Source organism: Argopecten irradians, chromosome 11 (genome assembly GCF_041381155.1).
Source record: "Argopecten irradians isolate NY chromosome 11, Ai_NY, whole genome shotgun sequence".
NCBI lineage: Eukaryota > Metazoa > Mollusca > Bivalvia > Pectinida > Pectinidae > Argopecten > Argopecten irradians.
Genome location: NC_091144.1, coordinates 17607949 through 17680037, shown reverse-complemented (window position 1 = coordinate 17680037; position 72089 = coordinate 17607949). Strand labels below are relative to the sequence as shown.

General features: G+C 40.6%; 2 protein-coding genes across 6 annotated transcripts; one reads left to right on the top strand and one right to left on the bottom strand.

Moving 5' to 3' along the window:
* Window positions 1-7811: 7811 nt before the first annotated feature.
* On the bottom strand, window positions 7812-11972 carry LOC138334878 (uncharacterized). Its single transcript, XM_069283702.1, has 2 exons — window positions 11758-11972; window positions 7812-11214 (listed from the first exon to the last, which is right to left on the bottom strand). Exon 2 carries the CDS (start codon window positions 10461-10463, stop codon window positions 7812-7814), a length of 2652 nt encoding a protein of 883 aa, XP_069139803.1. The 5' UTR covers window positions 10464-11214; window positions 11758-11972.
* Window positions 11973-28424: 16452 nt separating this feature from the next.
* LOC138334877 (E3 ubiquitin-protein ligase RNF38-like) lies at window positions 28425-71831 on the top strand. 5 transcript variants are annotated; one of them, XM_069283698.1, is made up of 10 exons: window positions 28425-28584; window positions 34646-35037; window positions 49706-49833; window positions 57817-58010; window positions 63771-63942; window positions 64333-64647; window positions 64935-65093; window positions 65322-65431; window positions 65639-65945; window positions 66153-71831. In XM_069283698.1, the coding sequence occupies exons 2-10, from the start codon at window positions 34695-34697 to the stop codon at window positions 66213-66215; spliced, it is 1791 nt and encodes a 596-aa protein (XP_069139799.1). In that variant the 5' UTR covers window positions 28425-28584; window positions 34646-34694; the 3' UTR covers window positions 66216-71831. The 5 variants fall into 5 exon arrangements, with proteins under 5 accessions (XP_069139799.1, XP_069139798.1, XP_069139801.1 ...); XM_069283697.1 differs by having other exon boundaries at window positions 49703-49833; XM_069283700.1 differs by lacking the exons at window positions 28425-28584; window positions 34646-35037 and adding an exon at window positions 44401-44749 and having other exon boundaries at window positions 49703-49833.
* Window positions 71832-72089: the final 258 nt, after the last annotated feature.

Here is a 72089-nt window from a genome sequence, read left to right as displayed (position 1 = left end):
GGTGCTTCTAGGGTCCCCTAATGTTAGGGGGTCTATCCACCCCTAGGGTGTCACCCTCCCCCCCCCTAATGGGATCGAAACCAGGGTGGTCTATCCTCCCCTAATGTGTCCCACACATGGGGAGGATATCAGGGTCCCATAATGTCACCATGACTACCTCCCCTAATGTGTCAAGCAGGTGGTTCACCTCCCCTATGTGGGAGGACCTGAATCTATCCTCCCTAATGTGTCACACCTTTAGGGAGGTGATAGAATGTGTGACACATTAGGGGAGGATAGAAGGGTAATGACATAATGTGAACACATTAGGGGAGGATAGAGGGGTAGAAGCAGGTGACCTCATAGGGGAGGATAGAAGCTATGGTCCCCTAATGTGTCACCACATTAAATGGGGAGGATCCCCTAAGGGTGGTGTCACATTAGGGGAGGATCTCCCCTATGTGACACCACCTTGGTTGGTGACACATTCCCCTAATGTGTCACCACCCTCCATTAGGGGAGGATGTGTGGTGACTTCTATCCTCCCCTAATGTGTCACCACCCACCTGCTTCTATCCTGACCCCTAATGTGTCACCACCTGCTTCCCCTAATGTTTGAACCTCACCACCCCTAAGGGGAGGATAAGGGCAGGTGGTGACACACCTAGGGGAGGGTAGATTGGTGACACATTAATGGGAGGATAGACCTGCTTCTATATCCTTAGGGAGGAATGTGTCACCACCCTGCTTCTATCCTGACCCCTAGGGAAGGTGTCTACCAGGTGGTGACACATTAGGGGAGGATAGAGGATGTGTGGTGACACATTAGGGGAGGATAGCTTCTAGAGGTGTGGTGACACATTAGGGGAGGATATAAGAATGGATCCTTATCCTCCCCTAATGTGTCACCACCTAGGGGAGGTCCTCCCTAGGGGATGTGTCCCACCACCTGGTGGTTCTATCACTCCCCTAATGTGTCAAGATGGCACCCTTAGGTTTATCCTCCTAATGTGTCACCACCTAGGGGTCCCTGCTGTCTATCCCCATAGGGGAGGTAGATAATGTGTGACACATTAGGGGGAGGATAGAAGCCTCCCCCTAATGTGTCACCACCTGCTTCTAATCCTCCCCTAATGTGTCACCACCTGCTGGTGACCTCCCCTAATGTGTCACCACCTGCTTTCTATCCTCCATCTAATGTGTCACCACCCCTGCTTCTATCCTCCCCTAATGTTTCACCAGCTCCTTCTACTCCTGACCTAATGATGTCACCACTCCTCCCCTATGTGTGCCCACCATCCTCCTAGTGTACACCCCCTGCTTCAATCCACCCCGAAATGTTTCACCACCTAATGTGTCACACCTCTCTAATGTGTCACCACCTCTTCTATCCTCCCCTAATGTGTCACCACCTGTGCTTCTATCCTTCCCTAATGTGTCACCTGCTTCTATCCTCCCGAATGTCTCCCCACCCTACAAGCTATCCGCCCCCTAATGTGTCACAACCTCTCCTCCCCACTAATGTGTCACCACCCTCCTCTATCCAGCCCCTAATGTGTCACCACCTCCTTCTATCCTCCCATAATGTGTCACCACCTGCTTGACTATCCTCCCCTATATGTGTCACCACCTGCTTCTATCCTCCCCTAATGTGTCACCACCCTGCTTCTATCCTCCCCTATTGTGTCACCACCCTCTCCTTATGTGTCACCACCCTCCCCTAATGTGTCACCACCTGCTTCTATCCTCCCCATATGTGTCACCACCTGCTTCTATCCTCCTCTAATGTGTCACACCCTGCTTCTATCCTCCCCTAATGTGTCACCACCCTACCATCTATCCTCCCCTAATGTGTCACCACCTGCTTCTATCCTCCCCTAATGTGTCACCACCCTGCTTCTAGCTTCTTTTCACATCCCCTAATGTGTCCCCACCTGCTTCTATCCTCCCCTAATGTGTCACCACCCTGCTTCTATCCTCCGAAATGTTTCACCATCCTCCCCTAATGTGTCACCACCTCCTTCTATCCTCCCCTTATGTGTCTACACCTGCTTCTATCCTCCCCTAATGTGTCACCACCCTCACCTAATGTGTCACCACCCTCCCTAATGTGTCACCACCTGCTTCTATCCTCCCCCTTATGTGTCACCACCTGCTTCTATCCTCCCCACTTAATATGTCTACACCTGTTCTATCCTCCCCTAATGTGTCACCACCCTGCTTCTATTCTCCCCTAATGTGTCACAGAACCTTCGCTTCTATCCTACCTCCCCCAATATGTCACCCACCTGATTCTAGTCCTTCCTGATGTGTCACCACCCCCTCCCTCTCCACCCCCCTAATGTGGGGGACCCACCCCGCCCTTATATCCTCCCTTATGTGTCACCACCTGCTTCTATCCATCCCTGAGGTGTGTCACCCACTCGCCCACTATCTTCTTATCCCTATTTCCCTCAATTGATCATCACCCATCTTAATGTGCATCACCACCCGTCCCTTTACCCTCCCTATGTGTGTGGTCCACCCCCCACCCTATGTCCTCCCCTAATGTGTGTCACCACCTGACCTCTATCCTCCCTAATTGTGTCACCACCTACCCTCTATCCTCCCCTAATGTTTCACCACCCTGCTTCTATCCTCCTCCCCTAATGTCTCCCCACCTACCCTCTATCCTCCCCTAATGTGTCACCACCTGCTTCTATCCTCCCCTAATGTGTCACCACCTGCTTCTATCCTCCCCTAATGTGTCACCACCTGCTTCTATCCTCCCCTAATGTGTCACCACCTGATTCTATCCTCCCCTAATGTGTCACCACCTGCTTCTATCCTCCTCCTAATGTGTCACCACCTGCTTCTATCCCCCCCTAATGTTTCACAACCTACCCATCTACCTCTACCCTCCCCTAATGTGTCACCACCTGCTTCTATCCTCCCCTAATGTTTCACAACATACCCTCTATCCTCCTAATGTGTCACCACCTGCTTCTATCCTCCCCTAATGTTTCACAACCTACCCTCTATCCTCCCCTAATGTGTCACCACCTGCCTCTATCCTCCCCAATGTGTCACCACCCTGCTTCTATCCTCCCGAAATGTTTCACCATCCTCCCCTAATGTGTCACCACCCTCTCCTAATGTGTCACCACCCCTCCCCTAATGTGTCACCACCTGCTTCTATCCTCCCCTTATGTGTCACCACCTGCTTCCTATCCTTCCCTAATGTGTCACCACCTGCTTCTATCCTCCCAAATGTCTCCCCACCTACCATCTATCCCCCCCCCCTAATGTGTCACCACCTGCTTCTATCCTCCCCTAATGTGTCACCACCCTCCCTCTATCCTCCCCTAATGTGTCACCACCTCCTTCTATCCTCCCCTAATGTGTCACCACCTGCTTCTATTCTCCCCTTATGTGTCCCCACCTGCTTCTATCCTCCCCTAATGTGTCACCACCCTGCTTCTTTCCTCCCGAAATGTTTCACCATCCTCCCCTAATGTGTCACCACCCTCTCCTTATGTGTCACCACCCTCCCCTAATGTGTCACCACCTGCTTCTATCCTCCCCTTATGTGTCACCACCTGCTTCTATCCTCCCCTAATATGTCTACACCTGCTTCTATCCTCCCCTAATGTGTCACCACCTGCTTTATTCTCCCCTAATGTGTCACAACCTTCTTCTATCCTCCCCCAATATGTCACCACCTGATTCTATCCTTCCTGATGTGTCACCACCCTCCCTCTCCACCCCCCTAATGTGACACCACCCGCCCCTCTATCCTCCCCTTATGTGTCACCACCTGCTTCTATCCATCCCTGAGGTGTGTGTCACCACTCGCCCACTATCTTGTTCTTATTTCCCTCAATTGATATCACCATCTTAATGTGCATCACCACCCGTCCTTTACCCTCCCCTAGTGTGTGTCACCCCCACCCTATGTCCTCCCCTAATTTGTGTCACCACCTGACCTCTATCCTCCCCTAATGTGTCACCACCTACCCTCTATCCTCCCCTAATGTGTCACCACCTGCTTCTCTCCTCCCCAATGTCTCCCCCACCTACCCTCTATCCCCCCTAATGTGTCACCACCTGCTTCTATCCTCCCCTAATGTGTCACAACCCTCCCTCTATCCTCCCCTAATGTGTCACCACCTGCTTCTATCCTCCCCTAATGTGTCACCACCTGATTCTATCCTCCCCTAATGTGTCACCACCTGCTTCTATCCTCTCCTAATGTGTCACCACCTGCTTCTATCCCCCCTAATGTTTTACAACCTACCCATCTACCTCTACCCTCCTAATGTGTCACCACCTGCTTCTATCCTCCCCTAATGTTTCACAACCTACCCTCTATCCTCCTAATGTGTCACCACCTGCTTCTATCCTCCCCTAATGTTTCACAACCTACCCTCTTTCCTCCCCTAATGTGTCACCACCTGCTTCTATCCTCCCCAATGTGTCACCACCCTGCTTCTATCCTCCCGAAATGTTTCACCATCCTCCCCTAATGTGTCACCACCCTCTCCTAATGTGTCACCACTGTAACATGGAACGAGCGAAGATAATCTTTGATTAGGGAAAAGAAAACCCAATAGCGTGTAATGGAACAAAATAGAGATTTTATATACACCAAATAAACAGAACAAAACTATTTACAGATATTACGCAAATTATATGATAACAACAACCTACTCACACCACATTCACACTATTTTCACACGATAAACAATGTCTCTGCACACGTCCTTCCGATTGCTCCCACGAACCAATGGTAGTGTCAGACGCTGCACATCGACGCAGACCCTGTAGTGGTGGTCTGTCTGTCTGGATCAAACAGTGACACACGCGGTGTCCACAATAAACACAGGCCCTAAATACGCTATAGCCTGCCTGCACAGCCGTGTGGTGGCTGACGGTTGATGATCTAGCGGCCCTCAATATGACGTGGCCTCTCATTGGCTTCACTGCCGTATAACTGGTGCCCAGTTACTCTAACCAACTGGCGCAGTATGTCGCACAGGAATGAGCGTCTGGTCCACCATATTGTATCTCTTGTCCAGCATCAGTTTGCTGCGAAAACATAAACACAACGTCGACACACTCATTTACTCATTCACACATTGTTATTATATTCAAAGTTAATACATACAGTATTTTTCCTAAAATAAACTTTTACTTCTACAAATATAGCTGGATCAATAATAATCCAATGATTATACACTTAAAACATAATAATTATGATACAAGTTTGCTTATTAAAGTGCTGTCCACGAGTTAACTATATCATATAAGCTTCAACGTAGGCTACCAATGGGCTTCCATACAATAAATTCTGATTAGCGTTCAAGTTATATAAAGTTAAACAGACGTACATAAAACCTAAATACCTTCCAAATACCTAATATACATGTTTGTATATGGAAGTACGATAGCTATTACATACATAAATTGGTATAAACGTTTACAAAACAGTCAAAGTAATGCATGTTTGGACCGCACAAAAGAATAATGCATGAACAACATTCCAAGGTTAATAACATACATTTAACCCCAAAATACCCCCAATATTAACAATACAAATACTATCATATAAAGATTAAACGTAATACTTACCATAGACTGTATGATTCTATGCCCGTATAAGTATGAACACTAAAAGGTGTTTCTCTGTCGATTCACGTCGACATGGCGTCCAGCCCGTGCGCGCTCGCTTACCTGTGTCATCATACGGAGGCTCTGTCGCGCCGTACAAGGTAACAGACACGGTAACAACGACACGACAATAAACACATACATAACAACAAATACGACAGGAATATATACGCGATTTGACATATCCCCCCGCCTAAGAAAATGGTACATTTTACAAAAATCACATCGCGTAGATATCAAAATGTCCAAATCCATCGGTTTCCAATCGCCTATGTGCGACTCAAATAGTCCGCTCCAACATTGTCGCTTCCTTTGATAGCACTTATCCTGAACCTGTATTGCTGGAGGACTAGAGCCCAGCGCATGAGCCTTCCATTCGCAGTCTTTGATCTCTGCAAGTACACTAGGGGCTGGTGATCCGTCTCTAGTACGAACTCCCTTCCGTAGATATATTGTTCAAATTTCTGAATCCCCCAGACAATCGCCAGGCATTCTTTTTCCACTACCGCGTAGTTTTGTTCTCTCTGTTGCAACTTTCTACTGGCATATGCTACTGGAAGTTTTTCTCCATGTTCCTCCTGGAGTAGAACAGCCCCAATTCCGCGGTCAGATGCATCTGTTCTGAGGATAAAGTCTTCATTCACGTTTGGAAGCTTCAATATCGGCTGAGATGTTAATAGTTTCTTCAGTACACTGAACGCTTTCTCCTGGCTGTCTCCCCACACGACTTTGTGATTGGCTCCTTTCTTGGTAAGCTCTATCAGTGGTACCGCAACCGCAGAAAAGTTCGGGATAAATCTTCGATAAAATCCCGCTAATCCTAGAAACGACCTCACCTGTTTCTTGGTTTCAGGACGGGGAGCATCCAGAATAGCTTTTATCTTCTCAGGTTCTGGTAAAAGTCCTTGCTCTCCGACTATGTGTCCTAGACAAGGTAGGCTCCTGTGTGCAAGGAAACACTTCGTTGGGCGTGCTGTAAGCCCTGCTTTTCTAAGTCGTAGGAACAGCTCCCTTAGAGTCTCCAGATGCTCTGTCCATGTCTTGGTGTACATCAGGATGTCGTCAATGAAGTTTTCAACGTTCGCCATGCCCATCAACAATTTCCGCATTAATCTGCTAAATGTTGCCGGTGCGTTGACCAAACCAAAGGGCATGACCTTGAACTGGAAAAGGCCATAAGGGGTAGAAAAAGCGGTCATTCCCTTTGCACGTTCAGACATAGGTACCTGCCAGTATCCCTTGGTAAGGTCCAGCTTTGAAAAATAGAAACATCCAGCAAGTCTAGCGAAGATATCCTCGGTGTTGGGCATAGGTTCCGCGTCGAACACTGTTACTTTATTCAAGCTCCTAAAATCTATGCAAAACCTGTTGCTGCCATCCTTCTTTTTAACCATTACGACTGGCGCAGAATACGGCGATATCGATGGTTCAATAACATCCATTTCCAGCATGCTATCTACCTCTTCCTTGATGACACTCTTCGTATGGAATGGGAGTGGATAGGGCCTAACCCTCACGGGATCCTCCGTCGTGGTGAATATATCATGGCTAGCTAAGTTGGTTCTGCCTGGTTTATCCGTCAAAACATCGTTGAACTCTAATAGGAGCTCATCTACTTCTCTTCTTTGTTCAGTGCCAATGTGTTCAGACACATGAACATCTCCAATTCCCTCTTTCCCAGTCCTCATTGGAAATGCTTCCAATTCACGATGACATTCCTGCTCCAACTCATCCTCGTGAACCACAGCCGCAGTTACACCACATAACACTCCCACTCCTCCAAGGTTTCCTATCTTCCCTGGATCCTTCTCAAAATATTTCTTCAACATATTTATGTGGAACGTCTTCTTCTTTCCTGCCATGTCCACCTCATAGTCCATCGGTCCCAACTTTGCCGTCACATTGTATGGGCCCCTCCACTGCGTCAGCAACTTATTGGTTTTGGTGGGAAGTAGCACAAGTACTTTGTCATTTACTACCAGCTGACGGTCCTTTGCCTTCCGGTTGTAGTACTTCCTTTGGCTCACCTTTGCCATCTTCAGTTGCTCTTTCGCCATCTTGCAAGTCTCGTCTAACCTCTCTCTCAGATCCATCACGTACTGATAGGTAGTCTTAACCTCATCATCTGGTACTTCCTTCGTCAATAGTTCTTTAAGGATCATCATAGGGCCTCTGATCGTTCTTCAGTACAGAAGCTCAAACGGCGAGAAACCTAAACTCTCTTGGGGCACTTCTCTATAGGCGAAAAGCAAGGCATTGAGGTACTTGTCCCAATCTCTTGGCCTCTCAGAACACATACGGCGTAACATTTGTTTAAGCGTTCCGTTGAACCTCTCTACTAGACCATTGCACATGGGGTGATATGGGGTCGTAGTGAGACGGCGAATGGACAGAAGACGACTGACCTCTCTCATCATCTCCGAAGTGAATTGCGCCCCTTGATCGGTTAGCATCTCTGATGGCACCCCAACTCTACTAAAGATGTCAACCAAGGCCTCTGCGACTCTCTCCGTTTCAATTCCTTTAAGAGCTACTGCTTCTGGGTATCGTGTGGCGTAGTCCACAACGGTAAGGATGTAACGATTCCCTCTATCTGTCGCTGGTTGCAGAGGTCCCACCAGATCCACAGCTATCCGCTTGAATGGTGTATCAATCAAGGGCATTGATCCTAGTGGTGCTTTCGTGACCCTTCCTTTTGGTACCGTCCTTTGACACACGTCGCATGACCTGCAGTAGCGCACTACATCAGATTGTAACCCCGGCCAGAAGAATTCTGTCATGACACGGCTAGCTGTCCTCTTCGCCCCTTGGTGTCCCGCCATGATTGAGTCATGTGCTAGCTTTAGTATAGTTTGACGAAACTTCCGAGGTACTATCAGCTGTCGGAATGTCTTACCATTGGAAATCCTAGGGCTGTGAAACTTCCTATAAAGTAGACCCTTATGATAATATACAATTGACTTACCGCCGTCGTCTCTTTCCACAACATTTTCTTCCTCAGCAAGTTTCCTCATCTTACTTAACGACTCGTCTCCCTTTTGCTCCTTCTTCAAATTCTCCACGTCCCCAAGATCTTCTAACATCTGTGGAACCTTGAGTGGCCTATATCCTTGTTCTCTTCGCAGACATTGTGCTCTCGTCTCAACAGCCTGCAACGACTCTTCTTTGCGTTCCCAGTTTCCATCTGGCTGATCAGGCGGCTTCGCTCCCTCGACATTGCCAATGATTAAATCATAGAGTGGAGTGTCGAGTACCCACGCTTTAACTGAACCTGTCAGGTATGGCGTATCAATCTCCACCTCAGCAATCGGCACCTCTATACGAGACCCATCTGCTAGGGAACATGTCTGATTCCTTTCCGTCATCTGTGAAGGCTTCACCAAACTCTTCCTCACCACCACTCCACTACAGCCACTATCCCTTAACACAGTCACGAAGTGGTCTCCAATACATCCTCTTACCACCGGCATGTTTGTTACTGCTGATAAATCGGCGTTACACGACTCACTCAGTTCCGGAGTATCTGTATCCACAGCACAGGATGAACCACCATCAAATTTCCTCCTCGGACCCTTGCGCTTTCCTTTCCCCGTCGCCGAAGTCCGGTCTTTACTGGAATCTGTAGTATCATAAGTTGTGCCCGTCATTCCAGCAACTCGATGTCCCGTCTTCTTGTTAGGGCATTCAAAGGATTTGTGTCCTGGCTGGAGGCACTTGAAACAAACAGGCTTCTTTGTTGTGTTGTTCTCCTTCTTGTCTGTCGTCTTGGGGTCAGAGGTACTACTGTGTTGTTTGTCAACATATTTCACCGATCGTGCCATCATCACATTGGTCTTGGTTCCTCTTGCCTCTGCAAATTGATCCGCAAATCTTGCCATTTCTTCCATAGTTTTCGGAACACGCTCCTTAAGAAACAACGCCAGCTCTTTCCCGCAGCAATGTAGGAACTGGTCCCTAACCATCAAATCTTTCAATCCGTCATAGGTCTTCTGCGTGTTTGTCATCTCAACCCACTTTTTCAAATAACCATCTAGCCTCGTCCCAAACTGACCAAACGTCTCACCAGGATCTGGTCTTCCAGGATCTGGTCTTTCTGATCTAAAACTTTTCCGAAACCCCTCTTCCGTCTTCTCGAACCTCCTTAAAAGTGCTTTCTTGAGGGTGTCAAAGTTCAACGAATCCTCTACTGACAAGCGAGTGAACACATCTAAAGCTCGTCCCTTAAGTAAAGCTCCGAGGTTGGCTCCCCACTGCTCCTGAGGCCAACGCTGTGCTGACGCATATCTGACAAACCTCTCTATATAGGCATCTATGTTGTCCTTTCCCTCTTCGAAGGATGGAAGCTTAGGTCCTCTGGCACCTCTAAAATCTTGTTGTTGTCCTTGACCTGTGGATGAGCTATTAGGAGTTGCCTGTAGAAGCTCCATCTTCCTTTGGTGTTCTCTTTCCGCTGATTCTTCTTCCCACTTTGCCCGTTCCTCTGCTAGCTTATCCAACTCTGCTGCAGTGTCAAGTCTAAGCTTCTCTAGTCGCATCGCCTCTTCGGTCTCAGCTTTCTTCCGTTGTCTCTCTTCTTCTCTCTCAGCTCTCTCCCGATCTTGTTCCGATTTAATAAAGCTCTGCAATTCGGCATCCTTATATCCTAGATCCTTTCCAATCTGCATCAAGTCCTTTATCGAAGTCATGGCAGTAGATACACAGGGGACAATAATAAAAAGAAACAAGGAAACACAAAATGCGACAGTACACATAAACAACACAGGGTTATACTCACCAAATAGGCTCCGCTGGTTCCAAGAATCCGTAGCTCTCCTACGTGTACTTACCTTTTGCATGAAGCGATCTTCGTGTACGTAACAACCACGACCAACACACCCAAACCAAGAGGAATACAATACCTAGTACCAACTACTACAAAATACCAGGAATGTTATTCTCGCATCAAAAATCAACGTTATTGGTAATCACATCCCTACAAAGACAACCGTGGCTCATCCTACCGCTGCCACCAATTTTGTAACATGGAACGAGCGAAGATAATCTTTGATTAGGGAAAAGAAAACCCAATAGCGTGTAATGGAACAAAATAGAGATTTTATATACACCAAATAAACAGAACAAAACTATTTACAGATATTACGCAAATTATATGATAACAACAACCTACTCACACCACATTCACACTATTTTCACACGATAAACAATGTCTCTGCACACGTCCTTCCGATTGCTCCCACGAACCAATGGTAGTGTCAGACGCTGCACATCGACGCAGACCCTGTAGTGGTGGTCTGTCTGTCTGGATCAAACAGTGACACACGCGGTGTCCACAATAAACACAGGCCCTAAATACGCTATAGCCTGCCTGCACAGCCGTGTGGTGGCTGACGGTTGATGACGTCACGAGTTGAGTTGTTGGGAAACTCCCTCACAAAATGATCTAGCGGCCCTCAATATGACGTGGCCTCTCATTGGCTTCACTGCCGTATAACTGGTGCCCAGTTACTCTAACCAACTGGCGCAGTATGTCGCACAGGAATGAGCGTCTGGTCCACCATACTGTATCTCTTGTCCAGCATCAGTTTGCTGCGAAAACATAAACACAACGTCGACACACTCATTTACTCATTCACACATTGTTATTATATTCAAAGTTAATACATACAGTATTTTTCCTAAAATAAACTTTTACTTCTACAAATATAGCTGGATCAATAATAATCCAATGATTATACACTTAAAACATAATAATTATGATACAAGTTTGCTTATTAAAGTGCTGTCCACGAGTTAACTATATCATATAAGCTTCAACGTAGGCTACCAATGGGCTTCCATACAATAAATTCTGATTAGCGTTCAAGTTATATAAAGTTAAACAGACGTACATAAAACCTAAATACCTTCCAAATACCTAATATACATGTTTGTATATGGAAGTACGATAGCTATTACATACATAAATTGGTATAAACGTTTACAAAACAGTCAAAGTAATGCATGTTTGGACCGCACAAAAGAATAATGCATGAACAACATTCCAAGGTTAATAACATACATTTAACCCCAAAATACCCCCAATATTAACAATACAAATACTATCGTATAAAGATTAAACGTAATACTTACCATAGACTGTATGATTCTATGCCCGTATAAGTATAAACACTAAAAGGTGTTTCTCTGTCGATTCACGTCGACATGGCGTCCAGCCCGTGCGCGCTCGCTTACCTGTGTCATCATACGGAGGCTCTGTCGCGCCGTACAAGGTAACAGACACGGTAACAACGACACGACAATAAACACATACATAACAACAAATACGACAGGAATATATACGCGATTTGACAACCACCCTCCCCTAATGTGTCACCACCTGCTTCTATCCTCCCCTTATGTGTCACCACCTGCTTCTATCCTCCCCTTATATGTCTACACCTGCTTCTATCCTCCCCTAATGTGTCACGACATGCTTCTATCCTTCCCTAATGTGTCACCACCTGCTTCTATCCTCCCAAATGTCTCCCCACCTACCATCTATCCCCCCCTAATGTGTCACCACCTGCTTCTATCCTCCCCTAATTTGTCACCACCCTCCCTCTATCCTCCCCTAATGTGTCACCACCTCCTTCTATCCTCCCCTAATGTGTCACCACCTGCTTCTATTCTCCCCTTATGTGTCCCCACCTGCTTCTATCCTCCCCTTATGTGTCACCACCCTGCTTCTATCCTCCCGGAATGTTTCACCATCCTCCCCTAATGTGTCACCACCCTCCCCTAATGTGTCACCACCTGCTTCTATCCTCCCCTTATGTGTCACCACCTGCTTCTATCCTCCCCTAATATGTCTACACCTGCTTCTATCCTCCCCTAATGTGTCACCACCTGCTTTATTCTCCCCTAATGTGTCACAACCTTCTTCTATCCTCCCCCAATATGTCACCACCTGATTCTATCCTTCCTGATGTGTCACCACCCTCCCTCTCCACCCCCCCTAATGTGACACCACCTCCCTCTATCCTCCCCTTATGTGTCACCACCTGCTTCTATCCATCCCTGAGGTGTGTCACCACTCGCCCACTATCTTCTTCTTATTTCCCACAATTGATATCACCATCTTAATGTGCATCACAACCCGTCCTTTACCATCCCCTAGTGTGTGTCACCCCCACCCTATGTCCTCCCCTAATGTGTGTCACCACCTGACCTCTCCCCTTCCCTAATGTATATCACCACCTGACCTATATCCTCCCCTAATGTATGTCACCTTCTGCCCTCTATCCTCCCCTAATGTATGTCACCAACCGCATCCTACCCTCCCCTAATGTATGTCACCAACCGCATCCTACCCTTCCCTAATGTATGTCATCACCCGACCTATGTCCTCCCCTAATGTATGTCACCACCCGACCTCTACCCTTTCCCAATGTGTGTCAACATCCACCCTCTATCCTCCCCTAATGTGTCACGACATGCTTCTATCCTTCCCTAATGTGTCACCACCTGCTTCTATCCTCCCAAATGTCTCCCCACCTACCATCTATCCCCCCCTAATGTGTCACCACCTGCTTCTATCCTCCCCTAATTTGTCACCACCCTCCCTCTATCCTCCCCTAATGTGTCACCACCTCCTTCTATCCTCCCCTAATGTGTCACCACCTGCTTCTATTCTCCCCTTATGTGTCCCCACCTGCTTCTATCCTCCCCTAATGTGTCACCACCCTGCTTCTATCCTCCCGAAATGTTTCACCATCCTCCCCTAATGTGTCACCACCCTCTCCTAATGTGTCACCACCCTCCCCTAATGTGTCACCACCTGCTTCTATCCTCCCCTTATGTGTCACCACCTGCTTCTATCCTCCCCTAATATGTCTACACCTGCTTCTATCCTCCCCTAATGTGTCACCACCTGCTTCTATTCTCCCCTAATGTGTCACAACCTTCTTCTATCCTCCCCCAATATGTCACCACCTGATTCTATCCTTCCTGATGTGTCACCACCCTCCCTCTCCACCCCCCTAATGTGACACCACCCGCCCTCTATCCTCCCCTTATGTGTCACCACCTGCTTCTATCCATCCCTGAGGTGTGTCACCACTCGCCCACTATCTTCTTCTTATTTCCCACAATTGATATCACCATCTTAATGTGCATCACAACCCGTCCTTTACCCTCCCCTAGTGTGTGTCACCCCCACCCTATGTCCTCCCCTAATGTGTGTCACCACCTGACCTCTCCCCTTCCCTAATGTATATCACCACCTGACCTATATCCTCCCCTAATGTATGTCACCTTCTGCCCTCTATCCTCCCCTAATGTATGTCACCAACCGCATCCTACCCTCCCCTAATGTATGTCACCAACCGCATCCTACCCTTCCCTAATGTATGTCATCACCCGACCTATGTCCTCCCCTAATGTATGTCACCACCCGACCTCTACCCTTTCCCAATGTGTGTCAACATCCACCCTCTATCCTCCCCTAATGTGTGTACCCATTCGCCCTCTATCCTCACCTAATTTGTGTCACCACCTGACATCTAATTTTCCCTAATGTATGTCACCATCCACCCTCTTTCCTCCCCTAATGTATGTTGCCACTCACCCCTACCCTCCCCTAATGTGCGTTATCCCTTGCCCTCTTTCCACCCCTTACGTATGTCACCGCCTGCCCTCTATCCTCCCCTAATATATGTCAACATCAAACCTCTATTTTCCCCTAATGTGTGTCACCACCTGCCCGCAATCCTCCCCAAATATGTGTCACCACTCGTCCTTTATCCACCCCAAATGTATGTTACCACCCACCCGCTAGCCTCCCGAAATGTATGCTAACACTCACCCTCTATTATCCCATATTGAATGTCAATACCAAACCTTTATTATCCCCTAACTTATGTCACCGCTGGCCCTCTATTCTTCCCTAATGTGTGTCACTACCTGCCTGCTATCCTCCCCTAATGTACGTTACATGTAACACTCGCCCTCTATCCTCCCCTAACGTATGTTACCACTCGCCCTCTATCCTCCCCTATGTGTATCACCGCCGTCCTTTACCATCCTTTACGGTGTGTCATCATCCCTTCTTTACCCTCCCTTAATGTGTCACCATCCGTCCTTTACCCTCTCTTAATGTTTGTCACCACCCGTCCTTTACCCTCCCCTAGCGTGAATCAACACTCCTTTTTTACCCTCCTCCAATGTGTCACCACCCGACCTCTGTCCTCCCTAATGTGTGTCACCACCTGTCCTTTACCCTCCCCTAGAGTATGTCACCCCCACCCTCTATTCTCCCCTAGCGTATGTCACCCCCATCCTCTCCTAATGTGCATCACCACCCAACCTCTAATTTCCATGTATGTCAACACCCTCCTTCTATCCTCCCCTAATGTGGTTCACCTTCTGCCCTCTGCTCTCTCCTTATGTATGTCATCCCCGTCCTCTATCCCTCTAATGTGTCACCACCCGCCCTCCATCCTCCCCTAATGTATGTCACCCCCTGACCTCTATTTTCCCTTTATGTATGGAGTCATCTGACCTCTTTTCTCCCCTAATGTATGTCCAAACCTCTCTTCTCCCTGATGTATGTCGCCACCTGACCATTACCTGTATATTCCCTTAATTAATGTACATAATCACATGACCTTTATATTTCACCATTCTACCTCTATTTTCCCCTTATGTACGACATACAAATTAAATGTATGTCACCATCTGCTTTTATCCTCCCCTAATGTGTCACCTTCTGCTTCTATCCTCCCCCAATGTGTCACCACCCTCCCCTATATGTCACCACCCTGCTTCTATCCTCCCCTAATGTGTCACCACCCTCCCCTAATATGTCACCACCCTGCTTCTATCCTCCCCTAATGTGTCACCACCCTCCCCTAATATGTCACCACCCTGCTTCTATCCTCCCCTAATGTGTCACCTTCTGCTTCTATCCTCCCCCAATGTGTCACCACCCTCCCCTAATGTGTCACCACCCTGCTTCTATCCTTCCCCAATGTGTCACCACCCTCCGCTAATGTGTCCCCACCCTGCTTCTATCCTCCCCCAATGTGTCACCACCCTCCCCTAATATGTCACCACCCTGCGTTTTCCTCCCCTAATGTGTCACCACCCTGCTTCTATCCTCCCCTAATGTGTCACCACCCTCCCTCTATCCTCCCCTAATGTGTCACCACCTTCCCTCTATCCACCCCTAATGTGTCACCACCTGCTTCTATCCTCCCCTAATGTGTCACCACCCTCCTTCTATCCTCCCCTTATATGTCACCACCCTGCTTCTATCCTCCCCTAATGTGTCACCATCCTGCTTCTATCCTCCCCCAATGTGTCACCACCCTCCCCTAATGTCACCAACCTGCTTCTATCCTCCCCCAATGTGTCACCATCCTTCCTTCATCCTCCCGTGTCACCACCTGCTTTTATCCTCCCTAATGTGTGTCACCCCCACCCTCTGTCCTCCCCTAATGTGTCACTTCATGCTTCTATCCTTCCCTAATGGGTCACAACCTACACTCTATCCTCCCCTAATGCATCACCACCCTCCCTCTATCCTCTCCTGTGTCACCACCTCCTTCTATCCTCCCCTAATGTGTCACCACCCTCCCCTAATATGTCACCACCCTGCTTTTATCCTCCCCTAATGTGTCACCTTCAGCTTCTATCCTCCCACAATGTGTCACCACCCTCCCCTAATGTGTCACCACCCTGCTTCTATCCTTCCCTAATGTGTCACCACCCTGCTTCTATCCTCCCCTAATGTGTCACCACCTTCTCCTAATGTGTCACCACCCTCCCCTAATGTGTCACCACCTGCTTCTATCCTCCCCTTATGTGTCACCACCTGCTTCTATCCTCCCCTAATATGTCTACACCTGCTTCTATCCTCCCCTAATGTGTCACCACCTCCTTCTATCCTCCCCTAATGTGTCACCACCTGCTTCTATTCTCCCCTTATGTGTCCCCACCTGCTTCTATCCTCCCCTAATGTGTCACCACCCTGCTTCTATCCTCCCCTAATGTGTCACCATCCTCCCCTAATGTGTCACCACCCTCCCCTAATGTGTCACCACCTGCTTCTATCCTCCCCTTATGTGTCACCACCTGCTTCTATCCTCCCCTAATATGTCTACACCTGCTTCTATCCTCCCCTAATGTGTCACCACCCTCCCTCTATCCTCCCCTAATGTGTTACCACCTGCTTCTATCCTCCCCTAATGTGTCACCACCTGCTTCTATTCTCCCCTTATGTGTCCCCACCTGCTTCTATCCTCCCCTAATGTGTCACCACCCTGCTTCTATCCTCCCGAAATGTTTCACCATCCTCCCCTAATGTGTCACCACCTCCTTCTATCCTCCCCTTATGTGTCTACACCTGCTTCTATCCTCCCCTAATGTGTCACCACCCTCTCCTAATGTGTCACCACCCTCCCCTAATGTGTCACCACCTGCTTCTATCCTCCCCTTATGTGTCACCACCTGCTTCTATCCTCCCCTAATATGTCTACACCTGCTTCTATCCTCCCCTAATGTGTCACCACCTGCTTTATTCTCCCCTAATGTGTCACAACCTTCTTCTATCCTCCCCCAATATGTCACCACCTGATTCTATCCTTCCTGATGTGTCACCACCCTCCCTCTCCACCCCCCTAATGTGACACCACCCGCCCTCTATCCTCCCCTTATGTGTCACCACCTGCTTCTATCCATCCCTGAGGTGTGTCACCACTCGCCCACTATCTTCTTCTTATTTCCCTCAATTGATATCACCATCTTAATGTGCATCACCACCCGTCCTTTACCCTCCCCTAGTGTGTGTCACCCCCACCCTATGTCCTCCCCTAATGTGTGTCACCACCTGACCTCTATCCTCCCCTAATGTGTGTCACCACCTGACCTCTATCCTCCCCTAATGTGTCACCACCTACCCTCTATCCTCCCCTAATGTGTCACCACCTGCTTCTCTCCTCCCCAATGTCTCCCCCACCTACCCTCTATCCTCCCCTAATGTGTCACCACCTGCTTCTATCCTCCCCTAATGTGTCACAACCCTCCCTCTATCCTCCCCTAATGTGTCACCACCTGCTTCTATCCTCCCCTAATGTGTCACCACCTGATTCTATCCTCCCCTAATGTGTCACCACCTGCTTCTATCCTCTCCTAATGTGTCACCACCTGCTTCTATCCCCCCCTAATGTTTTACAACCTACCCATCTACCTCTACCCTCCTAATGTGTCACCACCTGCTTCTATCCTCCCCTAATGTTTCACAACCTACCCTCTATCCTCCTAATGTGTCACCACCTGCTTCTATCCTCCCCTAATGTTTCACAACCTACCCTCTATCCTCCCCTAATGTGTCACCACCTGCTTCTATCCTCCCCAATGTGTCACCACCCTGCTTCTATCCTCCCGAAATGTTTCACCATCCTCCCCTAATGTGTCACCACCCTCTCCTAATGTGTCACCACCCTCCCCTAATGTGTCACCACCTGCTTCTATCCTCCCCTTATGTGTCACCACCTGCTTCTATCCTCCCCTTATATGTCTACACCTGCTTCTATCCTCCCCTAATGTGTCACCACCTGCTTCTATCCTTCCCTAATGTGTCACCACCTGCTTCTATCCTCCCAAATGTCTCCCCACCTACCATCTATCCCCCCCTAATGTGTCACCACCTGCTTCTATCCTCCCCTAATGTGTCACCACCCTCCCTCTATCCTCCCCTAATGTGTCACCACCTCCTTCTATCCTCCCCTAATGTGTCACCACCTGCTTCTATTCTCCCCTTATGTGTCCCCACCTGCTTCTATCCTCCCCTAATGTGTCACCACCCTGCTTCTTTCCTCCCGAAATGTTTCACCATCCTCCCCTAATGTGTCACCACCCTCTCCTAATGTGTCACCACCCTCCCCTAATGTGTCACCACCTGCTTCTATCCTCCCCTTATGTGTCACCACCTGCTTCTATCCTCCCCTAATATGTCTACACCTGCTTCTATCCTCCCCTAATGTGTCACCACCTGCTTTATTCTCCCCTAATGTGTCACAACCTTCTTCTATCCTCCCCCAATATGTCACCACCTGATTCTATCCTTCCTGATGTGTCACCACCCTCCCTCTCCACCCCCCTAATGTGACACCACCCGCCCTCTATCCTCCCCTTATGTGTCACCACCTGCTTCTATCCATCCCTGAGGTGTGTCACCACTCGCCCACTATCTTCTTCTTATTTCCCTCAATTGATATCACCATCTTAATGTGCATCACCACCCGTCCTTTACCCTCCCCTAGTGTGTGTCACCCCCACCCTATGTCCTCCCCTAATGTGTGTCACCACCTGACCTCTATCCTCCCCTAATGTGTCACCACCTACCCTCTATCCTCCCCTAATGTGTCACCACCTGCTTCTCTCCTCCCCAATGTCTCCCCCACCTACCCTCTATCCCCCCTAATGTGTCACCACCTGCTTCTATCCTCCCCTAATGTGTCACACACCCTCCCTCTATCCTCCCCTAATGTGTCACCACCTGCTTCTATCCTCCCCTAATGTGTCACCACCTGATTCTATCCTCCCCTAATGTGTCACCACCACCTGCTTCTATCCTATCTCCTAATGTGTCACCACCTGCTTCTATCCCCCCCCTAATGTTTTACAACCTACCCATCTACCTCTACCCTCCTAATGTGTCACCACCTGCTTCTATCCTCCCATAATGTTTCACAACCTACCCTCTATCCTCCCCTTATGTGTCACCACCTGCTTCTATCCTCCCCTAATGTTTCACAACCCTCCCTCTATCCTCCCCTTATGTGTCACCACCTGCTTCTATCCTCCCCAATGTGTCACCACCCTGCTTCTATCCTCCCGAAATGTTTCACCATCCTCCCCTAATGTGTCACCACCCTCTCTCCTAATGTGTCACCACCCTCCCCTAATGTGTCACCACCTGCTTCTATCCTCCCCTTATATGTCTACACCTGCTTCTATCCTCCCCTAATGTGTCACCACCTGCTTCTATCCTTCCCTTAATGTGTCACCACCTGCTTCTATCCTCCCCTAATGTGTCACCACCTGCTTCTATCCTCCCCTAATGTGTCACCACCTGCTTCTATCCTCCCCTAATGTGTCACCACCTGCTCCTCTATCCTCCCCTAATGTGTCACCACCTCCTTCTATCCTCCCCTAATGTGTCACCACCTCTTCTATTCCTCCCCTAATGTGTCACCACCTGCTTCTATCCTCCCCTATGTGTCACCACCTGCTTCTATCCTCCCCTAATGTGTCACCACCCTCTTCTATCCTCCCGAAATGTGTTCACCACCCTCCCTCCCCCTAATGTGTCACCACCCTCCCCTAATGTGTCACCACCTGCTTCTATCCTCCCCTATGTGTCACCACCTGCTTCTATCCCCCTAATGTGTCACCACCTGCTTCTATCCTCCCCCTAATGTGTCACCACCTGCTTCTATCCTCCCCTAATGTGTCACACCCTTCTTCTATCCTCCCCCAATATGTCACCACCTGCTTCTATCCTCCCCTGATGTGTCACCACCCTGCACTCTTCTATCCTCCCCCCTAATGATGTGTCACCACCTGACTTCTATCCTCTCCTGATGTGTCACCACCCTCCCTCCCTCCCCCCTAATGTGCACACCACCCGCCCTCTATCCTCCCCTTATGTGTCACCACCTGCTTCTATCCATCCCTGAGGTGTGTCACCACTCGCCCACTATCTTCTTCTTATTTCCCTCAATTGATATCACCATCTTAATGTGCATCACAACCCGTCCTTTACCCTCCCCTAGTGTGTGTCATCCCCACCCTATGTCCTCCCCTAATGTGTGTCACCACCTGACCTCTATCCTTTCCCAATGTGTGTCATCACCTGCCTTATATCCTCCCCTAATGTGGATCACCACCCATCCTTTACCCTCCCCTAATGTGTGTCACCTCCACCCTATGTCCTCCCCTAATGTGTGTCACCACCTGACCTCTCCCCTTCCCTAATGTATATCACCACCTGACCTATATCCTCCCCTAATGTATGTCACCTTCTCTGCCCTCTATCCTCCCCTAATGTATGTCACCAACCGCATCCTACCCTCCCCTAATGTATGTCACCAACCGCATCCTACCCTTCCCTAATGTATATCACCACCTGACCTATATCCTCCCCTAATGTATGTCACCTTCTGCCCTCTATCCTCCCCTAATGTATGTCACCAACCGCATCCTACCCTCCCCTAATGTATGTCACCAACCGCATCCTACCCTTCCCTAATGTATGTCATCACCCGACCTATGTCCTCCCCTAATGTATGTCACCACCCGACCTCTACCCTTTCCGAATGTGTGTCAACATCCACCCTCTATCCTCCCCTAATGTGTGTACCCATTCGCCCTCTATCCTCACCTAATTTGTGTCACCACCTGACATCTAATTTTCCCTAATGTATGTCACCATCCACCCTCTTTCCTCCCCTAATGTATGTTGCCACACACACCCTACCCTCCCCTAATGTGCGTCATCCCTTGCCCTCTTTCCACCCCTTACGTATGTCACCGCCTGACCCTCTATCCTCCCCTAATATATGTCAACATCAAACCTCTATTTTCCCCTAATGTGTGTCACCACCTGCCCGCATAATCCTCCCCATATATGTGTCACTCTCGTCCTTTATCCACCCCATAATGTATGTTACCACCCACCCGCTAGCCTCCCGAAATGTATGCACTACACTCACCCTCTATCCCATATTGAATGTCCCGAATACCAAACCTTTATTATCCCCTAACTTATGTCACAACCGCTGGCCCTCTATATACTATATTTGTGTACTCCTGGTCACCCTCTCCCTAATGTGTGTACTACCTGCTCTGCTATCCTCCCCTAATGTAACGTGTACATGTAACACTCGCCCCTCTATCCTCCCCTAACGAATGTTACCACTCGCCCTCTATCCTCCCCTATGTGTATCACCGCCGTCCTTTACCATCCTTTACGGTGTGTCATCCATCCCTTCTTTACCCTCCCTTATGTGTCACCATCCGTCCTTTACCCTCTCTAATGTTTGTCACCACCCGTCCTTTAACCTCCCCCTAACGTGAATCAAACACTCCTTTTTTTACCCTCCTCCAATGTGTCACCACCCGACCTCTGTCCTCCCTAATGTGTGTCACCACCTGTCCTTTACCCTCCCCTAGAGTATGTCACCCCCTCCACCTCTATTCTCCCCCTAGCGTATTGTCACCCCCCATCCTCTTCCTAATGTGCATCACCACCCAACCTCTAATTTCCATGTATGTCAACACCCTCCTTCTATCCTCCCCTAATGTGGTTCACCTTCTGCCCTCTGCTCTCTCCTTATGTATGTCATCCCCGTCCTCTATCCCCTCTAATGTGTCACCACCCGCCCTCCATCCTCCCCTAATGTATGTCAACCCCCTGACCTCTATTTTCCCTTTATGTATGGAGTCATCTGACCTCTTTTCTCCCCTAATGTATGTCCCAAACCTCTCTTCTCCCCTGATGTATGTCGCCACTTGACCATTACCTGTATATTCCCTTAATTAATGTACATAATCACATGACCTTTATATTTCACCATTCTACCTCTATTTTCCCCTTATGTACGACATACAAATTAAATGTATGTCACCATCTGCTTTTAAATCCTCCCCTAATGTGTCACCTTCTGCTTCTATCCTCCCCCAATGTGTCACCACCCTCCCCTATATGTCACCACCCTGCTTCTATCCTCCCCTAATGTGTCACCACCCTCCCCTAATATGTCACCACCCTGCTTCTATCCTCCCCTAATGTGTCACCTTCTGCTTCTATCCTCCCCCAATGTGTCACCCCCCCTCCCCTAATGTGTCACCACCCTGCTTCTATCCTTCCCCAATGTGTCACCACCCTCCGCTAATGTGTCCCCACCCTGCTTCTATCCTCCCCCAATGTGTCACCACCCTCCCCTATTATGTCACACCACCTGCGTTTTCCTCCCCTAATGTGTCACCACCCTGCTTCTATCCTCCCCTAATGTGTCACCACCCTCCCTCTATCCTCCCCTAATGTGTCACCACCTTCCCTCTAATTCACCACCCTAACCCCTAATGTGTCACCACCTGCTTCTATCCTCCCCTAATGTGTCACCACCCTGCTTCTATCCTCCCCTAATGTGTCACCATCCTGCTTCTATCCTCCCCCAATGTGTCACCACCCTCCCCTAATGTCACCAACCTGCTTCTATCCTCCCCCAATGTGTCACCATCCTTCCTTCATCCTCCCGTGTCACCACCTGCTTTTATCCTCCCTAATGTGTGTCACCCCCACCCTCTGTCCTCCCCTAATGTGTCACTTCATGCTTCTATCCTTCCCTAATGGGTCACAACCTACACTCTATCCTCCCCTAATGCATCACCACCCTCCCTCTATCCTCTCCTGTGTCACCACCTCCTTCTATCCTCCCCTAATGTGTCACCACCCTCCCCTAATATGTCACCACCCTGCTTTTATCCTCCCCTAATGTGTCACCTTCAGCTTCTATCCTCCCACAATGTGTCACCACCCTCCCCTAATGTGTCACCACCCTGCTTCTATCCTTCCCTAATGTGTCACCACCCTGCTTCTATCCTCCCCTAATGTGTCACCACCCTCCCTAATGTGTCACCACCCCTGCTTCTATCCTCCCCTAATGTGTCACCACCCTCCCCTAATATGTCACCACCCTGCTTTTATCCTCCCCCTAATGTGTCACCTTCTGCTTCTATCCTCCCACAATGTGTAACCACCCTGCTTCTATCCTCCCCTAATGTGTCACCATCCTGCTTCTATCCTTCCCTGTGTCACAACCTACACTCTATCCTCCCCTAATGCATCACCACCCTCCCTCTATCCTCTCCTGTGTCACCACCCTCCCTCTATCCTCCCCTAATGTGTCCCCACCTGCTTCTATCCTCCTCTAATGTGTCCCCACCTGCTTCTATCCTCCCCTTATATGTCTACACCTGCTTCTATCCTCCCCTAATGTGTCACGACATGCTTCTATCCTTCCCTAATGTGTCACCACCTGCTTCTATCCTCCCCTAATGTGTCACAATCTACACTCTATCCTCCCCTAATGCATCACCACCCTCCCTCTATCCTCTCCTGTGTCACCACCTCCTTCTGTCCTCGCCTAATACGTCACCACCCTGCTTCTATCCTTCCCTAATGTGTCACAACCTACACTCTATCCTCCCCTAATGCATCACCACCCTCCCTCTATCCTCTCCTGTGTCACCACCTCCTTCTGTCCTCGCCTAATATGTCACCACCCTGCTTCTATCCTTCCCTAATGTGTCACAACCTACACTCTATCCTCCCCTAATGCATCACCACCCTCCCTCTATCCTCTCCTGTGTCACCACCTGCTTCTATCCTCCCCTTATGTGTCTACACCTGCTTCTATCCTCCCCCAATGTGTCACCACCCTGCTTCTATCCTCCCCTTATGTGTCACCACCTCCTTCTATCCTCCCCTAATGTGTCACCACCCTGCTTCTATCCTCCCCTAATGTGTCACCACCTTCTTCTATCCTCCCTAATATGTCACCACCCTGCTTCTATCCTCCCCAATGTGTCACCACCTGCGTTTATCCTCCCCTAATGTGTCACCACCCTGCTTCTATCCTTCCCTAATGTGTCACCACCCTGCGTCTATCCTAACCTAATGTGTCACCACTTGGTTTTTATCATCCCTAATATGTCACCACCCTGCTTCTATCCTCCCCCTAATGTGTCCGCACCTGCTTCTTTCCTCCCCTAATGTGTCCACCACCTGCTTCTATCCTCACCAACCGCATCCTACCCTCCTCTAATGTATGTCACCACCTGACCTATGTCCTCCCCTAATGTATGTCACCACCCGACCTCTACCCTTTCCCAATGCGTGTCAACATCCACCCTCTATCCTCCCCTGATGTGTCCCCACCTGCTTCTATCCTCCCCTAATGTGTCCCCACCTGCTTCTTTCCTCCCCTGTGTCACCACCTGCTTCTGTCCATCTCTGAGGTGCGTCACCACTCGCCCACTATCTTCTTCTAATTTCCCCTTATTTATGTCACAATCTGCCCTCTATCCTCCCCTAATGTGCATCACCACCCGTCCTTTACTCTCCCTTAATGTGCGTCGCCCCCACCCTATATCCTCCCTTAATGTGCGTCACTCCCATCCTAGGTCCTCGCCTAATTTGTGTCACCACCTCTTCTATATCCTCCCCTAATGTGTATCACCTGCTTCTATCCATCTCTGAGGTGCGTCACCACTCGCCCAATATCTTCTTCTAATTTCCCCTTATTTATGTCACAATCTGCCCTCTATCCTCCCCTAATGTGCATCACCACCCGTCCTTTACTCTCCCTTAATGTGCGTCGCCCCCACCCTATATCCTCCCTTAATGTGCGTCACTCCCATCCTAGGTCCTCGCCTAATTTGTGTCACCACCTGTTCTATATCCTCCCCTAATGTGTATCACCATTCGTCCTTTACCCTCCCTTAATTTGTGTCACCACCCAACCTCTACCCATTCCTAATGTGTATCAACATCCCTCCTTTACTCTCGCTTAATTTGTTACCACCTATCTTTAACTCTCCCTTATTGTTCATCACCACCTGACAACTATTTTTTATTCCTGTATGTCACCATCCGACCTCTATTCTCTCCTATGTATGTCACCCACCCTTTTTTACCGATATTCTCCCCTAATGTATATCACCCTATCTTTATTCTCCTGAGGTGCGTCACCAACTGACCTTTACTCTCCCCTAATATTGCATGTCGCCACTCGACATCTATTTTCCTGATGTATTTTATCATCCAACCTCTATTTTCCCCTAAAAATGTCACCACCCGACATTTATTTTCCCCAAATGTATGTCACCAGCTGACCTCTATTTTACAAAAATGTATGCCACCATTTGAGACAATAGAAAATTGATTTTTGATGAAAAATTTAATCTGCACATCATACCCCAAGCCTTTAACCTATTTTTAAGTTCTGACCCTAACATTTCTCAATTATAAGCCCAAAGAATACTTACTGGTAGACATATAATTACAGTAAGGACACAACATGGACAAAAGCACAAGACAACACAAAGGACAAACACAAACAAAGAAACATAAATTTTGCGTATTTTCGAGCAAGCCATACGGCAACTCTTTGAGGGAATTGGGGGGCCCTGAAAAGGACCCAAAGATGGGGAAATGGTAGAAGCATTTGTATTTTATTTGAATGCTTTTGCAGAATTTTATATGCTGGGGTTGGAAATAGTCAGTTGTTCACTTCAAAGTTGTAGACTGTAGGTTTCCTTAGAATTTTTCAAAAAGTTCTGGAACTTTCATCACTTCTTCATATCACAGATACTAGCATTAAGTAGATGCCGTGTCCACTTCATCACAGAATCAGCACTGTCAAGTCCCTGCAAAAATGCATGCAAGTTTTGCCTTGCCACATCAAAGTTAATAACAGTATTGCGTGAAGATCCTGATCAAGAAGTTTTTCTTCCACACGTAACAAGTCACACTTGACATCCAAACATATGGCAATGGTTAATGTTCGATGGACCCGAGTTTCACTGGTACGATCGATTTGTGGTGTATGAACATGAAATATGAGCTTTGTAATGAAAATAATAATAAAAATACCTATAATATATGATGAAATATTTCAATGCTATTGCATTTTGATTAAAAAAAAAATAAAAATAAAAAAAAATAGATAAATGAAATGGAAGAAAAAATAATGATCTGGATGAAAATATGAAATGGCATGTAGATGTCACTAACTTACTACTATCTCGGACATAAGCATCTTCTCATAGCATCTATTACAACATTTATCACATAGTTATGAAGGTAAAAATTCCATTTAAAATATAAATTTGGCAAAATATCACTATTGCACTTTCAGCAAACCTACAATTTACACATTATTATTTATATCTACAAATTCTATTTACATTTGAGTGAACAAATTCTTATTCTCATTTCCAGCAAATAAATAGATGATCTTTGTCTTAGCCAGGATTTTTGATTGCTTTAAAGTAGCAAATTATCTTTAAGAATATGAATAATTTCTAGTAAATTCAAGTTCTTCAAAACAAGTTTCATGGGTCCATAATGACAGTACTATATGAACTTTTCAACAACAAAAAATTAAAATTTGATAAAATTTTTCATTAGAATATGTATACATGCTTTAATCCAATTTAATTTTGTTGAAATAACTGTTTGAATATTTATACAATACAAAATGCTGAACAGAACTCCTCGTCATATTTACAAAATCGATTTAGACAAGTTCTTACTTGCAAACTATAGAATAGAAACTTGCTTTAAAGTTTTTTGTCAAATGCAGGAAAATGCCTTTCAAAGGTGCAGGCAAATTGTTGTTCCCTATTTAATGATAAACTTTATATGAATTTGCCCAAACATCCTGGTGAGATCAAAGATTTCGGTTTTGTAAAAGATGGAGGAAAAAGATCTGACTTTAAGAACTCTGTTTGAAATATAAACATAGAATTACATTAAAAATATTACAGACATTGTAACAACGAACAAATTAAATTAATACTGATTCGCATTGCTACAAAAATATAGCTCTGGAATGTTCTCAAAAATTTTCGAATCTCTACAAATTACACCTGAACTTTTAGCATAATCTTAAGCTGGCTGCTCATATCAGCGTTATTTTGAGGTTCTTCGAACGAACACCTCATCATCCAGTGTGATGGAGGTTTTGGAAGCACTGTCGGAGATGGGGGATCACTGAACTTAGCCCCGGCATAGACACTATTCAACTGTCCGTCTGGACTAGGGGTTCTTTGAGAAACATTTTTCACGTCATATCGTCCGTGTTCTTTCTGAACTTTCGCAGAATTACTTGGTGAAAGACGAGGCATTGGGTCGTTGATGGCAGAAACTGGCGATGGTACGCCCTTTTCTTTTCCACGATTCGGTGAAAAACGTCCTCCTCTCGCAAAACGTCTTTGTTTGGCATGGTACTCCGACGATTTCTTCATCTTGCTCGCGTTTGAGATCTGTGGATAAGTCATATCCACCAAAACGACGATAACAAAAGTATTTGTTCCTTTTCACAAGGAATGAGACAAGTGTCCCGTGAGAAGACGAACTCTTCCCGAAAAGGTGTTCTGAATTTGTTGTTTACAAACAAAGTCCAAGATGGCGCCCTGTGTCTGGTCAATATTTCGCTCTAACTCCAGTCTTTTTAGCGTATCAAAAACGAAATGCCAAAACTGTCTTTGTAATAAGTAGATTCGTTGATAACAAATCGTACTTTTCGTGGTATCTAAACGGCCGAATTCTTCTTAAATTTGATAAATTTCAGCTTTCCAGCCCTTCTGCTCTCCAACTCCTTCTTCTCTTCCTGCTCGCTACATAGCTCCTGTCAATGACAACAACTCAAGGTCGTGGTGTGAACCAATGAAATTTGCACGCACCTGTCACGTTGCTTCATCTAGCCAATCATAGAGATGATCTCAAATCTATTTATAGAATAACGTGATGATGATTTCATTTGTTTTGAAAAATTCATTTCGATCTTTAAATTTATATAAGTTTTGATTTGAGCGTTGAATTGAATATCCTTCCTAAATCAATATGAGATTTTATTTTCGATCGAAACATAAAAGAAATGAAATATATCAAATTTGCATACGACAAAACTCGGGTATATTCGGTAAACTCCGTTAAAGGGAGGTATTTCCTTTCGGATATGACGTCACAACGTAGGCGGGGAATCCTTGATTTGATTATCGGTTCAGAATACACTCAGAAATTGTTGCAAACTGTGTCATTCGTACTTTTGTTCATCACGAACCAGCACGTTCCTATGTTGAAAGGATTTATCTGCAAGTTTTAATCGATAGACCTTATTTTGGGTGAGTATATAACTTATAAACGTACTCTAAAGTTGTCCGAGCAACGCAACCATTTCGTGTGATCCCATGTTGATTGCCTACAACAAAATACGGCCAACCCAACTAAGCCAATATGCTACGTAGCTACACAAGTCACTATCTAGAATGTGCGTTGTCTAGGCTTTTTATTCTGAATGGAAATTTTATAAATTATTGTTGTATAAATATATTTCTGTTTACTTTAGCTTAAGCTTCTGCAACAATAAATCGGTGAGGTATTCTGTGTTGTCCGAGCACTGTGCCAGTGTGTGTGAATCAATCGTGCTAGCGTTAGCTTGCACTAGTAATCTATTTACTCGGCCCAACCCGCCTGGTATATGTTGCCTCGTGACTAAGTTTGTACCTAAAATATACACTATACTCCGAAAATACTTGTGCTTTGTTTTTACTGCACTAGTATTTTCGTACACTTGTGCATATCTATATTTGTTTACTAGTGTGTGTCGCTGTCAAATTAAACATGTGCTAGATCTACTGAGGTTAAAAAAATCAATAACCCTGTGTCAGCTTATACATGTGTAATTTTGACAATGATACCAGTGGTACTTGATATTCATATTTCAATATCCACATTGTTTTATTATGAGAAATCATACACATTGACATATGTGTGAAAATACTTCCCCTAAAAAGCCTCATTTATTAATTTTTCAATACAAAAACTGATACCCCCCCCTCCTCAAACACGCATGCATGTTAGGCATATAATGCTAAAGTGACACATATCTGCCACTCAAGACATATATACATACAGTAAATCAGCAAGTGTAATGTAGATTTTCCCAAACAGACTTAGATTTCAAATTCTGTTTCGATTTTCTTAAACTAAGATCAAAATTGTTTTGCTTTAAATATTCAAAAAGATATCGGCATTTAGAGGAGTGCGACAGGTGTGGGTTTATTGATTTGCATTGGCGAACAATCCGTAACAGATTCCTTAAACTGAACAAATTAAACACACATGTCTCCAACAAATAATATGTCCCCAACATACACATGTCTCCAACAAATACATATGTGCTCCCCATTATAATAGTTAAACTAAGTTTGGAAAAATAAAAAGGTTAATCCAATTTCTATCATTTATTATTCATACAATGAAATTACTATTTACTAAAAAAATGAAAAAAATGTAAGCATGCCAATGTAAACATCCGCAGTGCGCTGTGCGTTCACTTTTCACATTTTGAACTTCTTCTCAAGTTCTACCAGTGTGATATAGCTGAAACTTGCATGAAATGATCCTGACAAAGGGTTGTTATTTTTCGGGTCAATCCGAAATCCAAGATGGCCGTCACAGCCGTCATTTTGAAAACACATTTTGAACTTCTTCTCAAGTTCTATCAGTGCAATTTGACTGAAATTTGCATGAAATGATCCTGACATGGTCCCAACAAAGTGTTGTTATTTTTCGGGTCGATCCGAAATCCAAGGTGGCCGCCACAGCCGCCAACTTGAAAACACATTTTGAACTTTTTAAGTTCTACCGATGCGATTTGGCTGAAACTTACATGAAATGATCCTAACATGGTCCCGACAAAGTGTTGTTATTTTTCGTGTAGATCTGAAATCCAAGATGGCCACCACAACCGTCATCTTGAAAACACATTTGGAACTTTTTCTCAAGTTCTACAGGAGTTATTTGGCTGAAACTTGCATGAAATGATCCTGACGTGGTCCCGACAAAGTGTGTTACATCTCCGCTTTATCCCAAATCGAAGATGGCTACCATGACACTATATCTGATAAATTTCCTATATGATTATTGCTAAGGTAGTCAGATGACCGTTAAGGCCCTTGGGCCTCTTGTTTTTATAATGTATCATTTTTGTATGTAATTACAATACGGCAGTTTCAAGATCCAAAAACGATGTGGATAAAGTACTATTTACGATTAGTCCCATCTTTCGATGATTATGACATAACATAAAAAAAAATTCATGTCAAATGACGACGTCATAATCACCGGAAGGTGGGACTAATTGACGGTAAATAGTAAATTTACCCACGTCGTCTGTGGTCTCAAAACCCCTGTATTAGCAAACACTCCCATCCATTCCTCGGTAAAAAATCTGCCTGAATCAGAATAGTTGAAATACTATAAATAACTAATATTTGAAATGATATCCAAATTCAAAGAGGTCAATAGCAGATGACCAAATTTGAAAGGGTAAATAGCCAAAGAGAAACAATTTATCATACACTGTATGTCACTGAATCAAATGCCATAATTATATCCTCATAAATCTGCAAAACTTAATACAATATCGGTATTGCAAAATTGATTAGCTAGCTATAAACCTCATATTCAAATGATTTCTAAACATTGTAATTAAGAACAATGTTTTCCTGCTTTTATATGATATTTCATCAAAGTCACTTTGTACTTTATAAACCAACATTTTCTGATGAGCTACTTAAATAGTTCACTTTTTGAATATTTCTTTATACTCTTGGATTATATTCCATTTTTGCATATTACAGAATCACCTTCCTTGCAGGTAGGTATCGATTGTTACACATTATTTGATGAGCGCAGTTCACATTGTTTTCCCTGAAAAGTATGATGTGATGCTTCAAAACGCATGACGTCACATTTAATACCTACCCGCTAAGGTAGACAACTCTATAATATGCAAGGATACATGGCCTTTCTGACTTTACTTGTATCTACATATAGTCCACATCCCAATTTTTTACTTGTAAGACACCGTAGTTAGCTGGTTCCAGCTAGTTGTGGCGCGTTTTGTTCATTTACTAAATAGTTGTCCGGTTGTGCCATATAAAAACTGGGGTAAAACTTGCATGGTACTGAATTCCAGTGAGTGTTCAGTCGGTTTTTAAACGAGTTCAGAGTAGGGGCTTCTACTACGAAGTTGGGAAGGGAGTTCCATGAATCTACCACTCGCCGACTAAATATACTTTGTGTGACTTTAGTCCTGCTCTGTTTCTTAAAGAGTTTTAAACTATTACCTCTAGTATTAGCTGAAGACATTGTAAATAGCTTATCTTTATCTAGTTTATCTATACCATTCAGAATTTTATAGACTTCGATCACATCGTTCCTTTTACGTCTATATTCTAAGGTGGGAAGTCCCAACTTTTTAAGTCTTGAATGGTATGGTAAATTTTCAATAGAGTGAACTCTTTTAGTGGCTCTACGTTGGACGTTTTCGAGAGCGATCTGATCTTTTTTTAGCAGTGGAGACCAAACCTGGGTTGCATATTCTAAGTTAGGTCTAATTAGGCTTTTGTACAGGGTTAAGAACATAGTTATATCTATATAGACAAATGTCCTGAATATTAGACCCAGTATGCGATTTCCTTTATTAACTGCTTGACTAACATGCTGACTAAATTTAAGTTTGTTGTCGAAAAGTACACCTAAATCTTTCTCACACTGTACCTTCTCTATTTGTTCACTTTGTGGGAAGGAATAATGCGTGTCTTGTTCTAGATTGCCTATATTGAGGTGTTTGCATTTTTTAGTGTTCAAGGCCATTTTCCAGTCTCTAGTCCAAATGACTACACTGTCTATGTCTGCTTGAAGTTCTTGAGACTTGGTGGGGTTGTTATTGTTTCTAAAAATTTTAGAGTCGTCAGCAAATAATTTTATGGTGCTATGTTGGACAACTTCGGGCAGGTCATTGATATATATCAGAAATAGAACAGGACCTAAGACACTACCTTGTGGTACACCACTGGTCACATCTACTAGTCCAGAAGTTTCACCATGAATAACAACTCGTTGCTGTAGATTGGATAGGAAGTCTTCTATCCACTTCAGTACTTTTCCAGTGATACCGTAACCCTTTAGTTTTTTAAGTAGATGTTTGTGAGGGACTTTATCAAAAGCTTTACTGAAGTCAATATAAATAGCGTCGACATTACTCCCTTTATCTATGGCTTCTGCCCAATGTTCAAGGACCTCCAATAGGTTGGTAGTACACGATTTACCAGATCTAAAGCCATGTTGATGTTCTGTGAAGAGATGGTTCTCGTCCATATGAATTACGAGTTTGTCCCTAATGATTCTTTGGAGAATTTTGCCTGGGATTGAAGTCAGACTTATTGGACGGTAGTTCTCCACTTTGTTGTGGTTTCCACTCTTGTATAAAGGAGTCACATTTGCAATTCGCCATTCGTCTGGAATTTTCCCTTCGTCTAAAGATTTCCTGAATATGATTTCCAAGGGTTGTGATATTTCATTTGAAGTTTCAACAAGAAGTTTAGGATGAAAGACGTCAGGCCCTGGAGATTTATTAGGGTTCAATTTCTTTATAGTTTTTTCAATTAAACTCCTGTCGAATTCGATATCATGAAGTTCTGTTTGATATGGTCTCATTTGGAAGTGTGGTGGATCTTCACTTTCTGGTGGGTTAAAGACTGATCCAAAGTAGTTATTCAGCTCATTGGCGGTTTCATAGTGGTTAGTGGTGTGTGTACCATCCGCTTTTACCACGTTGGTTATAGACATTCCTGTTCGTGTTTTTTCTCCGACATATTTCCAAAAGAGCTTGCTGTTATCTTTGATGTCTTGCACTAGTTTCTTTTCATAACTTCTAATAGTGTGAACGTCGGATCTGTCGTGTTGCAGTGTTCCTGGCTCTCTGATACACTTTAAAGTTACTTTCTGTTTTACAATGAAGGTATCGGACCCACTTCCGCCTTTTTTGTCGGATGGACTGCTTGGCTTCGTTGTCAAGATGGGGCTTCCAACGCTTCCTAACTGGGGATGTCTTGTTCACGGGTATTTTATCTTCAATTAGTTTAGTTATGGTTTCAACAAGAACATTCCATGCTTGGGTCGTTGACATGTCCTCAACTTGAATGATGTTTAGCCAGTTGACAGAGGTTAGTTCTTCGCGTATAGCGTCGTAATGCCCTTTGTGATAATTCCTCCTCTCCTGTTTAGTATGATTATCACTATGTGATACACTCAGTTTAAAAGACAATAAAATATGGTCACTCCTTCCGATACTTGGAAGATAGTTAACATCGTTGACAATCTGTTCATCGTTGCTAAAAACTAGATCCAGTATAGATGGATTTTGACCTTCCCTATATCTGGTAGGCTTATGGATATGTTGGTATAAAAAAGTGTCTCGAACACACTCCAAGAAACGAGTAGATATATGGTTTTCTGACGTACATGTTGTCCAGTCAGTCCAATTTATTTCAGGAAAGTTGAAATCTCCAGTGATCAGAATGTGTTTTGCGTTTCTAGTTGACATTTCTCTCATTAAGTTTGTTAGGTAGCTGAAATTCTCAGCTGTGCTGTTGGGGCTACGGTAGATATTCACAATAAGTAGCTTGTCACCATTACTCAACTTGAGTTCAACAGCTAGGTACTCTTCAAAGGTTGTTGTAAATTTTACTTGCTGGACAGTCATTTGTTCCGAGATATAAATGGCTACTCCACGTCCTTCACTGTTGTTGGTGAAGCATCTAAATCCAGGTATTTTATAAAAAACTGTTGTCCAGAGGTAATATCTTATTTTTTTGGTGGATTTCAGTGAGTAGGATTATACTGGGTAATGATTTTTCTACAAGTTCCTGAAGTTCATCCATCTTGCTAGTAGATAAAATGTCTACATTTGAATAAAATATGAGAAGGTCGTTAAAAGAATCACTATGTACAGTGGTAAAACTATTCTCCTATTCTGCACTGCTTGTATCTACATATAGTCCACATCCCAATTTTTTACTTGTAATTACTGTATAAAAAAGTGTGCAATTTTTGCACAAAACAGTATTTTTGATTTCCAAAAGAACACATTATATGACTTAAAATTGTATATCTATGGATGTTGTGCTCTAGATCTATTACTACCTATCTTTGGTACCATTGTCATCCTTATAAGTTCATTTGCAGCAAACATTTAGACAGGGTGTATACTTATTCATTGCTATTTAGTAATGTCAATTAGAGTATACATCAGTAATAATTGAGGTCTGACGATTGATGTTGACAAATAAGTTGAAATGAAGTCAAAATTTTGATTTTTTTTTTCTGTTGAAGATGTGCAAAGAAGAGAGAAACTGAAGAGCCAATTGGACACTACCGTAGAATGCCCGTAGCAGCAACCCAGAAAGATGCACAAATATACCAACATTACCACCACCTTCTCCCCAAATCTCCTGGATGTCATGTGACTGGTCAGATCTCCCCAACAGCCTTGGTGACCAATACTGAGAACTTCATTGGTCGCAATGCTACTGCCTATGTAACAGACTTAGGGCAAATAGCAAGGCAAGCCAATTCCAATCCCGACAGAACAGCAGGATTTTTCAGTACACTTAGCCCGCCGATAATCAATTTAAGTCCGAATTTAAGCCCAACTGTAACAGAACCCCGTAGAAGTCCTCCATTTTATGATTTGAGAGAAACAACAAGGAGAAGAGGATTGCAAGGTGAGCATTTTGTTTTATTGGTTTTCGTTTCTCTTTTCTTTGTTTGTTTGGTTATTGTTTTGCACGAATATTTATTTTGTATTTATTTTTCAAATCATTTGTAAATTTCATACAAATGAAAGTGGTCTTTTTATGTTCCATTGTCCATGGGTACATCAATCAAAGTTTTCTAGTTGATAAAATTTCATAATATGTTGGCTTTAATGCTTCTTGCCAATAATGGCAATTAAGTTAGGAAATATCTATTGTATTGTGCGTGAAAGGTGAAATAGATACAGTGTTGCAAAAAAATCTTAATTTTTTGTGAAAAAATTCTATCTTGGTTGGTATAACTGTAATTCAATTTGTTGTGAAATTTTATAACTTCTGTGATATCTACTGTTATCTGCTATTTACTACATATGTTTAAACGCAATGAAGTCTCTTTTTCATAGTTTTAACTTCTGTATTATATCTCAAATTCAATATGGTGGTTTGACATGCTGTACTGCTAAAACACTAGCTGAGGATTAAATGAGAAACAGAAACCCATGTACAAAATGTCAACTGACAGTACTAGTAGTTTTTGTTCAATGTGTATTTGCTGTACAAAAGACCTCTTTCTGGGTATCGTTTATCATCAATTTGTGTGTAAATTTTCCAAAGTCTACACCAAACATTCAAAATCACAATATGTATCACACTGTATTTGTTTTTTTGCAACAAAAAATATGATGTTCATAATTTGTTCTAATACACAGTATACTGCTCACAGAGACTGAGAGTTCTATTAATCTATTGTGTGTGTTTTTAAATGTTTCAAGTTGTTATTACTAGTTGTTATATAGTTGGTTATTGTGAGTTGAAAAGAATTTTAGGAAAATTTGGTTAAAAATATCTGTAGCTTGTGATTGTGTGAGATGGTATACATTTTGACTTCAGTTGGTGTAATGGTGCCTTAATTAAGAGTGTGAGCTGGGTGTGGAATTCTTGCGAGAAAAGATGTTTCAGAGCTTTGAACACTACTTTAGAGAGAAGTTTGTCTTGTTTAACTTAAGAAGAGAAAACAATGTTGTATATAATCATTACCAGCATTCTGTGTAAACAATACATCGTCTGGATACTTGATTTTATTTAATTTTATAACTTGGCACTCTCCTTCAGACGTGAAGCAAATTTGAAACACACAGAACAGACATTGGCTCTCATCTTGTATTGTGATATATTTTGCCCACATCTTCTTGTGGAAAGTTAAAAAAATGATCAGGATTATCTAGTTTAATTGCTACAATTTGTAATTGTACTTAAAGCAGAATCATATTGAAAGAATTTAAATGAATTCTTTATTCCATGGCAAATGAATATTTTTAGGTGCAAGTGACCATGCTTGTGTATCTGAAGATTTTCAATTTTCCATTTATTTTCAAACCAAGGCCATACTTAAACTTGGAAAGATTGCTTTCTGCCAGCTGTATGCATCTGTGCTCAAAACATTCATGTGGGTACATGTTTTGGAATGTGAAATTTATCTCCAAACTATTACTTTATTTTCCTCTTGTTTGAATGAATGAATGTGAAATTCATAGATCTATAAACTTATTTGTATCTTTTTGGAAACCTGAAAGTTGCTGGCCTTTTCTTACCATTGCCATCTAGCTACCATTACACTGACAAGTCCTTTATAAGATCATAGTTCAGGATGTATTGTAACTTTGAGATATTGATACTGAGTGTAATGGCCCTTATTTTCACATTTTGACTCTTACATATTATAACTTGACTTAAATAATAGTACAATTGTCAATTGTCATATTTTAAATTTCAACACATGTGTCTTAAGACGAAATGTTTTTATTGGTACTTTGTTTATATTGGTACATGTATTTCAGGATATTGACCTTGCTGAACACACAATAGACTCAAGCTCTCCAGAGGATGGTTTTGTTTTCTCAAAATGAAATCTCTTTGGTTTAATTTGGAATCATATGCCCATGTGCAGATATTACTTTTGTTTTGCCCAATTATATTTATGGAAATTATTAATTATAATGATTGCTAAAAAATAGTTAATGCCTTATGGTCAACTGGATTCCATATCATTATTGAGTCTGTGACCTATATGGCCTCTAGTTAGGTCTTCTGTTAAGTTGTAAGCCACTTAAGTTTTTCGTAGCTATAGATGATTAGTATTCATGAAAATAAAACAGCAAAAGTATTTCATCAACATGTACATGTCATTATAACTTTTTGATATTGATTGCTGTCATAAAACAGTCATTACACATGAAAACGTAAAATAATGTCGCCACGAAAATAAGGTTGTTTACAATAATTGACTTGAATATTAAGTTGTCCCAGTTTGATAATGCTTCGTAATAACTTGTAGTGCAGGTCATATACCAAATATACATGTATTATGTATGTAGATTAAAACTGTTTTATCTTTTGTATCATGTATTGTCCATGATATTGTTCTTCCTGAAAAGCACCATTTACTTTTTATAATGTTCAGGCTGTTCGTCAATCAGTGTTAGATTTCTGGGGATGTAAAATTGTAAAGGGAATTCTATCCAAAGTGGAATTATTTTCTAGGCTGGGTGCTGGTGGCTCAAGTATTGACTTGTTGTCACTCTCTCAGCTGGTTACCCTGGTAACCATAGCTTTTACCCACAATGCAACTGATCACTGAAAGCTGAAGGTGCTTGCAGTACAAAGTTCTAGATGGTTTAGGAAAAAACTGGGATCTTAGCTTACATCTTAAACACTTTCATTAATTTTTGGTTTCAATAAATAATTGAGATTGTTTTAGCAATTTTTTTTCTGATCAGAGATTTAATTGTGCATGTAATTATTGAAAAAAATAATACAAGTAATGTAAAATTTATCAAAACCTAATGGTGTTCTAATTATGATAAATAAAATCGAATAAAATGAAACTTATTGAGATAATGGTGTTCATTTTATCTTGAATTTAATAATATTTGATTTGTGTCAATTAAAAAAAAAAGATATCCTGTTTGATATAATTGGTTGCTGATATCATAGTCATTGTTTGTAGGCACATAAATACTGGTATCTGGTAGTCTGTCTATAATCAGTGTGTTGTAGTTGTTCAGATGTCGGTCATCATACAAATATACTGTAATACTGTGATCAGATTTAGATCAAAGTCCATATGAAACTAATCATGTGAATATATTATTTTACAATGACTTTCTGAAAACATTTTTAAGCATTAAAAACAATATAAAAGTGACACAGTTTTTAGATGCTTCAGATGTGGGATTATTATATGATAAATTTGTGTCATTAAAGCTTGAAGCATTACTGGGTATCTAAATGTTTGATTTCAAATTGGCAAGTGAATCAAGAATCTTAAAATGGCTCCTTGAAACGTTGACGACGTTTTGGTGCAAATGTCAAGAAAATCAATAGAGAAGAAAATGTATTCCTTTGCCGTTGGTGAGAATGCTTCTTTCTTCTGTCCCCGATCATTTCCGAAGCCATTTCACTGAACAGACTTTGTCAATCCTGATCTCAACACCACCACAGATCCTGAGCATTTTTTCTAATTTCCCCCTGATGTTGTCACTGGCTTCTGATGTGTTGTACAACTAAATGCAATAGGGCCAGGGCTTTGTGTAGGAGATTACCCCACGTTTCTTTGATTGTGTGACCTAAATATTATGTAGGCTTTCATTTTTCGTTTTCATGTGATACTGAAATTTATATGAAACCTTAATTTTTTTCATGTTTTTCATAATAAGCCTATAGATGATTGATATCACTGCTGGTAAGTTTTGAATTATTGCATAGTGTCTCAGAAGTCCAGGGATATTTCATAAAGTTTGGATTATACATTCATACCAGTATGTATGTATTGCAATTCTGTATTATATCGCAGGTTGATTGCATTGTCTGATGTTGGTAATACACCAGCCTAGTGAAATGGTAATGAAGGAGTGGGTTAAGGTCCTTGGTGGGTTATAACTTGTATGCGTAAATCTTTTATACTGTTAAAGAATCTCATGACAAAGTGACTATTGTGTGTAGACTGTGTAACTATAATACATACCAGAGTTAATCCAGGGGCCTTATAATCCTATCTGGATATTATATAACTTTATATAAGCTGTCTATAAAGGTGAAAAACTAAAAATATCTGTCTCCTCCGAGGGCCATTTGAGGCCAGATCAGGATTTAGGTCAATCTGTGGCCTTCAGGAAGTGGCACCTCTGACACAGATAGGCCTGCTAGCTGAAAAAACTAGATAGGCTTGTAATGGGAGGCAGTGAAATGGGGACATAGGATAGTTAATATAAAAAAATGCACAGACAGTACGTGTGGGTATATGATATAGTTTCATATATTTAATGCAGACTGTATATATATATGTTGGTATAGTACTAGTCTGGCTGTGTAGTTACATGTTTTGTACAGGTTGTATATATGTTGGTATACTGGTCTGGCATACAGGTGTGTGTATATATCTTCTAACCAGACCTGTACCAGGCAGTATACACAATCAGGTACAGGCTTCAGGTGTACACCATCACATTCCTCTCCAGACCAGTCTAGCCAGGATATCAAGTCAAATTCACCATTTGTAAGCTGTTTTTTGTGTCGCCTGCAACACAAAGGAGACATTTAGGTATCACTACGTCTACATCTGCGTCGTCCAGGAAATGGTTAACTTTAAATTGATATGTTCAAAATCCATCAATATTTGCAAGAGTTATGGGACTTTAAAATCATCAAAACAGATAAATCCATGGTTTCCGCTTGATAATTTTAGTATTTATTGTCTGATTTCAACCAAATTTGGTATATTGCTTTATATGAAAAGATCTCGCAGTGGTTTGATACTGGTCAAAATCCATCAATATTTACAAGAGTTACGGGACTTGATAACTTCACCTAATTATTAACAATATTTTCAACTGTAAATAACTATTTTTTGTGATGCTGTGTAGGCGACACATCCACTTCCATGGAATTCTTACATTATGAAATAAAAGTCAATGTTTTAAGTAATTTCATCATTTAGTTGTATAGAACTACAAATATAAGGAAATAAAGATATGGAATCGCCTGTGTATAAAAAGTTTCAAAACTTGACAATTTTGTTGGTAGTAAGCAAGTCTTAAGTTATCTGGGTTAAGAAATGTATAGTCTACTGTCCCATATCCTATTTATTGAATTTTTCATTTAAGGAAGTTGGAAATTCAGGAGATAAAAAAATGGCATGAAATATCTGCACCACAAAATAGCTCTGCTTATGACTAGAACCTGTTACACAGAGGTAGGAGCTTCAGGACTAGTGGTAGAAGTTCAAGACACTTCCTGTACATAGAGAATCCCCTAACATAGACTTAATACCTGTCGTTAATGACATAATGTTAATGAATGGATAACACACATTGTAGCTTTAGAACTACCTGTGATACATCAACACAGACAGGACATGATTCAGTGATTGATTTACTTAATTGATATAAGACTCGGATTGTCATGGGGATCTGATCTGTCTTCAAAGAACTTATGAAAGAGATACTAATTATCATTAAAAGGTATAAGATACTGAAATTTGACTTCTTGTTAAACCATATATTTATAGTGTTTGTATAGATGTAAGTTAGCCAGAGAGACTGTAAGCTAACCAGACAATTTGAAGGCAGGCAGAGCTCAGTTAAGTCTGGAAGCTCATATTGAGTGTCATTTGTTGGACATAAGCTAACCAGACAATTTGAAGGTGAGATAGAGCTCATTAGACTGGAGCCCTTTGTTTGTCATAGTTGGATGTTAAGCTAACCAGACAATTTGAAGGCGAGAAAGAGCTCATTAGACTGGAACCCTTTGTTTGTCATTGTTGGATGTTAAGCTAACCAGACAATTTGAAAGTGAGATTGAGCTCATTAGACTGGAGCCCTTTGTTTGTCATTTTTGGATGTTAAGCTAACCAGACAATTTGAAGGCGAAAATGAGCTCATTAGACTGGAGCCCTTTGTTTGTCATTGTTGGATGTTAAGCTAACCAGACAATTTGAAAGTGAGATTGAGCTCATAATACTAGAGCCCTTTGTTTGCTCATTGTTGTTACTAACCAGACATTAGAAAACATAGCGAGACCTTTTGTTTGTCATTGTTGGATGTTAAGCTAACCAGACAATTTGAAGGTGAAGGTAGAATATGCTCATAAGACTGGAGCCCTTTGTTTGTCATTGTTGGATGTTAAGCTAACCAGACAATTTGAAGGTGAGAATGAGCTCATAAGACTGGAGCCTTTTGTTTGTCATTGTTGGATGTTAAGCTAACCAGACAATTTGAAAGTGAGATTGAGCTCATAATACTAGAGTCCTTTGTTTGTCATTGTTGGATGTTAAGCTAACCAGACAATTTGAAGGCGAAAATGAGCTCATTAGACTGGAGCCCTTTGTTTGTCATTGTTGGATGTTAAGCTAACCAGACAATTTGAAAATGAGATTGAGCTCATAATACTAGAGCCCTTTGTTTGTCATTGTTGGATGTTAAGCTAACCAGACAATTTGAAAGTGAGATTGAGCTCATAATACTGGAGCCCTTTGTTTGTCATTGTTGGATGTTAAGCTAACCAGACAATTTGAAGGTGAGAATGAGCTCATTAGACTGGAGCCCTGTGTTTGTCATTGTTGGATGTTAAGCTAACCAGACAATTTGAAGGCGAGAATGAGCTCATTAGACTGGAGCCCTTTGTTTGTCATTGTTGGATGTTAAGCTAACCAGACAATTTGAAAGTGAGATTGAGCTCATTAGACTGGAGCCCTTTGTTTGTCATTGTTGGATGTTAAGCTAACCAGACAATTTGAAGGCGAAAATGAGCTCATTAGACTGGAGCCCTTTGTTTGTCATTGTTGGATGTTAAGCTAACCAGACAATTTGAAGGCGAAAATGAGCTCATTAGACTGGAGCCTTTTGTTTGTCATTGTTGGATGTTAAGCTAACCAGACAATTTGAAAGTGAGATTGAGCTCATAATACTAGAGCCCTTTGTTTGTCATTGTTGGATGTTAAGCTAACCAGATAATTTGAAGGTGAGAATGAGCTCAATAGACTGGAGTCCTTTTTTTGTCATTGTTGGATGTTAAGCTAACCAGACAATTGGATGGCGAGAATGAGCTTGTGAAATACTGGGGCTCTTTGTGTCAGTGCTGGATGTTAAGCTAACCAGACATGTAGAAGACGAGATAGAGCTTGGCTTGTATGTCTGTTCTGATCTACTAACTTATGTGCCAGGGTTAAAATGGGAGGCAGCTCAATTTTATCAACCTATTTCTCCTCAGAATGTTAGACCCTATCGCTGCCTGTAATTTAGAACTTGAGTTCACAGTGTAACTCTATCAAATTATTTATTCTATCTTTTTTCCTCCTTAAACTTTCATTTGATAAAGGTTTGTCTAATTTAGAATCTGCTTTTTTCTGCTATAAGTTTTCTTTTTTATGGAGATTCAGAAGATTTTTCAATTTTTCCCCCATTTATTAGATAGGGTTTTCCAAAGTTATTGACAACTTAATTATTCCCATTGTAAGATAAAAACAATTTTAATATGAACATTTTGTGGGCTTGATTTTCAGAAGTATACATTTATAAAAACAAATTGAATGGGCAAAAATTGAAATTATAAGAATTGATAAAAGAAGGATGGTCATTAGATATATACAGTGACTGATCTTTCCCAGCCCTGAAGGTCTCCTCCCCAATCTAGTGAGGAAATATTAGGGGCTTCAGTGTCTAGATTTAAACGACATTCTATCGGACTGGGAGGGAACTCGGCTGTCTGGAAATGCTGGCGATAGTTGGCCTTCCATTATCTGGTAGATTCCCGAGGATAAGACCTCTGGTTTTCTGCCTCCTTTGTTTGCCGCTGAAGAGTTCCCAGTGTCGGCGAATATCGTTTTCATGCCAGCAGAGCTTGATGAACAGCCACTGGGTCATATGAATTTTACATGTTCACAGCGAACCACTTGTGATAAATTTTTTCCTTCAGAAGAGATAGGTCCTCTTGAAATGCTGGCCAAGTAGAAAGCCAGTAGGATACAGCCAGCTGTTCACGTGGACTTGGTTAGCAACACTCATTTTTTATATCACACTGTCCTGGTAAAGTCATCCAAGGTTCAAATTACAATTTTCAGGGAGCTGTTCTATCCTTGGGCTGAACATAATCAGTTTGTTGTACAGTATAATGTAAAATATAAAATACAGACAAAAACATCGAAAATATTGAATATTTGAATTATTTAATAAAAGATTTAAGGAAATTTATTTTATATAAAGCTCTTATGCAGAAAGGATGTAAAATAAATATTTAAGTTTTAATATTTTTATAGAATTTTTGTGAAAATTGATAAATTCTACTTTAAAAAAAGTATGAAAGTAACCTTACCATTAGTGTATAGAACTAAACAGAATTATGTGATCAAGATGTAATATTTGACTGTTAGTAGTTCAATACTTCATACACACCAACCTTTTATGGTATAAAACTGATATAAAATAGAATGGTCTACACTGACATTATAAAGTTGTTACGGGTTTAGTTTCGTGTAAAACTTTGCTGTTTGTGACGTATGCTGTATATATCGCTATATAAACGTATATATATAATAAAAATTCCATGACCTATCTAGTAGTCCTGACTGCATAACATTTAAATATGACAGTCAGAATTGTCATCACAGTTGACCTACTTAAAATGTGTACGTAACAGATCTAAGCTGTTTCCCTGTTTCCTCGTTGACCCTGCCCATCCCCTCCCTGGTAAACCCCCACACACCTTTAGACGTAGTACTAGAGTGAATCATAGTCATCGGTGGGGAGCACATACAATTTTAAAGGTTCACGCTTCAATGGTTATTCAGTACAAGTACCGCTACCTATACAACTTTTATACTCAACTTATATATTTCGTATTCAGATCTGTACATCTAGTTAAGGTTAAAATGTAAATAATTCATCTTATTTTAGTTTTTCTGCTGTATACGAGTAAGGTTTCACAGTTTGGTTAACAAGCCTGTGTATTAAGCATGTGTACAAAATGTATATATATATGTACCATGAATATAGACTGGCATTTTTATATGGCTGTGAAGTCACAATTTGTTATAATAAGGCAGAGGGGTATTGATGAAGTTTGAAATTAAAAGGAAATTTGAAATATCTGCATACAGGTACAGAATGTACACATTGTAAAATTGGAGGGTGCGGTAATTAGCTGCCTGTCCAGGTATGGAGGAATGCCTTTGTTGGTGTGTACAATGTGCGAGTGTGTGTTGTTTACACATATACAGGGTAGCGTGTGCTTGTTTACAAAAGATTTCCTACGTACTGAGAAGCCTTACGTAGGCGGCGGTGTGCTCTAGTTGACTCAGACCATGTGTTTGGTTGTGTGACCTAGTCATACTATGAATTACTACAGACTCGTAAACTCTGATCAGTCGTACTTCCTATTTCTGTTTCCATTTTGCTTTTGTTTTTATTCTAAAACGTAGGCGAGTCTTTCAATTATTCCTCAGATAAAAAGATTTGACATTTTGAGGTTAACACAATTCCGTTTGGTTTGTCGCAGTTCTGTTGGACATAGTTCCATTTATCGGAGTTCTATACATGTGTTCTACCAAATAACATATAACCCAGAATGGATCCTATAGTGGTTTTACCTCGTCCTGTGGATTTACATCAATCAAAGACTTACCAACAAGGTAAAGTATTGAGAGATTTTCGAGATCTAAAACCTTACAGGTAGTATTGCCAGTTTGACATATCATCAAATGTGGAACAGAATTTATCCTATTTGTCCATTCAATTTCAACTTGGATATTTCTTTTAAATTCTTCTTCTTATCTCCTAAACACTGTTTTCATTTTCTTGTGTTTTTCAAACTGAAAGTTGTCAGCTGATGTTTCAATATTTCATTTTTAACATTCTTTACCACTTTTTTTCTGGTTTCCTGACACAAAGAACTTTTTTACTAATTTATACTATACTTTTCTATTTGGATAATGTTTATTTGCTCCAATGGTCTACCAATGTGAAAACAAAAAATTGAGATAGAATAATTCAGTATTGAAACATTATATTCAATAGAAAAAAAAAGTGAAAAAAGCACGGATCAGTTTTGTAGGTCTTATGTTCCAATTTGTCAGTTCATTGGTATACTGTTAGCTGTAGTTGTATGGTGAGGGAAACTGTAAGCTGTAGTTGTATGGCAAGGGAAACTGTTAGCTGTAGTTGTATGGTGAGGGAAACTGTAAGCTGTAGTTGTATGGCAAGGGAAACTGTTAGCTGTAGTTGTATGGCAAGGGAATCTGTTAGCTGTAGTTGTATGGTGAGGGAAACTGTTACCCGTAGTTGTATGGTGACGGAAACTGTTACCTGTAATTGTATGATGAGAGAAACTGTTACCTGTTATTGTATGGTGAGGGAAACTGTTACCTGTAGTTGTATGGTGATGGAAACTGTTACCTGTAATTGTATGGTGAGAGAAACTGTTACCTGTAATTGTATGATGAGAGAAACTGTTACCTGCAGTTGTATGGTGGGGGAAACTGTTACCCATAGTTGTATGGTGGCGGAAACTGTTACCTGTAAGTGTATGATGAGAGAAACTGTTACCTGTAATTGTATGGTGAGGGAAACTGTTACCTGTAGTTGTATGGTGAGGGAAACTGTTACCCGTATTTGTATGGTGACGGAAACTGTTACCTGTAATTGTATGATGAGAGAAACTGTTACCTGTAATTGTATGATGAGAGAAACTGTTACCTGTAATTGTATGATGAGAGAAACTGTTACCTATAATTGTATGGTGACAGAAACTGTTACCTGTAATTGCATGATGAGAGAAACTGTTACCTGTAGTTGTATGGTGAGGGAAACTGTTAGCTATAGTTGTATGATGAGAGAAACTGTTACCTGTAATTGTATGATGAGAGAAACTGTTACCTGTAGTTGTATGATGAGAGAAACTGTTACCTGTAATTGTATGATGAGAGAAACTGTTACCTGTAGGTGTATGGTGAGGGAAACTGTTAGCTGTAGCTATAGTTGTATGGAAAGGGAATCCGTTAGCTGTAGTTGTATGGGGAGGGAAACTGTTACCTGTAGTAGTTGTATGGTGAGGGAAACTGTTACCCGTAGTTGTATGGTGACGGAAACTGTTACCTGTAATTGTATGATGAGAGAAACTGTTACCTGCAGTTGTATGGTGGGGGAAACTGTTACCTGTAGTTGTATGGTGACGGAAACTGTTACCTGTAATTGTATGATGAGAGAAACTGTTACCTGCAGTTGTATGGTGGGGGAAACTGTTACCTGTAGTTGTATGGTGACGGAAACTGTTACCTGTAATTGTATGATGAGAGAAACTGTTACCTGTAGTTGTATGGTGAGGGAAACTGTTACCTGTAATTGTATGGTGAGAGAAACTGTTACCTGTAGTTGTATGATGAGGGAAACTGTTACTTGTAGTTGTATGATGAGGGAAACTGTTACCTGTAGTTGTATGGTGAGGGAAACTGTTAGCTGTAGTTGTATGGCAGGGGTGTAAAAATCCACTAGCCCGACGCCCGGGGCTACCAAATTTTCAGCTTGGGCTAGTGGAAATTTTAGCCATACTAGCCCGGGGCTAGTGACTTTTTTCAAAGATATTTCAAAACGAAAAACATCAATATTAAGTCATAATAACACTTTAAAACATTGCAATTCTATGTAATATTCGTATCTAACTTTAAATCTTAATATAAAGTCATGTAGTATAATTTATTTACGATTGTAGACCTCCCGATCACCACAGTGAATATAGTGATGCATAGCATTTCATGTGAAAGTTACGTAATTTGCAACACAAGTTCTAGAAAAACAATATACAAACCATCAAATAAGTCATCTCAACTATGAGATCAGTAAATTTTAATAGTTACAAAAACGATGTTAAAGAACTGGAATCTATTCCTCAAAAAGTCGGCAGCAAAGCCATGCCTGCAGCAGGCAGCCATATTTGTTATGGTTATTCTAATATCCGGGTCAAAGGTCGGGAATCCAGAATCCGGTTTCAGAATTAAAAAAAAAAATTGTGTTCTAGAAATATCACAGATTAAGGATTTTCTTAATGTTTATTTGAATTTAAATAAAAAAGTAGATGCAAATAATAAAAAAAACTCACTCAATTAAAAATATTTGAATTTATACAGTATAAAAAATACTGGTATTATAAATTTTCCTTTTTTTTTTTGGCTGGGCTAGTAGATATTTAGGCCGGGCTAGTGAGATTTTGGTGTCTACTAGCCCTGGGCTAGTGCTTTGAAATAAATTTTTACACCCCTGTATGGTGGGGGAAACTGTTACCTGTAGTTGTATGGTGAGAGAAACTGTTACCTGTAGTTATATGGTGAGGGAAACTGTTACCTGTAATTGTATGATGAGAGAAACTGTTACCTGTAGTTATATGGTGAGGAAAACTGTTACATGTAATTGTATGATGAGAGAAACTGTTACCTGTAGTTATATGGTGAGGGAAACTGTTACCTGTAATTGTATGGTGAGAGAAACTGTTACCTGTAGTTATATGGTGAGGGAAACTGTTACTTGTAGTTGTATGATGAGGGAAACTGTTACTTGTAGTTGTATGGTGATGGAAACTATTAGCTGTAGTTGTATGGTGGGGGAAACTGTTACCTGTAGTTGTATGGTGAGGGGAACTGTTTCCTGTAATTGTATGGTGAGGGAAACTGCCTGTAATTGTATGGTAAGGGAAACTGTTACCTGTAGTTGTATAGTAAGGGAAACTGTTACCTGTAGTTGTATGGTGAAGGAAACTGTAAGCTGTAGTTGTATGGTGACGGAAACTGTTACCTGTAATTGTATGATGAGAGAAACTTACCTGTAGTTATATGGTGAGGGAAACTGTTACCTGTAATTGTATGGTGAGGGAAACTGTTACATGTAGTTGTATGGTGACAGAAACTTACCTGTAGTTGTATGGTGACAGAAACTGTTACCTGTAGTTATATGATGAAGGAAACTGTCACCATCGCTAATGTCTTATAATGGACTAGAAAGTGGCATTCATCTTAAATTTATGGCTGATTTGAGGCTGATTAAATAGATTTGTCATTTCTTGAAGGGTTTTTTTCCATGCTGAGTATATTCTAACCATCTTTGTTCTCCGTGGTATTATGTCAGGTTATCATCTGCTTCCTTAATCTGACAATTTGAGAATCTATTATCACCATAGGAACACCATCAGTTTTATATCATTGTTGATATAAAACAGAAAGAAAACTGGTGAATTTTAAGGGAAACCTGCTTTTCATTCTGGGCAAAGTACAATCCACAATATACCACACATATACCACATGTATATATACCACATATACAGTTTGACATATGTGTGTATGTCTGGCACAAGATGAATTTGTATGATGTATGATAGCAGCTTTTGTTCAATGATAAATGTGTGGTCTGGTTTGTCAGTTTAAATATTCTGTGGACTAGACCTGAGGATATTCACTGGATGCATATTAATGAACTAATATCATATCCATTTTATCAGTTTAGATAGATTGATATGAAGGCAGAAAACTGGTGGCCAGATGGCTCAACTACAGTCAGTAGTGATGGCAAAACACCAGTGCTAAAAAGTCGCTCAGACATCATAATATTCATAATTAGTAATAAATTTGCTTCCTGAAGTTCAAATTTTTTTAAAAAGTGTTGGGTGTCGGCCAGAAGAAAGATATTTTAGACAAAATTGAGAATGAAGTATTTACTGTAGATAGACAAAAGGTTTGGTACAGACTTGTTAGGACTAAATCAAGTTCAGTGGGTTTTTATTTTGCTGAGAGTTCATGTGTGTTAGCTGAAATAGGAAGTCTTTCTTTATCTCATACATAGGCCTGATGTGCCTTCATGACTAGTCTAATTATTCTACAGGAGAAGAAGCATTTGAAATCCTTTGGAGAGGAGGAGAAACAAGATGGTGTAGGCCGCATGCTTTGACTAGTGCTCTAGAGGCTTCAGAAATAGTCTAACATTGGCTTGAGGTGTTTCAGTTTGAATTGAGCCCTGCTTGAATATTCAAATGAGATGTGGAGGGTATTGTATAAAAGCAGGTCGTTGGCAGAGCTGGTTGTTATGGTAATTCGTGACAATTTTGTGACAGCACTGGTAGGGATGACTACGGTACTGAAGTAGGTCTTGTAAATGACAGTGGTGATTGGATACCTGTCAATAAAGAGTAGGTACTGTGGCCATTCACAGCTGGTGTATGGCTCATTATGGTGCTTCACACAGGCTCATAGAATACGCTCTCAGAATAGTGCCCAATTAAAATATGGAATGTATATTCCGATTAGTTTGTTCTGCAATGAATTTTTTCAGAAGCTGTGTTGGAAAAAATTCTTAATTTGATTTTCATCATATGTCATAAAATGTTTGAATAATATTTCAGTTTTGAAAGGACAATTTTTTGTGTGTAATATATATTTATTTGAAAGTGTGTATGTGTATGAATATTGAATATGTTTGTGTGTACATATGTATGAATGTTCGTATGCACATGTGTGTGTATGTGAGCCTTACCTAACTATTGATCACAATTTTATTGATTCAATGAAATTTTAGAAGGTTAATGGTGATTTTCATTTTGTTACCAGCAGATCTGCAGAACAATTACAGTCACATTTACCATCACCGCCAACCCGTTCTTCATCAGCAGCCAATGCAGAACGCGGCCCAGCTATGCGCAGCCGCTGTAGAAATGATCTCCGAGGACTCGGGCAGAAAGGTTGGTGTTCACCTACCCAAGTTGCGCATGCATCACCGATCCACACGTACAGAATGAGGCAAAATCAAACAAGACTTGGTGCACACTGTACACAGGCAAAGCCACATTGATTTTGTGTTGTTCTGGACTGATATATGACCGGTGATCATGCCCAGAATGGGTTTTGTTCATGTTCTTTTAGGCATGTTCAGATTGATTTTGTGTGTTGGTTACAGAACGCCATATACATTATAACACATTGATTTTACATTTGTTTGCAGGCAAAGTCACGTTGAATTTTAGTTTGCATTTTTTCCGTTATCTGAATCATGCAAGCTGTATATTCTATTTGATATAGATGGTATTGACGTAGTGCTTTATCTAGTGTTTACATGCAGGGAATGTCACTCTGGTACGGTGTTAGTTTGTAAGCAGGAAATCGGTACGCGTGGAGCCGACTGTCACCGTGCGAGATAGATTTCTGTGTAGTGTGTAAAGGGAGATCAATTTGGTAGTATGTTTTGCCGTGATAACCAGTTACGATTGTTTCCATGGAAGGCAAGGGAATCCACACACGCACAATTCCCGGGAAGCTTTCCGCGGTAGTACTAGTCTGATCAGTAGAACTCAAATTGAATCAGCATTATCAGTGTTTATGTCACACAATAGTCTATTTTATTCAGTTTAGCTTATATGGTCATACCTGATACAGTACCACGGTTGTCTTTAGATCATTGGGCTTTACCCTTAGGATTAGGTTTTCTCTCCTCTTTGTTCTGTTTTCTATATTTTATATGAAGAAACTGAGTACACCAGTTTAAGCGTGATAAATTAAGCAGTATAACCTTGATGTTGTTTTAAATGTTATAACTATAGCTATTCTTCACAGAGTTTTCCTATGTTTTAAAGCATAAGGTTTACAATTGCTTACATTTTGACAAGGTTTTGTTGACGTTGTGGCAGTATAGCAAGGCTTGACTGTACAAATAATTAGTGTATAATCTGGTTAGAGAAAAAACAAAAAAGGATCCTTTATGGAATCCCAAGAGCGTATTCTGTGAAGATGAAGTAAAAGCTTTGTGTTAAAATATTCTTGCATGTCTAAAGTACAAGACTACCCTTGAGGTACCCCTTTCCTATTGGCTTTCCCCAGGGACCTCCTCTTATTAAGATCAATACTGCTAGCCTACCTGTATCAGACCAAAAAACCTGTTGATTTTTAATGTGGTTTTTTTTTTCGTGCACTTATTTTTATGAAATGAATTTGAATTTCTGATAATATTAGATATCCCTTTACATTGAGTACAAATACCCATTGATTTTACCTTCAAGACAAGCCCAACATCAGACAAGTTACAGTACAATTAGTGAATGGGTTTCGATTTGCATAAATAGGCCAAGTCAATACAAATTTCTGTTGTAATTTCACAAATTCTCTTCTTTTTTTCTCTAGGCTAGGCTAGACAATATCCAAAACTTGTTTTTTTCATCAATTTGAACCTCAAGGAAAATTAAATTTCTGAGTTTGAATAAAATATTTGTTTAGAAATCCAGCATTTACTTAGGAGTGGAAGGCTCATAAGTATATACTGCTCTTTCTTCTCTTGATTGAGTTTTGTCGTCAGTTCAAGTAGATTGAATTAAACATATGTGTCGGGGGCTATACAAAGGAAATGTCTGATTAAAGTCATGCTGTTTGGGACCTTGCCATAGGAAGTTAGACACACTGACAGCCCTTTGGCTCCATAATCTGCTCAACACACTGTGCATCATACAACGTCAATTTGGGCAAAAACATGGATGTCGTCTCAAGTCAGCGTAATGAACACTTGAAGCGTAATTATTTTAGGGATATAACATTTTATACGATATAAAACTAAAAGTTTATAATTCTTCAAAGGTCACGTTTTTACGGCATCCCCTCCTAAATTAAATTTCAGTTTTAGTAGAACTTCTTTATACAAATATTACAAAACAGATACAGTATTACAATTTTCTATGAAGGGATTGAAGATATATTTTTTTTAAGTCTCAACATAAGGAGTAAAACAGTCTTTCTGTATGCTATTGGAAAATATGGGTTCCCTGAAATATCCCCCCTCCCTTTAAAAGCTTGCTTCTAAATGTGAAAAGTGTTCAGTAAGTAGACTTTAGTCTATACCACACTTTTGTTTATTGCTACTGATTAAATTTGACTTCTTTATAGAAAGTTTGTATTCATGGATCATAAACAAACATCTATACTAAGATTACAAATATTGTTATAGTTATATAATGAAACCAGAAATGATCAGACATGGTTGCTTTTTTTGTAAAATTCAAACTACAAAGAACAATGGGATTACTGTAAATAACCTAAAAGCTCCTCAAATGATATGCAGATATTGAAGTGATCATGTCGCTTGCATTTGAGATTGAATTCGTCAGGCCCCTTTGTTTTTTTGTCAGAAGTAATTTATTGTCCATTGTGCTCTGGCCTAGATTGAGTGACATTGCATCATAGGATGTGGGCTGCAGGACAGCCAGTATTGTCACAGGACTAAACCGATCACCGCCTGAAATTCAAGATGGAAAAAGTAAATATTGTAGAGTTGCCGGTCGACAGCCTGTGTTCAGCATCAATAATGTAGTTTAGCTTCTATGGCACGAGGCTTCGATGTCGGGTATTGATCTCCATTCTCTAGTCCACATCACAGAACGCAGTTACCTCCCTTATAAGATTAGGATCTGAAAAACAAATTCAGTCAATGATATTGGTGAACGGAATAAGATTGTTTTTGAAAATTTTACACGATACCCCGGTACGTGCAGATCAATAATCATAATTTTGTTGTAATCTGTTGATTAGTTATTCTTTCTTTAATTTTATGTTTAGATTCAATTTTGTGCCTCAGGAATAAAGAAAATTGACCTACAAATATGAAAATAATATTTTGGATAAACCTAAATTTAAACTTACATAACCAGATGCGAAAGCCACAACATAATAGCAGATAAGGTGTCACCCTATGAGGTCTGCTGTGGTTCTGGTCTTGGCTCCAGTGAACAATGAGCAGCAATCAAGGTCTTTCTACGAAAACAATACTCTTTACCTATTACATTGTTGATACAAGATTTCAGGATGAATTAAGGAGATTCATTGAAAGTTTGGTTTGATACATAAGCCCCCCACGGTACAGTCTGGGTAGAGTGGAAGTTTCCTTTTAGTGAAATATACATATATTTATTTATATATTTAGATGGTTCTTAAGGATTTGGTTTTAATTTTGTCCAGATCAAATAAATGATTCACCCAAGAGCTAATGGTGAGTGCTGACCACAAGATAGGTATGACATAAATACTTCAGGTATGACTCATTCCTGGTAGCTTTGTCAATAGTGACAATGAATTCAATTTCTCTGAATTTTAGCATGTAGGAATCGGCATTTGATATATTTAAAATTTTAAAAAGAAGTCATTGTTCTCAGCAAGCAACCATGTTAGCTAGGCAGCAGCTGTATGGGGTGAAGTATTGAATGATAAACTAAACTAATATTTACTGAATGTCGGCAGGACTCCACCGACTTGTGCAGGAGTCAAATTGAGGCATCCCAGCAAAGTAACGTCTTGTTGTGTGAAGCTCTAGATACAAATTCTAATTTTGATGTGAGAAATTCCTAGGAATATATAGCTATTTTCAGATTTTGCTGGTAGCTAGTTCGACTTTGGAAATCAATAGGTTTAGTTAATAGGTCATTGATTTGCTGGTAGTAACCCGGTTTACAATCTTTACTCAGGCCCATCGACACAAAGGGAGATAAAAATTTAAAGTTCACGGCGCCTTTCACAAAACGTTGTACCGTTTTCAACGTTTGTAAAAGATCTTAAAAAGCCACAGTTATTCTTCCAGAAATGCTTTGAAACTGGGCCCTAATTGGAATCCACCCTTCTGTGCTTTATTCTGATAAATAGCTGTTACCATGTATCCAAGGGGGCACTATGGGGTAATGTAAATAAGATTTTTCTGTATTTCAATGTGTTAAGTATCTACGGCCAGAAAATTTGATAACAGTTTTATTTGTTTTATTTATTTAAAGTTCTTTTTACTTAACATTTGCATTGTTTGTGTGACTTTACATGGGCGTTTGTGTCCCTTCTGTGGCCCCAGAAAGCCTTGGAGAGCTGGAGGCCATAAGGCCTGTTAGAAGGATAGAGAGAGGGAGAGAGAGAATATTGTATGTGGGAATGATCAATACCAGCACTCCACCAGTAACACAAGCCTAGCTGTACACCACAGCCAACACAGCCAGCTGCCTGACTCTGTTGACCAAAACTATGTGGGTTTCTAGATAGGGAAGTGGATAGAAAATTGACTTTTAAATAAAGAACCTCGACCATATATTTCAGCTAGCACACAAAGTTTTATTTATTTGATGTATTCTACTGAAGGGATGAAAGTGGAGGTCGACAGGCCTAGTCAGTATTTAGTGTATTTTATATGGAGCCTGGGGCCTGGAAGTATACATGATAATTTTCTCACGAAAAATAGATTCCTTTGTGCTATGCGGTCTCCAGGCATGAGGATCCGTCATTTTTGTGTGTGCAAATTTCATAATTAAAACAGTATTAATAATGAATGAAGCCTTTTCAAGGCTTACAAAGACAGCTGATAGTTCATAATAATTTATATATGTTATTAACATTTCACAGTAGATATTTATGTGCACGACATGCCTGGTCCCCTTGATGTTTTCAGGCTGAATAAACTAATACTCGAGCTTATATATAAAGGACGGCCTATATAGCTTGTGTGATCAGATTAAATGAATTTACTGGTCGGTGTTAGGTTTTTGAGCTCCTTTGTATGCCTAGAATTACTGCCAACAGCACTACTGCTATCAACAAACTGAGAGCTTGGTGAGCCCATGCTATTGGAATGAACCGGAAATACCAACTAAATTGTCTCTTTTAAAAGGTACCTTTGAATGCCGCAATTCATGTTGGTTACTGAACTGAAGACCACATATTTTGCCCTATCAGAAGAAAGCGTCTAGCCCTCATGTACAACTATTATTAGCTTTCTAGGGTATATGGTTATTATTTTTTGAGCACCAGCCTGAATGAAAAAGTTATCATTGACTTGAATAGAATGTCGCTGATCTATCATCTAAGATCTTGTGTGTTTTTTATTGGGCTCTGTGCACCTCTGTGACTATCGGCTGATCACACCGATATTCTGGTTTCAATGCTCCGATTTAATGATGATAGTATGCCCAGCTTAAGGTTTATTTCATTGTCTGTAGATCTATGGTGTAGATTGTATTTGTTCATTTTTGATTCTTTCTTTCCTTAGATAAAGATTGTAATTTTCTTTTCTTCATTCCACTTCCTAGTAACCTAAATTTGACACCTTGATTTATATCTGTTTAATGTTTTATTCTTCCTTTTCTCCTTCTGTTCTTCCTTATCTGTATATGCCTTGTAGATTCTATTTAGATGTATAAATGTTACGTGGCCTTCCATTCTTTCTAACTTCCTAATAGATTTCTCTTTTAATTTTCTATCTTTCTCAGTAATGAAAATGTATCTGTATGGAGGTAGATTTTATTTTTCTGTGTTTCTGTCCTTATCTAGGTGTTAGTGAGGCTTTTAGTCATACACTAGGCGTAGACATGTGTTTAGGTTCTGTCTGTCCAACTTTCTGTCTTTTCTGACTACTGTGTAAAGTACCGGAGTTGTGTATTATAGTTGTGGGATCTGGGTTGGGTTGTGTGACATTTTCCTTTATGCCAGAAAGGCTGCCTGATAAAGCCTGGGTTATGCGGGTTATTAAGCAGAGGGGACCCCTGGAGCCCTGGCACAGATGAAGCAGATAAGCTCCCTTGACTCATACTAATGACTTTAGGGGAAATGACACCCCCTCCCCAGGATATCAGTGGTGTCATCCTTGAATGCCAACAGTAGACCCAACTATTCAGATCTGGGCCAGGCTCACTTAGAGGGGTGAAAGAGTAACTTGGAGAAAAGTTTCTGGCTGTGACGTGGCTTTAGGCCATATAGCATTGACCACTGAGACAAGCTTCGACCCCTGTAAAAGGTGGACATAGGTCAAGTTGAAGGAGTGGGCATTGACCACAGTTGTCAGTATAAACCAACAATGCCATGCCCCAGGGTTCACATGCCAGCACAAAAGATAAGCAACACAGCATTGCCTTCCAGGTCCCCTCCCCAGGCACAATGGCCACACAATGCAGCTTAAAATAAATTTAAATTTAAATTGTAGTCATGAACCAGGAGAATAAATGAGAGAGCCAAGCTCTGTGTACAGTGTACACACATGTGTTTGAAGAATGAGGTCACCAAGCAAAACATCAGAAGACAGAAAACACCATGGGAATTTTTTCTCCTGTCGGCACATACGGCCCTCTCCCAACCAATCTAGGACCTTTACACCCACCAATCACCAGAGGGCCCCGATGGTATAAACAACCCCAACCCTAGAGATAGGGAAACTCGGCCACTGTTATCAATATTGTACTTGGCATGTGTACACCATATACATATTATGAAATTTAAAAATAACCGGCACTCATGAGGTGTATGTCATTATTCATTCTAAAGTGATATGAACCTTTCTTAGACATATATAATCATAAATAATTTGTTAGGATTTCTCAGAATTTAGAATATTGAATATTTTGATTTTCAAGACTGAACATAATGTTTGCTAGATTGTGCAGATCAACATACCTAGTCAAGATGTCTATGTATATATATTATACTTTGGGTCAGTGATCTACCAATTTAGATATTGTTTACATAGCTTTGTCATGTATACACACCAACTGTGCAGATGTAGGAAGGCAAATGTTATATATGATCACAAAAGTTTGGAAAGTTGAATGAATTCTGTTTTAGGGTGTGAGTAAAGTTATATTAATGGTGCATAAGTTTTTTTTAAGGGTGGATGATCTTTGTGTTTTAAGTCTTTTCTAGTCCAGATCTGAAGGCTCTTTAATTACGTCCCGTCTGAGTCCAGACGAGTCCCTTCCTAGTCCAGACGAGTCCCTTCCTAGTCCAGGCGAGTCCTTCCTAGTTTTAGGCGAGTCCTTCCTAGTCCAGGCGAGTCCTTCCTAGTCCAGATGAGTCCTCCCTTATCCAGATCAATAGATACGATAATCATGTCCCCTTTGACCAAATCTGATGGTGCAGGACAAAGGAAAGCTTACCTATGCTAGTTACCTTTACAGTGGTTGGAGTGAATCATGAAACAGGAATTTAAAGTACCGCAAACAACAAAAACAAAGAAAAAGTAGGCTGATTTCTGTTATCCTGTTTAAAGCTTAGCTAGAAACCTTGTGGAAGCTTTAAAGAATTACCAATAGAATACGGGGACTGCAAGGAAAACTCTACTTATGATTTTGTAAAGTTTTTTGTTTGGCACCATAATGTGTATGATATTTGTTAGCGTCGGCCCTTGTTAGAAGTGACCCCGTACAGTCATGTGTTTGAGTTTTGAATTATGTTGTATTAGGAGGTAGATATGGTACATATTGTACATACCTGTGGTTTGGTATCAGCTCTTAGTGTCTACAGAACAAAACCAGATAGACAGAATGTAGTAGCAAAGAGAACAGTTTAATTATATAGGTATATAGATAAACAAGATAGTGTGAAGGAAAAGTCTGTAGAAACAATGCATTCAAGGTAGACTGAAAGTAATAGGAAAATATATTGTGCACAGAAATAATTAAGCCTGACTGATAGAAAGCTGTAAAGTTGTGGACATAGCCTGTGTAGCAGGGACAGATATCTGTAGTGATGGGGAGAAGGAAGCAGGCAACGAGCAGCAGAAAATGAGACTGAGAACAAAGGGGATTGATTAGTACTGCGATAGAAAGAGTATGGTAGGAAGGAATAGTGTGTGTAGGGTCTATAACATGCTGGTTCAGCTTGGCATACAATCAATACAACAGACTGATTGAAAACGGAAGCATATAATGGCTTGCTTGTACAACTTTCAGAGTGAGAGCCCAAGTCGAAAGCGACGCAAAACCTCGGGAAGTTACATTGATTTGACCAACTCTCCGAGTCCACCCCCTTCACAGAACTGGGAATCGCTAACAGAGAACACGAGGGTTGGAGGAGTGAGGCGCAGAGCTGCAAGTCTCCGTAGGACGTCCTCCGACCGAAGCAATACTCCGAGGGCTCGCAGAAGGTCAGTAGTTCTAATCTGTTTTTCATGTCATAATATAGCCCGCACACATGCATACACTCGCGTGCACACACACACTTAATTGCTTGCAGCAGGTCAATATCTGAAAATCTGTTATACGTGCCATAATATTTGCATGTACACATGCATACACTCAAACTGATTATAGTAGGAGTCTAAAATGGTCAATATATTTGTTATCTGTTTATATGTGTCATAATGTATCAGGCATATGTGTATACACACATGCACACATAGATCTTGCAGAAAGTCAATCTTCCTGTTATGTTTTATCGTATAGCCTGCACACATACACACACACCTTCACACACAAGGCTTACAGAAGTTCAATATTTGTTATCTGTATATGTGTCGTATATTAGCATGCACATATGCATGCACACATTTACATTAGGCTTGCAGAAAGTTGACACATAGCACACAAGAACACATGCACTCTCGCACACAAGCATTACTATGCCATACATTGCTGAGTGCATTAAGGTTGGTAAACAATAGCTTTAGGCCACACAGCGACTGTATTGGAAAACCATGCATTTAGATAGGAACGTGTTTATAAATACACTGTTTCAATATGAAGGCATGAATTATACACAGATACATTTTAGGTCAAGTGAATTATTCAAAGATGGATGGTTGTTTCATATCTAGTAAGCATAGTTGTTCTAGACCAGAGAAATATGCCAAGATATACAATTGTTTTAGTTTTATTGTTGTTTGATATCTAGTGAATTTTATTGATGTTGTTTTAGGTTTAGTTTGACATCTACATGATGCTCTGTGAAGATTAAGTGTTTTCAGTAGCGAATATAAATATCAGTAGGCCTGTTGTGTTTTTTTTATAAAAAGATGAATGAATAAATGCTTGATGACTTGCAATGTAGTTCAAAAGAGAATGAATTACACTTAGGACTAAGATCATAACAGCAACTATCAGTGAACCTAAGGTTCAAGAGAAAATTAAAAGTTAGAAATTAAAATAAATGTCATGATATTTTATTGACTTCTAGAACAACTACTAATTATCATAAAAATTATAACATAATCCAGAGATTTTCTCAAAACTAATACAGCCTATGATGTGTAGATGTGCGATATATAATTTCTGAGAAATCCAAAATGGCCACCAGAGCCTCACTTTTAGTTAAGAACACAAAATAACCTGATTAACTATTTTACCTTGATTTATGGGTCAATAGCTGTAAAGATGTATAAAATAAAAAGAGTTTATTTATGTTAAGCAATCCAGGGTATATTGAAACATTAAAAAAAAAGGAAAAAAAAAAAAGAAAATTTGTAATGTAGAAATTTTGAACGGCTAATTAGGCTTTGCTCATCGAGACACATGTTCACGGTTTTGTGAATGATCTGTTTTTGAACAATTTGTATCACTAATGAGATGAAGAGCTATATTGTGATAGGTAGCTGAATATGTATGTGTTGGTAATGGACACGGATATTGCAACAAGGACACAACGGGGTAAACATTGGAGATGTCATTAGGGCCTTCCAGTGGCTTGCTTTAATTCATCACTAGCATACACAATTGTTGAAGGTAGAAAGCCAGCCTAATGCTGGAATCTAATTTCGTTGGCAAGAAGTAATTAACATCTTTGGTGTGAATAGAACCTCTCAGTTTCTGGTGCTAATGACTGTGCCAGCTAGCTAGAGCAAAGAATGTTGTCAACAGTTAGGGACGACACTACCCTAAATAACCCAACAGCTTCATCATGATTTTCACATAATTTTGTTGAAAACATTGAGTCTAAATCAGATCTAAAATCACAAATGAATAGGAGCTAATTCTTCAAGTTATAATAGATAGAATCTAAATCAGATCTATTTAATCATAAAATGCAGCTCACTGATTCCCTTATCAGAAAAAAAGAGCATGAAAAGTGCATTGTGTGAATTTGCAAATTAAACCCTTTATTCATCATTAAAACAGGTTTCTTTTTAAACATGTTCTCAAAATGTAGTTAAAAGCATTCATCACAATATTTGATTATTTCATGGATTTATTGAGATTCCTGCATATATAAAATATGTTCACAATGTCTTCCCCCTTAACCAAAAGTACGGGAAATTAACCATTGTGATGTCACAAGAGTATGACCTCAGTTGACCTCTTTGGTTCATTATTGATGATGTCATCATTAGCTGTGATGACGTCACAATGTAATTGTTGCTGCAGAATGTGGCCTGTGCTGGTTGCTTGGTAACAAAACAAGCATGCATTTTGGCACAGTAAATTCTGTATCTCTTCTACAGTCTCTCATAAAGTTCTTCAATGTTTTGTGTGTAGTGTAGTGAAATGGCGAGTAGTTGGAGTGCTGGTACCCCAGTGGTGCAGGGACCTACTGGCCCCATATCTGTGGCCATGCCAGTTTTGTCTGGTAGTCCACTGACCATGGAGATGATGCCTAGTAACTTTGTGCCTGTAGGAAGACAGGTTTTGATGTTTAGAGAAGCAGGTATTGATGGCTGTGCTTTGGAGGTTTGTGCTGGACAATTCATGTATATACCGCAACATGGGACTCAGCACCAACAAACAACTTATGGAGTTCAATATCAACAGTTATCACAGATAGCTCAGCATCAACAGTCAGCACATGGAGTTCAGCACCAAAATTTAGCACAAAGAGTTCAGCATCAACAATCTGCACGAGGAGCACAGCACCTTCCTTCAGCACTGGAACCACAGCTAGCCTATCAGATCATTTCCAATCCAGTTTGTGATGCATTAGATTTTCAGCATCGACAGCCGTGTCCTATAAGCTCACAGCAACACTGTCCTCCAGGTCAGGTTTATTCTGGCGAACAAGACATGCCATCATCACACCAACTCAGTACTGACGGACGGTTTCATCCTTACTTCAATGGAAGCACACAGCAACGAACAATTCATCTACAACCAACAACACCTGTAGCTCCTACCAGAATTATAAATAGTCATGACTATAACTACAGCAGAAGTGAAAGCGAAAATTATTCAATGCAGACATTTTCCCCATATGCAGGATACAGTGAGAATTATGCCTCACTTCAACAAGAAAATGAGTTTGCTCCACCTGTACCTTTGTCAAGAGAACATTTACAGAGACAGACAGACAGTCCCATCCATCCAACAGCTCTCCAGGATCAGGCTTTTCAGCAAGCAGGAGATCCAGTAGAGGTCAGGTCACATGGTGCAGTTCAGAACCACGATCTCTTTGGAGAATCCATATATCAAGGGAGGTCGTGGGCACAAAACCATTCTGTCTTACCACAAAACCAATATAGTGTTCATTTGCATAATAATATGGCCCCACAAGTGGCACCACGAGGGTATGATATGGCTCAACAGGTGGAGCAACAATCATATAGTAGGCCTCCACAGGCAGAGTCACAAACCTATGTTATGGCTCCTCAGGCTGTAAATCCAAATACAGGAAGGACTCCTCAAGGTCATTTACCAAACCAAAGTATGACTTATTTGTCAAACAGTCCTCCTTATAGCAGATTTCAAGGAAACCAAGATTCAATCCAAAGTCTTGCTAACAATGACATAGAGACGGACCCTAACCTTGGTTATGAAGGTAGTGGTCAAAGTTCAAATGGTCCCCTTCAAATGTTTGATGCACATAGAGTTGCTGAATTGGCATCTTTTCATACAGAAAGAATTGAACTAGATGCTGATGATGTTGATTTGACTGAGATAGAAGAACCTGTCCCACCACCCTCAGCAACTCGACACTCACAAAATGGCAGGTATCCAGAAAACGGTAACTGGATACACAATGTTTCAGCTTTGTGGAGTGAAGCCTTCAGATGGGTGTGCTTGGTAGCAGGCAGCATAATTTCTCGGGAAGGTATCCATCGACAACAAGACAGTCCTGGGACAAACATGGGGGAAGGTAGGGGCACTGCTGATGTTACAGCACAGATGACAAGGGATAACGTTGCCAGGGGGAGTATGATAAGCGATGGTGCCACTATGGATGGAATGACCACTGATAATGTTGCTTCAGATAGGATGACCACTGATGATGATGATACGGAGAGGATGACCAGGTGTAATCTTGCTGGAGATATGAACAGGGATTGTGCTGCTGAAAATTTTACCAGAAATGAAAATAATCTAGAAGGAGCAGATACCACTGGTACAAGGACACCTTGGGAAGATAGACCTATGGTTCCAAGGAGAGTGGCTCATTCTCTGCGTATCCTTTTCCGTCAGCTTCAGGCCCGTTTTTATGAGGAGTGTCACCATTGGGTCTACTTGGAGCTGACCATGCGGAATGAATATCAGGACCTAGTGACCCTTCTAGATACCATTGCCAGTATGCTCAACCAGTCATCTTATATAGTGACACACACAATGCTGAGAGGCTTCATAACTGGGTCTGCCATGGCACAGGGTAGACGCTACCACCACATCGCACAGATCTTACAGGAAGTTGAAGGGACGAGGGAGATCAGTTTCCGGGAGGCTGGGCTATTAAGGATTCAGTCGTTCATATTGAACCAGCAGCTGTCACCCCAACGTCTGTTACGTCGTTTCTGTACTGTAATCCGTCACACGGCCCGAACGATGATACTGCAGCGACTTCAGCCCCAGCCATCTTGTCGCCTTTGGTAAAACTTGCCGTAAATAGATCATGGGGACCTGCCTCTGTAGGCTTTCCTGCAAGCTAATTCCATTACGGTGTAAAACACATCAGGGCTTGTTGTGGTGATAGGCATTCTTTTAGAAATTAAACCTCATTTCTCTAAACACAGTTTATACAAGCATAAACCACCAGAGAGTTAAACCATTTACATTCAGAATCTTCACTTATACAAAAGAAATTTGAAAACAAAACCCTGCAAAAAAAATGCAAAAAAACAATACAGTTATGTTAGATGAAATAAATCAACATGAATTGAACAAAAAAGCAAGTCAAAAAAACCAATGACACAAAACAAAATTCCATTTCAAGCTTTTCATGATAACACTAAAAAAGAGCAGATGTGTTTGCCTATAAAAATTTAACAGTTTTATTTCATGGTGGTTAAAATTTGTTATGTTGCTTGCTACACATCTTCACAGTTTTACATGACACAGGTCGTAGATGCTAGTGATATTTTGTACGCTGCTGAAATTCCACTAATTAGGGATCATTAACAACATTCTGCCTTTCATTTAGCCGAATCTGACAGAATATTTAATCACCATGTTTAAGATTTTATTCTCTCTGTGAAGTCAGATTATTGAAGATACAGCAATAGCTATGTCCCCTTTGTTGAATACCATTGATCAGTCCGGATTATTCCATATTGATTTGTGAGGGTTTACAGCTTGTTCAAAGACACACCCACACACACATACACACCGTTCATAATAACCTGAGGTTGGTATGAATACAAAATGGCTAGTCTACCTTGAACACAACAGGGAGCTGTATGTTGGTTTAAATTAGATATATTTCCAGATTGTACAGGTTTCGATAATGTAACAATATTGTTGATAATGATACGTATGGAATCACATCAGTCTGTAAGCTCTGGATTATAGATGATCAATTGTGTTATGATAGGCTCTCATTAGAACAGTAACACAGACATTCTCTAGGTGGTCTCTTACACGTTGTTCAACTGCAAACCTTTGTAAGGAAGAGCTGAGTCTATATCTGCTATAATGGTGTGTCAAGTTTTCTTGCTACCGAGTCTTTCTCTATCAAATGGTAGTTGATCTTTAGAATATTTATTTTGACATTTTAGCCCTGGAACGAGACGGCGCACAAGAGAAAGGAACATTTTACACCACAATGAGGGTTCCCCGGAGCGGCGTGCGTTCCAGCCCCCAAACATGATGGGTCAACAGATTCACCCGGCGGCCCTGCCTCCTCACCACCAGTCAGTACAACAGCCAGTCCTCATGGACGTAGACCGAGTGAGTACCAACACCTCAACAACTGATTCAGTTAGTGGCAGACATGTAAATTATATTAATGTGTGGATAGGTTCGACTTTAAATGGAGGTAACTTTCTTGAATGTAAGAAATTGTTTTTGACATTGCTGGTGTTATTCTATATATGATTTTTAAATCATAGTGGAGATATCATTATACTTACTGTTTATTTTATAATTGTAAAGCCTAGATTAGAAATAGTGTAAAGATTATTACATTGTAATGTAATGTGAAATAGCAACCCTTTTTATTACAGTAAGAAAATTTATACTTTTTTCATGCCGAAGTTGTTAAAATGGATTCAGTCCTATGGTAAATGATGAAAATTGATATATCTATGCTTTAAAGAAATTTGCTTATTTTTTCCTCAGGTGCCTGTGTCTGCTCCGGTTACCATGGCACCCTATGGTATCCCAGTGTGCACCGGTCCCCACCAGATCACGATGTGTACGGCCGCGGGCCACCTCCCTGTGTGTAATAGTCAGCCGACGTGGTCCATCCCTACATGTAATGTCCAGATCCCTGCGTCCTGTGGGGTGCAGCAGATCCCATCATGTAACATTCAGCAAATCCCCATCCATCCAAACTCTATACCACCCATGTTTCAACCCCCTCACTCCACTAGCCATATACCTCAGCATCAGTTGGCCTCGCGACCACCACAGTTCCCCGGTTCTACACATCAGGTAAGTTTCCTTCTTAATGTTAAGATTTTTGATGCCTGCTTTTGGCATGAAAAGGTGAAGCATTTAGTGTAATCCCTAGCCTTGAATTCATATAATGGCAGGGACATTGGTACACTTTGCGAATTTCAAAGTCATTATTTAAATTTTTCTGTTTCAAACAAATTACATATATGGATTAAATCAAGATTTTATGAAGAATATTAAAACTTGCCAGGGTAATTCTAATTCATTTTACATATTATGAAAAAAAATGACTTGTTTATGATGGTTTTAAATGTGTGTTACAGCGTCACGAGGAAGAAGTCCAGTTAATATCTGATCACCGCCATGCCTATCCCCTTCAAGCAGCTCTACACCAGCACCACCCTGGGGCCACAGCCTTCACTGCCACACCCCCAGTCCTCCTTCAGGAGCCCATGGTCCACCCCTCCCCTCAAGATATCTATGTGAGTATCTAGCACAAGCAAACTAGGTCAATGTGACCTATATTTTGTCCTTTGATTTGAATAAACAAAAGTTCCTATAGAAATTATTGTCATATCTGGGAAGGGAGTTTTAGTCCCAATTTATCTTGTATATACAGCACTACTTTTAAATAATGTTATCCATCTGAATTAACTGCATGATTTCGTTCATTGCTTGTTGTGTATTCAATGAATTATTTTGTGTTACAGGGACCATTTCACAGATACTATGCACGCCACCGAACGGCTGGCCGCAATGGTAGATTACGCTCCATACCTCCTCCACCACCACCCTACCCAGGGTTCCTGCTCCACTTCCTGTAAGTATTACCACTCCTGTTTGATCAATTTGTAAGCACTGCAGAACAGTAATTCTGTGTCATTGGATTACATAAAATTTTACACAGAATTTATTTGATGTAAAATATTATCTTTACTGTAATTGATATGTTCTTAGTAATGATCCATTCTTTATAGAATTAATCATTCACTGACTTTCCTTACAATTGTCCTGTTATTGTTTTCAGTGCCATGCTGGGTAACCCACCACTGCCAAGATTTGGACGCGATTTCCGAGAAGACGCAACAGAGGTAGAAAATTACGAGGCATTACTGAATCTAGCAGAGAGACTGGGAGACGCCAAGCCTAAGGGCCTGACCAAGTTAGAGATCGACCAGCTGCCCGCTTACAGGTTCAACAAGGAGACACATCACTCAGGCATGGACCAAACCTCCTGTGTGGTGTGCATGTGTGACTTTGAGAACCGCCAACTTCTTCGTGTTCTACCATGTAGTCATGAATTTCACACAAAATGTGTCGACAAGTGGCTCAAGGTATGTAGGCTTCACGCAATCAAAATCTTTCAGTTTATATATCAAATTTTAGGTGCAAATATTATTTCAAATTTAAAAAAGAAAATCTATTTATAAAGACATACTTGGTGGAATTTTTTTGTAGATGTTTCATGTTATATGTAGGTGTTTATAAAAAAAAAGGTTAATAATATCTGTTGGATTAACAAATTCTGTTGTTTTTTTCAGACAAACAGAACCTGTCCTATTTGTCGTGCAGATGCAGCAGAGGTAGCCAGCCAATCAGATTAAGTGTTACATGTATATGACTATGGCCAGTCAGTTCTGCATGGCTGTTACACTTAAATTTACAGTTTGGCTGTTACACCTATCAGACACACTTATCACAGGCTGAGACACTGTGGTGATAGGATGAGCAGACATCTTGTTTATTTCCAAAGCAGCAGGTTGAGGAAAACATGTCCCGGGAACACCTCTGAGGAGTTGCTGCTGATTAGATGAAAGAAACATTTTATATATAAAATGGAGTGACTACAATGAATGAACTGTACTACACAGCATTTATGATATCATGAATGGAAGATGTCTAGCAGACAACTTGACATGTTTTCTTTTTTTTCCTTTTTTTTTTTTTCTATATATTTTTTTTCAAAAGGCTACTTATTATTGTAAAATGGTGCATTACAAATATTGAACAGTTCAAACAAACTAAAGATGATGTGACCAATGGTTGAATTGATTAATTAGCAAGTTCATTGTAACATGCATTTGTTTCCCTGTCAGATATGATCGGGAACAAGTTGTATTTTCATTGAGTTTTTTAAATGTTACTCGATTGTTTTTGATGTTTTGTTATTTTTTTGTTTATAACACATCTAGAAGCCCAGTCTATTCATTGTTAATCATCGTCATCTTCATCATCATCATCGCTAACAACATCATCACTAACAGGTTGTTTAAGAGTTACATCATTTAGCAGCAAAATAGAACAAAAGCAGTGAATATTGAAAGTATCAAATAGGTGTAAAAACATCAGCCATATCGAGATATATGACAATTTATGTACTAGATATGTATATATATGGGCCAGCATTATTAGAATATCCTAACCTATAACATACCCATTAACATTATCCCATCTTTGCAAATTACAGAGTTGTCTGCTCCTGAGGAGAAATATTACAAAATTTACACTGTTTTCTCTTGAAAAATATGACTTAATGATTGCAACACATGATGTGGGAGTGAATAGCTATCTTTATAGCTATCTTAAAGAACAGATGACACTGTGGCAAACCTTTATTAGTTGAGAAAAAAGGACAGGAGGAACAAAACTTGTTTTTGTGTATTTGTTCTTGTAGGTAGTTATTGGTTGTTTTCAGGGGTAGCAGTGTAATCACTGAAAATGTAAGGTTTGGGAATCGTATAGATTTCAGAAAAAACAGTAATCCTAACTTGTGAAGCAGGCCTGTTCAGCAAAGTAGCAAATGTCCTTGGTTAACGAAAGTAGCTGACTGGCCATTTACACATGTTAAATCTACCTGTAGCCATTTTTTTTCACTGTTGATATTTTACATCTACTTGTAGACATTATATCTACCTGTCCACATGTAACCTACCTGTAGACACTTGGGTTTGGTATGTTTGTTTATCCTTTAGTATATCCCCTTTCTGTAGGCGTACACAGAGTATATTTTTACTGTCTCATGTTTGTATAAAACTAGCACATTTCCCTTGTGTGCCATACAAATGTATATCATCATATTTTGTGGGCTTCAGATGCCACTCATATTTTGGCAAAGATAAATATTGTGCATGTTTTTTCATCATGATTTGTATCAAGCTTAAATCTGCACAAATTTATATTCAAAACATCCACTGTTATCAATAATAATAACGTATATGCATTTTACCATTACTTGTGAATTGAAGGAATCTTTGGTCTCTTGTCATTGGTAAATCGATAAACAATTAAAACTGAATTTATGGCCAGTAGTAAGTAAAACAAACAACTTTTTTTTGTTATTGTTTACCAATTTAATTTGTCTGTCTAAGCTGACTTTAAAAGATTTTTATTATTTTAAGTCGTTCACCCCTGAAAACACATTTTGACTCTTCTAGTTCAAGGTATGGAACATTACAATGTGAAATTCTAGGGGTGTATGGGTTTAGGGAGTCGTAAACTAAATACCTCTCATGCACTCCTGTTCATCCCCACATTTCCTCAATAGAATGTCCCAAGTACAATCTGTTTCCATATGTGGGGGTTACCAGGATACATATCAACATTCAAATTATTGTAATAGCATGCCAAAAATATGTGTAATGGCATAAAATTCTACTTGTTCTCCATACTCCTAGTACAAAAGTTTTCTGTATAAATTGTTTGATTTTTATGAGAATACGGTACATAGTTAAATATCATTCTCACATAGTGACATTTAAGCCATTGTACCATATTATTTGCTTCCACATTGTATGTGAATTTTATGTGTATTCATATACCAAAGCATGAGATGTGTACTTTTTCTTGATTCGTGAAAGTTTTATACTAGTAATATAATTTTTTTTCCCAAAAGTCCCTTTTCCTCTTTGATATTTAGTAACAACTGGACAACCATATTATTTTTCAAGCATTTTCTAGGGGAAATAATCTTTGCTATGACTTTAACAAAAACAGTTCTTGTTTAGATTGAATAAATATTTGTCAAATTATGATAATTGTCAAAAAACGTAAATTTTTATAAGGTTTTAAGTGTTAATCAAAGTTACCTAGAAATCATTGGTAGAGTAGAATTATTTGTATCTTCAGTCTTCCCTCCTTATACCCCACCCTTTACTCCTACCCCAGGGCCCAGCCCCTCAATGTACCCATACATTGTTCATTAACAATAGTCTCAAAATACATGATTTTAAACAATCACTTAATTTAAAAGGGTATTTACAAGTGATTTGGTTATTTGAAATATTCCTTTACATGGAAGAAAAGCTTTGATGGGTTGGGCCCAAGAGATATTTTGTTTAGTGACATTACCACTAGTTACCTCCCTTTGTTACTTGTTTCCCATTTTGTTTTTGTCAGCATTTCGTGTAACGGGCTGTGTTTAGAGATTGGCTCATTTAACTAGGGTATGGTGGTCCATAAAGGGAAACAACTTTGAACAACATTAATGTAACAAATGTATCTAGTCCAGTTTATTGTCGCTGACCAGTCTCAGGTGTTCAACATTGGTTTGTGCCCAGGTGTTTGGGCAGTTCTTAAACTAATTTGTATGATTTGACAGTGACATATTAACTCTTTTACCCTTATAGAAATATTTCCACTTTCCTAATTTAAACATTAGAAAAGTTCATCATAGTTTTTAAGGGGTAAAAGAGTTGGATAAACAGAACTAGAGATATTCACCGTGATGGGTGTTCGTTGTTTGTGACCCAGCGTCACCATTATAACCCATTATTGTCGCTTGTGTTGTTACAACATTTACATGTATTATGTTAAGTGCATATTTTGTTTACAAATTTTACAATTTCACATTATAATCATTCTTTTGCTATATTTAAAAGAATATTGTATATATCTTGTTTTCTCATTTAGATTTCAAAGTTTAAGCTTGCTATAACATGAATCTTGACGAGATTTTTTTAAACATTATGTTATGTGCTGCTTGTTGAGTGATCATGCTTAGCAAGTGTGAATTTCAGGGATTTCCACTAGATTCCAGGGCAGAGTTATTTTGAATGATTTGATTGACCAGAACTTGAAGTTATTCCAAAAATGTTCCAATCTTCCAGTAGCATCTGAGTAAATGAAGCTGACAGGGGTGGCAGACAATCGTAATTTTATACTTTTAAATCATCATTCTAGGTGAATAAAATTGTGACTTGAAAGTAAACTTCAAAAGACATTTGATAGATATTAAATGTAAAAATGAAATATTAAGGACATTTTAAGCTAACTGATATTTTACTTAGTGATTTGGTTGTGATGACAGTTAATTTGTGTAAGGAGAGGGCAGCTCCTTTGAACATGTTCTGTTGTACAAACACTGTTACAATACAGGCACATGTATCTCTGACTCATCACATTCTGTAGGGTGTTTTACGCCCTGTTCTTACCTGATTTTGAAATGTCGCTTTGGTTAAGGGTACTAGCTGTCATTTGCTAATGTGGGTGAGGACAAACATAAAATTAAGTTTACAGACAGATTTAGAAACAGATTTAAGATATATAAAAATGTATTTATATTTGAAATATCAAAAGTTATTTGACTGTTGCCTTCACTTGATTAAGTATTGTTTAAATATATGTTAATATCTTAAATAAGTTTTTGCTCACTTTGAATTCTCTTAAAGGCATAATACTCTTCTATTACTTTGCTCCTGCTCGATTTCCTCATAAAAGGGAAGGGTCTGTCAGAGCCAACTGTCGGTTGGTTTTGAATATAGAAACATATTTGACAATACTGACAAGATTTGAGAAATTTACTTGCCACTTGAATAGCAAAACTCTGGGAGTATATAACAATTATATCGATGTTCTCCTAATTCTCTAAGAATGTGAGAGGGGACTAGCTGTTTTTAACTAAGGATCTGGGGCCATAAGCTTCCTATGTTTATGTATTTGTGTGTACATTGAGATTTTCTTATACCCATACAGTTGTATTGTTCCAGAGTTTTATAGTATCTTATCAACCCCTCCTCTACGGAGATGCAATAACATTCATGATTCCTTTAGTTCTGATATCACATTTTTATCATCATTAAATTGTTCATTTTTGTGGAAGATTAAAGTGCTTTTCCAGCCTTATAAAAGACACAATTATCATTCAAAAACACATTTTATAGCACTTTGTACCTTTCCAAACTATTGCCTGCTAGGTATACAAAGTGACAGACTAATCTCCGTATATGAAGGGTTGGTGCTCTGAAATATATTTTTTTGCTTGCTGGCAACATTTTTCATGATATTCTTGTTTAGATCCTTGGCAACACTAGAATCTTTATACATTAAACATACTATAGCTTTTTACCTTTTTCTTGGGCATTGAATCCTATGTGAAGTGTAATATTTGGAGAACTGTGATTTTGTTCCACGGTCCCAATATCTAAGTATATTTTCCATGATCAGGAGATTGATGTGATTTCCAATATTGTATGGTAGCAGTCACTCTTAGATGTTGGGTTTAAAAGAGATTTGATCTGATACCAGGAATAAAAAAAATGATGCCATAATGGGAAATGGTTGATTATCATGAGCATATCACAATAGACAATTTGTTTGACATTTTTTATAACATTGATAATAATTGTAGGCACAATTTGTTAAAGTGCTTTGTATTAATAAATGAGTTAAAACTTTTCAATTTAATCAAATTTGATTTTTTTCATCGGTGTTCTCACTTGAGTTCACACCTCCGTTTAGTGTTCATAGTTACTTTAAGGTTTCACAAATAAGTGTATGTGTCCTCGTCTGATTCACGTTGCCAATAAGACATTAGTACTACATCAGCCCCGCAAGGGCAGCACTTTATCTACCTCCTTTTAATAGCTAGGCCAGCGATCTGTAAAATAATTATCATATATTTTGCAAATCTGTCCTGCTTTACATCATCAATAGACAAAAAGTTATATATAATTATAAATTACATATATTATATACGTGTACTATATACCAATTATCGTATGTAAGGATTTGCACAATTTCTATTTTACAGAAGAGTTTGTATGGTTTGTTGGTTCTGGATGCATTGCACCTCTTCTGTGACCTTAGAATGACCTCTCCTGTGAACTTTGACCTTTAGCACCCCCCTAGCTTTGTTACGACCTTGATTGTTTACAGATATTAACTGTACTCTTGTCCAAACCAGACAACTACAGTCGAGCAATAATAAAGTACAGATATCTATACGATTGACTTGTGTCGTTTGTTTCTCTACAGTCATTACTTGGTCACCTCACCGTCGGTAGTCTGCTGCCTTCAGATTTTAGTGATCACTGTGGCAGCAATCATATCAATATGGAAGTTTCATGGTTGTAATGACATCATTCTGTTTAACATAAAATATTTGTGCGTCCTTTCTTTTATGGATTGGAGCTTTGATATAATTTTGTGGATAGAAATATTTGTGGTTGGCTAATAGAACAAAAGTGACCGTGTTATAGAAA

Bases quoted from the DNA above. Each gene is read 5' to 3' on its own strand.
- LOC138334878 (XM_069283702.1), bottom strand. From the start codon at position 10,463: ATGCAAAAGGTAAGTACACGTAGGAGAGCTACGGATTCTTGGAACCAG.
- LOC138334877 (XM_069283696.1), top strand. From the start codon at position 60,343: ATGGCGAGTAGTTGGAGTGCTGGTACCCCAGTGGTGCAGGGACCTACT. The intron at 62,646-63,770 runs GTAAAACTTGCC...TTGACATTTTAG, and splicing joins CAGCCATCTTGTCGCCTTTG to CCCTGGAACGAGACGGCGCA. The intron at 65,432-65,638 runs GTAAGTATTACC...TATTGTTTTCAG, and splicing joins GGGTTCCTGCTCCACTTCCT to TGCCATGCTGGGTAACCCAC.